General features: G+C 43.3%; 3 protein-coding genes across 4 annotated transcripts in view; 1 reads left to right on the forward strand and 2 right to left on the reverse strand.

The window, feature by feature from the left end:
* The window catches only part of copg2 (COPI coat complex subunit gamma 2), a 6,349-nt gene extending 4,485 nt beyond the window's left edge, over positions 1-1,864 (forward strand). The window contains exons 17-24 of the mRNA XM_080518029.1: positions 1-15; positions 108-176; positions 268-449; positions 688-817; positions 913-1,010; positions 1,117-1,255; positions 1,368-1,466; positions 1,543-1,864. The exon at positions 1-15 is cut by the window's left edge and continues 111 nt beyond it. Of these exons, the coding sequence (XP_080374155.1) occupies positions 1-15; positions 108-176; positions 268-449; positions 688-817; positions 913-1,010; positions 1,117-1,255; positions 1,368-1,466; positions 1,543-1,673 (863 nt within the window). The 3' untranslated portion in view covers positions 1,674-1,864. The remainder of the gene's footprint in view (positions 16-107; positions 177-267; positions 450-687; positions 818-912; positions 1,011-1,116; positions 1,256-1,367; positions 1,467-1,542) is intronic.
* Positions 1,865-2,065: 201 nt separating this feature from the next.
* mest (mesoderm specific transcript) lies at positions 2,066-5,268 on the reverse strand. Its single transcript, XM_080518398.1, has 12 exons — positions 5,145-5,268; positions 4,788-4,975; positions 4,289-4,368; positions 4,126-4,203; positions 3,888-4,024; positions 3,748-3,806; positions 3,611-3,651; positions 3,411-3,481; positions 3,223-3,324; positions 3,058-3,134; positions 2,724-2,787; positions 2,066-2,543 (listed from the first exon to the last, which is right to left on the reverse strand). The coding sequence occupies exons 2-12, from the start codon at positions 4,939-4,941 to the stop codon at positions 2,426-2,428; spliced, it is 981 nt and encodes a 326-aa protein (XP_080374524.1). The 5' UTR covers positions 4,942-4,975; positions 5,145-5,268; the 3' UTR covers positions 2,066-2,425.
* A 2,724-nt stretch (positions 5,269-7,992) lies between these two features.
* On the reverse strand, positions 7,993-44,764 carry atp2b1a (ATPase plasma membrane Ca2+ transporting 1a). Of its 2 annotated transcripts, XM_080518322.1 has the most exons (22): positions 44,684-44,764; positions 35,260-35,741; positions 26,941-27,138; positions 26,499-26,756; positions 26,288-26,413; positions 24,639-24,800; positions 23,455-23,493; positions 21,434-21,589; positions 21,075-21,289; positions 20,547-20,789; positions 20,208-20,449; positions 19,511-19,748; positions 18,431-18,610; positions 18,244-18,331; positions 18,038-18,144; positions 17,511-17,702; positions 16,718-16,931; positions 16,043-16,254; positions 15,812-15,919; positions 14,586-14,774; positions 13,851-13,940; positions 7,993-10,456 (listed from the first exon to the last, which is right to left on the reverse strand). In XM_080518322.1, exons 2-22 carry the CDS (start codon positions 35,450-35,452, stop codon positions 10,067-10,069), a joined length of 3,840 nt encoding a protein of 1,279 aa, XP_080374448.1. In that variant the 5' UTR covers positions 35,453-35,741; positions 44,684-44,764; the 3' UTR covers positions 7,993-10,066. The 2 variants fall into 2 exon arrangements, with proteins under 2 accessions (XP_080374448.1, XP_080374449.1); XM_080518323.1 differs by lacking the exon at positions 13,851-13,940.
* Between the last annotated feature and the right edge of the window lie 26,717 nt (positions 44,765-71,481).

Raw genomic sequence — 71,481 nt, forward strand, 5'->3', positions numbered from 1 at the left:
CAGAGCATAAGACCGGTACCGTCAACACACCTGCTTATTGAGGTTTATTTACAGTTTGTGGAAATATCGGGAAGCTGATTTTTTTTTTTTTTTTTTTTCCCTCTCAGAAATCGCTCCCATTGCAACCAGCAAGCTGCCGGACAAGTTGACTCCGTCACGCCAGGACATCTATCAGGGTGAGACGAAACTCTTTGAGAAAATGACGCAACGAGATACATCAACTTGATGGAACTACTAAAACAATTGTTTCTCTCTATTGTCTAACAGAACAACTGGCGTCCATTCCGGAGTTCCAGGGTCTCGGCCCGCTCTTCAAGTCTTCAGAGCCGGTTCAGCTGACGGAGGCCGAGACGGAATACGTGGTGCGCTGCATCAAACACACCTTCGCCCGACACATGGTGTTCCAGTTTGACTGCACAAACACTCTGAACGACCAGCTGCTGCAGAAGGTACTGACACGTGTGATGGGAATCGATAAATATGGTGGAAAACATAACAAAAAGCTTCATGTACCAAAGTCAGACTTCCAATACCAGTTTGCACCACCAGAGGGCGTGTTGCATTAACAAGGGAAGAAATCGTCCCTTTAATGATAGTTCAGTTCTTTCACTTTGACTTAAATCCTCATTATTGGATTCAAAAGTGTGAAACGGCAAAGCCGACCTGACGTGCAGCTCCGTGTCACAGGTGGTGGTTCAGATGGAGCCGTCGGAATCTTACGAGGTGATTCACTACGTCCCCGCCGCCAACCTCCCCTACAGTCAGCCCGGGTCCTGCTACACTCTGGTGCGACTGCCTGACGACGACCCCACCGCCGGTAGGAGCGCCGAGACCATCTCAGAGAATCGAACCGTCATCTTTTCTTCTTCTTTTTTTAAACCCGTGCTAAAGTGAATCTGTCCTGCTTTCCAGTGTCTTGCACGTTCAGCTGCACCATGAAATACCTGGTGAGAGACTGTGATCCAAACACGGGGGAGCCCGACGACGACGGTTATGACGACGAATACGTGGTACGTAAAAAACGCCGCGTCACACGTACGAGTTCCTCAGTCGTCAAACTGTCCCCCTCGTCTGAAAACCTTTTTTTTTTTTTTTTTGCGTGTCTCCCCGCTCCAGCTGGAGGATCTGGAGGTGACGGTGGCCGATCACATCCAGAAGGTGTTGAAACCAAACTTCGGAGCGGCGTGGGAAGAAGTGGGAGATGAAAACGAGAAGGAGGAGACGTTCGCTCTGGCGTCTGTACGAACTCTGGATGGTACGTAGAGTCAAGACCACGGACTTCTCTGTTATAACCCAATAGAAGAAAAGAAATATCAGTGGTTCAAATCTCCTAAAATTACAAAAACCAATGTGCCTCCCGTGTACAGAGGCGGTGGGTAATATCGTCAACTTCTTGGGAATGCAGCCGTGCGAGCGTTCCGACAAAGTCCCCGAAAACAAGAACTCGCACGTCCTGTTCCTCGCAGGTGAGTGGAACTTCATTACCCTCTCCAGGAACACGTCCGTAAATATATCTGACCACTCCCCCTCCCGTCTCCTCAGGCGTGTTCCGCGGCGGCCACGACATCCTGGTCCGCGCCCGCCTGGCGCTGGCTGACGGCGTCACCATGCAGGTGACGGTGCGCAGCAGCGAGGAGACGGTGGTGGACGTCATCCTGGCGTCTGTGGGCTAAAAAAAAACCAAAAAACGCTCCAACTTCAACTCTTCCACCGTGGGACCTTTTCTCCTCCGCCGCCACATGAAACGCTGTTATATTGACGGAGATAAACGTTAATATATATATAAACTAAGACCTGTTTCTGCTCTATCTCTGAATCTTCTGCTCGTCCTGTTTCAAATTTTCAATAAAGTCTTGTCAGTGTACCAGAAGACTCATTGTGACTTTTGTTATGCTAAACACAGTGTCCTGGTTCTGTGTTTGGACCTTTACTTTGTACTTGCTTCCGGTAGGGAATATTATTAACAAACACTCCATTTGGCAGATGGTACTTCCGCCTCCAGACCACTGAGGCAGCAGGGAGTTATTTAAAAATGTCATTAAATCTGCACACTGAAATTAAGACATTCTTTTTTTACAAAACTAATTTTATTTCAAGAAAAGCCGCCATTAGATTTAGTCAGTGACATCAAGAGAAATGTAGAAAATGATATCAAAAGTCATTCAGAACCGGAGGATGGGAATCGAAACCAAACCGCTTCAAGTAAAGTGATGTTAAATTTGAAGTTTCACACAACAGGAGAGTCAAATTAAAGACAAATTATATTGTTTCTAGCTCGCACTTGATATTTTCCTTGACATCTCAAGGATTGTTGCTGGTAGATTAATGGATTATAAAGGACAGCCGCAGCCTTGCCTCCTTACAGGCCTGAGACTCTCACTTTGGTACAAGGAGACATTTTCACTCTTGAGCGCTAAACGCCGCCTCAGAACGAGTGGATGAAGTTGAAATATGCGTTCAGGAAGCCGGTGGGATCCTCCAGCTGAGGATAGTGGCCGATGTGTTCGTCCAGGACGGTGATGGTGGATCTGTGCACCAGCTGCCTGCACCGGCAAAATACACATGGAAAAAATGTTAAAAAATTATTCCAACAATGTTTCCACAGTCAAATCACCAAAACGGGTGTCCTAAATGATGAATTAAACCCTCGAGTGGCTACGTTACAGGAGGATCTGCCATGAGGAGGAGAGTTCAGTTGAGGAATTAGAGGAAGGGCCACTCACTGGTAAAGACGGATGAAGTGGGGATGAGGGTTGACCGGGTCCAGAGGTCCGTAGATCATGTGCACTGAAACACAAAGAGAGAGACAAAGTCCCGGTCAGGGAAGGGAAGAAAAAAAAAAAACCCAAAACATGAATGATTTTAGAGTACAGCTGAATAGTTTTTACTAGCGAATTCATCCCAGTTCAACGACTAAACCATTGAAGAACAAAGTGGATGTATAATCCCAGGAGTGTAAGTCACAGATGGGTCACGTCGCCGGCTAAGCAGCTTAGAGTCAGCACTGGCTGAACCTGCCGGGTTTATACACGTCTGATGCAAACTTTAAAGACTTACGTGGGACGGAGGTGGAGGAGAGCGCCCCCACCCATCGCTCCCGGTGTTTGAACCTCTGGTTGATGTACTGCAGAATACTGTATCGGAGGGTCGAGAGAGCAAGTCAGATCTTAGTGGACACAGAAGCTGCACTTCATGCGTCGAGGTCAGGAAACCAACTCCAACCTGTCCAAAACAAGATTGCCGTCGTTGTAGCGCAATCCGGTCCACATGTCCCAGAACTCGGCGTCTGTGGGCTGCGTGTACGGACCGAACACTTCTCCGACCCTACAAAATAAAATAAACAAACCAAAACTGCTGAAATTCTCCGTTTTATGTCCAATCCTGGTGTAATGATCCAGCGTCTTCTTTACCCTTTTTGGAAGATCAGGTTGTTGGTGAGACGAGTCAGAAGTGGAGCCAGATAACTGGAGTCCTTCAGAAGCTTCCAAGGGGGAAACAAAGAGCAAATAAACCACACGGTGAAGTGTTATCAGCTTCTTAAGATGTTTTCGTATTGCCTTGTTTGTCCTGAGCTAAAAAGGAGGCTGAGGGGAAAACAACGGTGACTCACCGTCTGCAGCAGCCTTGGGTAGTGCGCTTCTGGGAATAATCCTGCGGGGAAAGAGAAGTACTTAGTTCAACAGGAAAGAAAACAGAAAGGCAAGTTATTCACGGAAAAAAGCCAAAAACAAATGAACTGCACAATACCTCCATTGGAAAGACAAAGACTGTTGAAGATCAGGTGACCTGTGAGATTGTGGTCACTCCTGAGAGAAATAAAAAAAAAAAAAAATAAGAAACTCATTCGCTTTGGGTTCTGCAGACTGTGGAAATCGTCCAGATTTCACCTGTAGAGCAGCTCCAAGGCCACAGTGTCGCCGTAATCATGGGACACCACGTTCACTCGCTGGTGGCTCAGGCCCAGGTGGGCCACCAGGGCCTCCACCACGTTAGCCTGCTCGAAGATGGAGTACTTGTGGGGCCGCTGGAGGGAAGCAAGAGTCCGTGAGTGATGGGGGGGAGTGTTTATTCACACATCAAGATTAAAAAAAAAAAAAAAGAGAGAGAGAAATAGTTTTCACTCACCGGCTTGTCACTGAAGCCAAAACCCAGGAAGTCCAGAGCGATGACCCGATGGAAGCGCTGCGTCAGAGGCTCCCAGACCTACAAGGGAACAAGAGCGACGGAACACTCCGTAACACCGCGACGACAGCAGAGTCGACGAGTAACGGAGAGGAAGGAATGGTACCTTGTTCCAGTCGTAGCTGGAGGTGGGGAAGCCGTGGAGCAGAATGACGACATCCGAGCTCCCGAGAGCGCCGTAAGAGTCTATTATCAAACACAAACAAACGACGATCAAACACATAAATAAGTAACGTGGGTGTAATGGACGGCTGTGATGCATTTTTATAGCAAGTTGAAGGATGAATTATTAAATTAATAGCATCAGCTGAAAGTATAGCAGGGATTCTCACCTGTGACTTTGTTTTTGATAAAGAAGAGCTACGCTGGGATGAAATACAGTAAATAAACTGAAAATACAGATAAAGTTATGTCACACAATCACATGTTTCCATAAAAAATCCAACAAATGTTCAAGGATTTATGGAAGAAACATGGTTGAACTTAAAAGAAGGACACTGTGGCTCCCTGATCATGACCTTTGACCCCTGATGGTGTGTGTGTTTTTTTTTTTTTTTTTTTTTGGGGGGGGGGGGGGGGGGGGGGGGGGGTCATGACGATCTGACCTCTGTAGAAGATCCTGCGGCCTCTGAAGAGGAAGTCCTCCCCGGCACTGTGCCACTTCTGCAGGGCCGCGGACAGCTGCGGCGGGGGGATGTGCAGGTAGACGGCCAGCAGCGGGATGCAGATCAGCCCCACGTGGATCCACCACTCTCTCATGATGGGCTTCAGGTGGCGGGGCTCATTCCTGCCTCTGGGGCAAGAAGGCAAAAAAAACCCAAAAACAAAAGGTCAGCACCGGAAGCGCCCCCGGAGAGCAAACCGTTTCATGACAGCACTGAAGCACACCACGCGGAAATCTCAACTTAGATTAAAAAGACAGGAACCCAAACAGCCTCCGTGTTGCACACCGTCATACTCACGGGCACGTCGCGGCCGGTCAGTCGCAGACCTTCGCCCCGTGCATCACACCCATAACTGCGGAACAACGGTGCAAACAAAACACGCAAAAACAGAGACGAGGTCTCACTCTGCTGCCGATTTTCCTCTCGCGTAATTGCAAAAGGCCAAGAACCGAGCACCGTGTTTGCTTTTTAACCAAGTCCGAGTGGGTCCTCTGTTTGATAGACGAGCTTTGGTGAGTTTCCGGAAGAGTGCGGGAGAGGAAACGGCCGCCACCTGCTGGACCGGAGGAGCAACTGCATAATTTCAAAATATTAAAATTAAAATTATTCAGATAGATAGATAGATAGATAGATAGATGGATAGATAATCTATCCATGCATCTATTTTTTTTTTAATTGCATGGACATGATTAATTCATCATAAACTTAACTTGCTCAAATAAAGAATGCCCACCGGTGTCTTTAAAAAGATGTCGCATTAATACATGTACTTCTACCCTTTGGTCTTGATAATGTTTTACGTTTTCAGACACTACCAGTACACAATGGCGTGCTGAACTACATTTAAGCCAGTGGCTGTAATACATTAACTTTGTGTGCAGGTAGTGGCTAAACTGCTGCAACAGCACCACTATGTGGTCACTTCAAATATTGCAATACATTCCTCTTGAAATATTTAGGGACAATAAAACACGTTTGAATTATTTTAGAATGTATTAATAGTCTATATGAAATGTAATTAGGCGTGATCTAAAATAGAGTAATGAATGTTGATTTCACTTCCTAAAATCCGTTTTTTTGGAAAGAAATTGACAAAATATAGATTGTTTTCATATAATAGTCATTATTGTAATGCAAATGATGAGATCAACACAAAATAATGTTTTTATCTTTGTCAAATGGAATAAGGTGAGACGAATTACAGCTCATTCAAAGAGATGGATTTTGTGTTGTCTCTTTAAAATATTTGACATTTGGAGTCTGCAGCTCTCTGTCTTATTGTACCCTTGCCAAACTTTCAAAATGCATTAAGTATTATGGCATCAAACATTTATATGCCTGGGAATTAATTTTTATAAAGGATTTAATTCCATTTAAGAATAAATGCATCTGCAGGTTTTGTAGACAGTCTCCAATGAATGAAACTCACATTACAGACAGTTTAATGCAAAATTGATCACAGGAGCTTTCTGGTAGGCAACTTCAAATGTGCATAATCTGAAATAGACTGTTAGAATTTGACCAGGTAACATGGTCCTGGTGAGCAAAACTACAGTCCTTTAGAATGAAGTTCAACACACAGATTGAGGAGAACAAGCGTTCACAGATTGTGCTGCATGGTGGTGGAAATGTTCTGGTTCTGGGTTACTTCTCTGCCTCAGGGACTTTAAATTCTGCATTTTATCAACGAGGGCTTGAAGACTGTGTGATGCCATCTGCTGCAGACATGAAGCTGAAGTCAGGGTGACGACAGTGTAGACCTGATCTTCTACACTGTTTTGTCCTCCGGGTCGGTGGTTCTGGAGCTGGACAGGCTACAACCCATCACATAGCGAAAGAGTCACACATGTTCATAAATTACACTTTTTTTTCAGGCTACATGATTTCACAAACTCTGCTGAACAGTATTTAGTGTTAACCAAATATAGCTTTCAAAATAAGTTGCTTTCACTGCAGCAACCACGAGAACATCCACCCCTGCACAGGGAGAACATGTAAACTCCAAATAGATATAATAAAAAAGTCTAATTATAGCTTGATTTGCAGTGTTTACACTTTACCAAGCCACGCTGCAGGCTAGAGAAGACTCTCGTTTAGATATAAGCAGTTTGCTTTCCACACCTCATGATAAACAGATTGATAGATTTTCTCAATAAAAGCAAAATGACCTCTAATTTGCCGGCTCTGCACATTAGATACAACCGATTGCAGTTGTTCCCAACATCTGGTCCATCTCATAGAGCCTTTGGCAGCTCTGAGGGGTTTCATAATGAAACTTGTACATGACAAGGAAAAAAACACAACAAATCCACAACCTGTTGAGAGGGAGACGAGTGACAAAATGAAGAACGTGGTCCTGCAGTTAGGCTAAATACATTTTTTATTTTGAAAAACCATACACATTACTCGACAAGTTTCAAATGTAAATCCAATCACGATATCCATTTAAAATGCTCAAGATAAACAGACATGAAGTATTTTTTTTCCATTTATTTCCAAATGTTAAAAGATAAAAAAATAATAATCCATATAACAGATGGAAGAAAAAAAAAAACATTCATTCCCGTTACAGGAAGAAGCTACAGAACAAACTCCTCAACATGGATTCCTCTTCTTTTTTTCTTTTTTCCCCCTATCCCCCCCTTGAGTTGTCATTTCTATGTCCGAGCTGCGAGATTTCTGTCATCTGTGAAATAAAATAAAATAAAAACGTATTTCCCTCAGAGAACGTTCCCAGCTTCCCTCCCTTCCTTCCCTTCCCTCAGGTGAAGCCGGCCAGGAGGCTGCAGGAAGAATCTGCAGGCCGCCGGCCACAGTCCTTCACCCCTCGGATCATCCCAAACATTGATTAGTTAAGCTTGTGTTAATATGCAAACTAAAAGAGGCCTGTTCTCTTTCACATCATTTGCACCCTGAGATGAATATTCCAGAACAAAACACATTTTAGTGGCCAAAACCCTCCCGCTGTAGAACGTGGTTGGTGTCAAATCATCCAAAATTGGTTTAGTTCGATGAAAGGTATCATCAGTATTGTCATAAAAATACAAAGGTACATTTTTTTTAAATTATTATTACGATTTGTATCAAAACTCTTCATTCCCCCTTTACAGGAACGCTATGAAATAAAGTACCCTGTGCAGATAGATACCAGTGTAAGCCTATAGTCTTTATTCTTGAAAAATGCACATGTCCAATTATTTAGCGTTTCCAGTACATCAGGTGTCAAAAATATTTTACAAACAAACCAAATGCAGCAACATTTTATTAACGGTGAGAGGAGTCTTATGAACAAGGTCGAAGGCAAAGAAAAAAATAACCAAAAAAAAAGAAGCTTTTTTTCCCCACCCCTCCCCACCTTAGATTTCTTTTAATAATTTAATGCCAACAAACCAGAACTTTGGAGGAGTAGAATTCAAACAGTTGCTATAGTATGAGCTTTAAAGTGAATGAAATATGAAAATAATCCACTTGCTTTTCCAACAAGACGATGTTTTGCTATCTAAATACACAAAGTCTAAAGTTAAAAGGTTCTTTTCTTTATTAATTCCTTTAAAATTAAATACTTTTTTCTATGCCTGAGTAAACAAATGTCTGTATTGTACATTGGCAGGCGGGGAGATAATGTTTTTGCTGAGAAAAAAACCCAACAAAACAACAAAAAAAGAAAAATGTTTCTCTCTTTTTTTTATTAACGACCAGGGTTCCATATTTACCAAGCATCAGGAAAATCAGACCTAAAATGTTGAGGTTTATTTGGTCCTGCGTTCAGCTGAAGGAGTCGTATTTTCCGAGGAAGTTTCCTGAAGGTGATGGGTGGTCGAAATTATATTATAGAAGCCAAGGCACATTCATGTTGTCTATATGAACGTTGTACAGAGAAATAAATAAGAAAGCTCACGATACAGCGCAAATTTTGACTGAGGCAAGTGAGTCGTTGGCAATTTTTTTTTTTTTTTTTTAATTCGACATTAAATCAGCGTCTCGTACTCGCTCCTGCGTCGAGTCTACGACAACTTTGGTTTGCACATCTAAACAAAAAAGGAAAACTTGCTGAAAGCTTTAGTTTCCTCGTGCGACTCGAGAGATGCTTGCTAAATACGGGCCCGGAACCTTTCAACATGTGGAAATTCTTGAACACAATAATGAAGAAAAAGAGAACCCAGAACTCTTGAAGGGCTTTTTTTGTGTGTGTGTGTGTGTGTGTGTGTGTGCGCACAAGAAAACTATCGAAGAAATGGAAGAAGTAAATATTTATAGCGATGTTAGTGGACAGAAGCCCGAATCGTCTTTCCCGTCCCGAAATCCTGTGAAAACCTCCCGAGTCCCGATGGACCTCTTCTCTATACAAGCCGTAGTGTTTGTCGGTTTGGCTAGAAGGTTCTATATTTATCTACAAATATATAACAAATAAAACTTGCAGGCAAAAATAGTTAAGTTTCAATAGAAACACCCCTTTTTTTTTTTCCTGAAAATACAGCAGTATCTGAAATAATCCTCTCATTCATTTTCTATTCCGTCCCAGTTTTCTGCATCATACATCAGGAAGCTCTTTTGCCTACAAACAGAAAAAAAGTATCTACAAACTTTGTAAACAGACCTGCTTTTTCCCCCCAAAAAACAAAAAAAAAAACAAAACATAAATAACTCAAAATATTAACAGCCGGTGGAGCAGAAATAAGTTTTGAATGAGCAAGGGCCAAAGAGATAAATATACAACACCATTCAGATAAAAGAGAAGCTAAAAGGTTCTTTCAAAATTCTTACAGACGATCTTCAAGCCAGGAGGAGCTCCTCCCCTTCGCAATTAAAATAATAGCAATAATATTAGAATAATAAAAACAGGTCACTTTCAATCAGTTTATAGTCACCCCTTGTTACCAAGAAAAACAAAGTGTTACCAAGGAGGAGGGGGGGCGGGGAGGGGGGAGGGGGGGTGAAGACAGAGTCTTTGTGTTGTAGCAGGGTATTAATAAGAACAAAAAAAAAAGAGAGAGAGAAGAAGAGCAAAGAATCCACACCACTCCGTACATTCCTCTGAATGTCTGCTGTTCTTGATCTCCTAGTCCGGCCCCCAGTCGAGCTCCCCGCCTCCTCCTACTCCTACTCCTCCTCCTCCTCCTACTCCTCCTCCTCGTCCGGGTCGAGCTCCGTGGTGGCGGCTAGAAAAAGAGGTGTTGACGTGTGGAGTTGAGGGGTGAGGGGGGGGTGGGTCGCTGGGATCAAAGGGAGGTCTCCAGGCTGTGTAGGGGGCTCCCCGGGGCCGAGGGGGTTCCTGACGTGGGGGGCTCTGGGAGGAGGTGGTTGCTGCTCTCCACAGCGTTATTGTTCTGGTTCAGGGACGGGGACGGGGAGACCGGCGTGGCGGGGGCGACGGTGGTGGCGGTGGGCGAGGGCGGCGTGGGCGTGGCGTTGCGCGGGCTGGCGGAGTTGCGCTTGGTGGGGGCGTCGTCCTCCGCGTCGGTGTCGTCTATGAGGGGGATGTGGGGCTCAGAGTCCTCTATCCGGAATTCGGGGTGGGTCATAAAGTTGTGGATCGATGATCGTGACTCGGGCTTCTCCAGCCCCTCATAGAGGGAGATGGAGCTGCGGAATGCATTCACCACCCGGATCTGGAGGAAGGGGGGGGAGGGGGAGGAGGGGTGGAGGAAGACGGGACAGACACAGCGTTTAGTCACGTGTGGCCACGACAAGCATCATTCGCTTCAGTTTGTCACGCGGATGACACGACAGATAAAATCCAAGGTTTATGAGGTGAAAAACAGGTGAGTTTTAGAGGCTTCAAAACCACTGATCTGTAAAGGGGGAGGGGGGGGGGGTCTTAAAGATACGTGCAGTTATTTCCAGTTTTACATACTAGTTATGCGATGTTTAGTCCTCACCCATTAACTCAAGTTCCATTTGAAATCAGCTACCAGGAAGTCTCCATATCCTACACCCCCTTTACACTTGGCATTAAAACGCATCTGACAATTAGAACCTTATTATATTCCTTTTTTATTTTTTACTGCAGCAGCAGGTTGAAAACAGTCGACACTTTCAGCCACGTTCATTCAGTCACACAGCAACTAAGCTGAGCTTGTGGAGTCAAAGGAGCTGCCATGCCATGTGCTCACCCAAAACAAAAACACTTTGAATAACGGACAAGCAGAGACGATGAACAACTCGTCCATCTTGGTCGTGGATCTGAAAACAGCCTCTCAGCTCAACTGTTAGAAAATATAATGTGATAAAACCCAAAATGTAACAACTCGGTCAATAACGTAACACGACCCAGAGCCCAAAACATACACACTTTTTAATATTACATTATGGGGCAGGCAAAATATTTCCCCCCTAAAATTGTAATAATTCTATTATGTCATGACTTATTGTTTGGACTTGAAAAACACTGAAAGAATGAGTTCTACCGAGATGTCTATATAAAATGTATTTATGTATGATTGCTGTTGCCCAAGTCTTCTGCTCTCTTTAATCTACAATCAGCTCTGATCCCTTCAACTCTTGCGTCTCATCACATCCAAACAGCCAGCAGTCAGTTTGAAACTTCAGATCACATCCTTTCACCTCCAGTCTTTCCATTTGCTTTCCTGTGTGATAACGTCGACACCCGAACGGTCATGTAGCGTCACGACTCCGTTCCAATCACTCTTCTAATGCCAGGTGTAAAGAGGGAGCATGCACACAAAAATAAATAAACAAATAAACTAGACCGGGTGCCATTTTATTGATCTATGACGAACAGGAAGTTGGAGCCTGTTAAACTGAAGTAAAGTAGTAAAACTGAGACAGTTTTAATAAAACTAGTATTTAAAGTACTGTAGTTATTTGAGTAATGTTCCAGGGGAGGGGGGGGGGGGGGCACACCAGTGTCAAACTCACTGCAATATATGTGTTGTTTATTTGAGAAAAAGGGGGGGGGGGGGGGGGGTCAGTACGGTGGTAGTATTTCACAAAACACTTGGTAAAAGCCTGAATCGGATTAATCAAAATGCAGTAAAACGGGAACCAAGAAACTAGAGGAATGATGTTCTCGATAAAAGAACACATCCGGTATACTAAAGAAATAGACAGAAGGCTGGACACGAGAGTTTACCGTTATCGGACATGCGGAGGAGAGAGAGAGAGAGAGAGAGAGAAAGAGAGAGAGGGAGAGGGAGAGAGAGAGAGAAAGAGAGAGAGAGACAGACAGAGAGAGAGAGAGACAGACAGAGAGCAACAGACAGAGAGAGAGAGAGAGAGACAGACAGAGAGTAACAGACAGAGAGAGAGAGAGAGACAGACAGAGAGTAACAGACAGAGAGAGAGAGAGAGAGACAGACAGACAGACAGACAGAGTCAGAAAGCAGGGGAGGAGGAGGAGGAGAACAGGAAGACCATAGAAAGAGAGGGGTGGTCAGTTGTAGGCTTATGTTCGTGGAGTAAAAACAAAGAAGCTGCAGCAGCCAAGCATGTCTACAAGCTGGTTCACATGTCAAAAACAGCACAAAGTGGGGGGGGGGGGGGTAAAAAACTCACAAACGAGACCAGAGACTTTGAACCCATGCAGAGCGCGGCACTACCTTGTGTTCAATGGTAGTAAACCTTTGAGTATAGCCCATGACACATTTCATATATGCGGGGAGTCAGTGGGATTCATCGGTTCGGTTCGGGTCATTTCTTTTGGCAACACACGTGGACACATTGTGGCGACAAAACACAGTATCAACACAGAGAGAAACAAAACTGGGGAATTAAAGAGTTAAAATACTTTTTGGAAGAGCACCTGAAAGAAAAGGTAACGTGAGGAAAGGGAGACGCCATCCCACCTATGGAGAGAGACTTATTACTGCAAGCACTGCAAAACTGTTCACAGAGGGAGAAAACCAACAGTGGACGTGCAGGTAACGTGTCAGGGAAAGTCCCACATGTTTACATTCAGGAGAGCACTGAGCTCTTCTGTCACATCTGTAAGACATTCAAAAACCCACTGGATGATCAGTCTGGCGAGATCTGGAGGAGGAACGAGGTTCGTGGCAGCAGGCACACAGTCCTTGTAAGGCACGGCTCGAGAGGAAAAGACCTTGAGGAAATACCACCACCAAATGATCCGTATCCGCTCCGCGACACGTTGGGGATGGACGGCCCGACTCTCCCCGCGGCACACGCCGCCTCGCATCAAACACACAAACAGCCACGACACCCCGTTGTGACAAAACGGTGCCCGTCCTAAAACTGCTGGAAAGCAAAAGTGCATCATCCACCAATGACTGACAAAACATCTACGACACTTGGATGGATTTTTTCTTTTCTTTCTTTTTTCTCCTCACTGAGGTCCAGGTCGGGGTTTGTCTCTACCGTTTTAGAGAGTGATCATGGCATATACTCAAAACATTTACCCGACTAGGACTAGGAGAGCTGCGACAAAGACCCATGATCTACAGAGGCACAGAGCAGCTGCACACAAACCTGGTGACTGTCAATCCAGAATGTAATGTCCGATCAAATAGTGAATACATCATCCACCCCCCCCCCCCCCCCCCCCCCACCCCCCCCCCCCCCACCCCCCACCCCCGATATAACAGTTAAAACTTTCCATTTACAGACCGAAGCAGAAGCGGAACAGAAAACATGATGACACAGAGAAAAAAAAAACACCTTGACGCTTGAAGCGACCTGGTTACAGGGTACATATATATAGAGATATATATAACAGCAGTGTTATCGAAGCAATATGGAAGATGTGGTTTTGGTATCTCTTTTTTTTTTGTGGGAGGGGAGGGAAAGAAAACAAGGAGGGGGGGGGGGACATTAGGAAGAAGCATGACAGAGTCAAAGTGTCAACGTTAGGTGAAGAAGAAGAGTGGAGGAGGAAGATGTTAGAAAGAGAAGAAGAAATAAAAAGTCTCATGCACTAGAGGAGAACAGCACTCACACCCCACAGTGGCAGAAGCGGAGTTGGCGGCAGTGGGCAGTAGTGGTAGTAGTAGAAAAGGCTACATGTGTAGGGCTAGAAACATTGGTTACATCGTGCTGTTGTTGGCTGGAGTTGGAGGCCTGCCGCCTGAGAGCCCCCTGAAAGGAAGTTCCACTCTGGAACGCACTCACTACATCCATCTGCAAAGAATCAGACAGCGTGACAGGGAGAAAGCCCAGAGGAAATAAAACACAACACAGCCAGAGGAGAGAGAAAAGAGAGAAGAAAAAAATAAAGAAAAGGCACCAGTATCCATAGAAGAAAAAAACAAAATGAACTCAATTGAAATTTGATTTAGGCATTGTAGTGAAAAAGGAGGGACGGTTGGGTTTAAAGGCACTGATCGGGGGGGGGGGGGGGGGGGGGGGGATTTGACTCCAAAATCTGACCCGACTTCCACTCTTTTCTCTTCCGTACTTCCAGCTATTGCCATGCTGGTGTTCAGTGAACATTCACGATCGCGCTTTCCATCCAATCCAAACTCACTTGCTTCTCATCAGTACCTTCAAACAGTCGGGTTTTAGCGGAAAAGATTCAGACCGAGTCAGAAATAGGCAGAAGAACCTGCTTTAGCTCAGAAGCAGAACAGAAAAATTAAGAGGAAAAAAAAAAAGGGGGGGCTTTCGTTTTTAGGGCACAAGCATTCTTTAAGAGTGCCAAGAAAACAAAACATAGATTTTAAGCTGGAGGAGCAATAGAGAGTTAAAAGAGTTTATGGCTTGTGATTCCCTTGGTGTCGGGTGCGCTGGCTCAAGTGGTACGCGGGAAACTCGGCGGGTCGTTACCTGAGTTTGGATTGCGATTGAGGCTCGGAACCAGAGGATCTGACCTCGACGAAGCTCCCGCTCGGCGTGGTCGATCTCGTCCATGTCCTCCAGCTCCTCCAGCTCCTCATCGGGGATCTCCTCCTTTTGGGTGCCGTGGCCCGCCGTTTTTAAGAATTTTAAGCGGCTGGTGGGTATTGAGGAGATTACCTGAAAGACATCAGGGCAGACCTAAAGCACGGCTGAGACATCAGGTTGCCTGAGACGTGTGAAGCGGCAGATGCTAGAAATTCAGTTTAATGACTTTGGAGTTTGCCCTGCAGCACCGACCCTCTCCAATAAGTCCATTTTAAACTTTAATACAATAACAAAATGAAAAATGGATTGCACGGAGAGAACAGACAGTCCTCGACAAACAATACAAATTTATCTCAGAGGAATTACGGAAAATAATCGCAGAGCAGAGAAAACTAGTGAGAATTACAAGTAAATATGTTTCTAACAATACACTTGGATGTTATTGTAGTGCAGCTCTTGCACTTTTGATTACAAGAGAAGAGCCACTGAGCCACGATGAAAATCCACCTATTCAGACGGCCAGTCGTCAACAGACACAGAGATGCGAGTGCGGATTGTGGGGCGGATCCGACCCTCGAGGGCAGAAGTCTGGTTTGGAATCAAGAATCTCCTACAATGTGAATATTTTGTGGACCCGGGTGCACTCAGTGCAGCCTCATTATTTGTGTTTTGTCAGGGAACGCTGGCAATGTCAGTCGTGTTGAACTGACAAGAGGGGATAATAACATATTATATGCACTGCTATGTGGGATGATTGTGGGCAGAGAGAACAAGCGAGAACAACATCAAACATTTATTATTAGCTTCAGTTGTGAGGGGATTTTATCCTATTTTTCCCTCTAACAAAAGCAATGAAGAGGCAAAAAAAATCTTGTACTCTCTATATTGGCTATATATATATATACACAATATCTTTAACCATAGCTACACCTAAGCAATGTACATTTTTGACATGTCTTCATCATAAAAGGACAAATCATCCGTGGTTAGTAGTAACTCTTACATTAAATCCAATTCTAATTTCTTCAGAGCTGGAGAACATCATGTACTGTTACATGTCTGCATGCATCAAACAATTAATAGAAACATTCCCAACACAGGGGGGCAGTGTCATACCATATTTTTCCCATCTTGCAAAGTGAATGTGAGGCACTGTAGTCTTTTCCTACCTGTCCCCAGAGAAGGGATCCAAAGCCTAAGAAAGTGCACCACAGCCACTGGTCAATAGTCAGAGCCACGCAGCTGAATGGCTTCCCTCCAAACTGCACGATGACGATCTAGGAGAGAGCAGAAGCGCTCAGAGAGGAAAACTTCAGGGTTAACTCGTGCAGACCGGAGTCGACGTTGGGAGAGTTAAGACGGTGAAATGAGTCACCGGGAGGAACTTCAGTCGCCTTTACCTGGATTATGAAGGTACCAAAGACAATGCTACAGAAAATAATGTTGTTGAAGATGCCCTCGAAAACGTTCCGTTCGCCGTGGATCTTGCGGGCATTAATTTCATTGAAAAGCTGCATCAGGACAAAGGTGTTGAAGACAATGGTGTAGTGTTCGGAGGGAGGAGCGTGGAGGGGTGCGTCTCTGCCACTGTCGATGTCAAAGATCTTCTCTCCTGCAGGTAAAGGGAGACGGAAACGAGAAATAAACAAATGTTCAAACGGGATGAACAAACAGAGCTGCGCTATATATCGATCTTATCATGACGTGTATGATTTAAATATTGCAAAAGACTGTCTGCACTGTGGCAAATGACGTTTCCATGCGCGGTGCATTCATGCTCTGCGTGTCAACAGATGGAGCCCGACTGCCCTCAGATGCCAACCCGCTAGGTAGGCGTGAGTGGCTAAGATCAACAGCTTATATAATAATAATTTAAAAAAATAAAAAAATCTTGGCCGAGTCACAGTTCATATTAATCAGGAGGCAGAAGAAATAGCACGGTTTTAACAAGTCTCAAAGCCCAGACAAGTGCATGATCTACATAAACGTTTGCATTTATCCTCAACAGGATTATCCCGTGCCCCCCCCTTTGAGCACACGAAACATCCGTCTTTAAACGCGGACGAGCCTCTCACCAGCAAAGAGCAGGGTGAAGATGATGATCAGCTGGAACACTCCCTGACCCAGGATGTTCTTCATCATGGTGCGGGAGATCAGAGGCTTGTTGCGCCCATATGGCTTCCGCAGCAGCAGCGACTCCGTGGGGGGCTCCGTGGCCAGAGCGAGTGAAGCGAAGGTGTCCATGATCAGGTTGACCCACAACATCTGTACTGCTTTCAGCGGAGAATCCTGGAGGCAGAGGGAGGTGCCAAAAAAAAATCACATTTTGACGTCAAATGTGGAACATTCAGAGCATTTAACCAAGATGTTGGAGTTGAGGCAAAGCAAGAAGGCATGTGGGGAAAAACAAATGGATTGGATGCCTTCTGCATGACTGAGTGCATGTTTATGAGCTGTGACAGTGAGGATTAGACATGTCTTTGGATGAGGTTTAGAATTGATAACCGGTGGGAAAAGCATCCTCAAGACAGAAATTAAAGCCGCTCGCTGTCTCCAAACGTGCAAATGCTCTCAAAGAATAACAACTTGCGATTGCAACAACGATTTTATGTAAATGAAGACAATCAGGGATGAGAAACATGCTGGAGACCGAGGACTTCTTGCTGGAATTTAATTTGGCTGCGAGGAACGCAGAACTTCACTCTTCCCCTGAAACTGTTCAGCTCTTTCAATCTGTTCCTGCCATCAAGTGTTGAGACAGTGCGACACTTTAGCAAGTTTTCTACTTTCTTGGAAGAGCCCCCCAATCACGTTTTTTTTAAATTTCTTTAATTACAATTAGAAGAAATAAAAGTTGACTGAGCTTACTTGTGTGATGCAGGCTCCTGTAAATGCTACAATGACAGCCACTACATTGACAGTTAACTGAAACTGGAGGAATTTGGAGATGCTGTCGTATACATTTCGTCCCCACATGACAGCTTTGACGATGCTGGAAAAGTTGTCGTCGGTCAGAATGATGTCAGACGCCTCCTTGGCGACGTCTGTCCCAGCAATTCCCTGGAAAGGAAAAAAAGAGGATGGTCAAGAATGTGTCTGAATCGGGCCTGAAGATATTTAACATTCTCAAGTTTCCAGTGGATCATTTCTTCCCATATTAACCGTTTCCCAGGTATCGGATACGGTTTTGATTCTTTCAAATGACATTAATGGCCGTTTCCTTTTTTTTTTTTATTTTTAAGAACGAAAACTCATTGCAGCTTCAAGTGTCGACTTTATTACTTTTCGCAGCAGACGCCCATCCTAATATCAAGTGAACACAATGAACTTGCGTCCCCATTGTAAGTCCTTGAGCAAGGTACTTGACCCCTTTAAGAGCAAAGATAAAAACTCACCATGGCGAAGCCAACGTCAGCTTTCTTCAAGGCAGGACCATCATTTGTACCGTCTCCTGTTACAGCTACTACTTGCCTCTGCTCTATCACCGTGCTGTCAATAATACCTAGGATAGCGAAATACAACATATTTAAATAAACATTCCTCCTGAAACAACTTCGCGGAAGTGTCGTCATAGTGAGGCGTACCAGAAAAACATAGCTACCTTTTACTAGAGTGTGTTTGTCTGTGGGAGAAGAACGAGCTAGTACTCGCAGTTTGGGCCAAATCTTGTCGATGCGTTCCTGTTCGATCTATAAATATGAGGGGGAAAAAAAAAAAAAAATGACATAATTTCAACAGCACATTTTTTTTTTTTGTCTCTGAAAGATCTTGTTCTTACAATGACTCACCTCTCCTTTTTCATTACGTATCCGGCGATTGAACTCCTTTCCCTCCAGGCAGAGGAAGTCATCTCCGGGCTGCAGGATGCCGCACTTGGTGGCGATGGCTCGAGCTGTGTTGATGTTGTCCCCAGTCACCATACGCACCGTGATGCCAGCACGCTGGCATTTCCTGATAGCATCTGGGACCTAAACAACAAAAGGAAATATAACTGGCGAAAGAAATTGTGTGATGGGTTTTTTTTTTTTTTGCAAATCCCCAGGGACTTCAAAAGCAGTGTTCATCAATTGTGTGTGTATCTAAACCCTGAAATAGACAAATTGCTCTTCTGTGAGGCGGTCGTGAAGGACGTCATACTCTTGCAGCTTTCACTGCTTTAATTGAGTCCCTTACAAACCTAACGCTGGGCGGGAAGCCAAAGCAGATGAGAGAGCGTCAGGTAATCCAGTGACACACAGCTTTTTCATACGGTGGAACAACTCTTTAGAAAAGTTCATTACGAGTCCACTACTGGGAAACAATGATGGCATGCATCATTTAGAAATGGCTGACAATGCATTACTCTGTCTCCTCTCTTTGCTTAGAAAGCCTGCGAGGCCATCATTCCAGTGCAAGAAGCTCCATTAAAGTGCTTGTCGGAAGGATCTGCCTGCACGCTCTCTTTAAAAATGCCTGTCAGATGACCTTCCACCCCCCGCCCCAGCTTTAAACATGACGTTGGCAGTGCTTTGTGCAAATATTTTCTGAGGCTCACAATCTAACTCCCACGCCAATACACTGAGGTCAGAAAAAGTCTTGATTTTCATCTCCCACAATCATTTCTCTCTATTACTGTGGAGAATGGCACGTGAGCCTTCAAGGATAAGGTGTTGATTTTTGCTATTCTTTATGTGAACAGCATGTCTCTTATGTTGTGTTTTTTACATACACAAATGTACATTTTTTTTAATTTACCATGCAATTTGTAAATGCAATCAAAAAAAGTGTGTCACACAATAGATTGTATCTGCAATCGTGAGACACGGTGACCAACCGTTTTCAATTACGATGCGACTTTGTGGTGATGCTTTTTGTTTCCGGTGTCTCACCTCCGGTCTCACAGGGTCTTCGATGCCCACCACACAAATGCAGGTGAGCCCAGTGAGAATATCGTTTTCATTGTCCCAGTCGGGCTCCCCGTCAGCGGTGGAAAAGTCCCTATAAGCAAGGCAGATGGTTCTCAGCCCCTCTGAGGCCATGGGCTCGATCACTTTCTTCACCATGTCGTCTCGGTCGCGTGGACGGAACACCTTCGCCTCACCATTTGCCGTCAGGATTTTATAGCACCTGGGAGGTAAGGAGAATGCATCATGAGCTAAGATGTGTCCGTAGGGAATTCATTAATAATGATGAAGTACAAACACGCTAATGTAAAAATGTCATTTACATTTGGTATAAAAAAAGAGAGGACCGTATTTGAATGGTGAACTGCAACAGTAAGAAGTCGTACTGAACCATCCAAGGGTTAAAAAGAAGCCTGCTTGGTTAAGAGGCTTACAGAACTGTTACCGGCTCATTTTCTCACTGCCTGTTTTTAAGTCGGAAACCTAAGGGGCTTGGGTGGGAAGCGGTTGAACTACTTAGCTGTTTAAGCCGTTAAACATGTCAATTTACTACACGGTCTGGCCAGCTTGAGCACATACAACAAACTCACTGGACACATTTTGCACGTGAACGGAAGCGCCGGCGTCGTCAATGAAGCACAAATAAGTCATCTGTAACATGTGGAAACTAAAGTTTTCTTACTTTTTTAGGAGAATTTCCGATGCTCCTTTGCTGAACATCCGGTAGCTGCCGTCGGCCATCTTCAACACAGTACTCATAGATTTGCGGACTGAGTTAAAGGTGTACACCTTGTAGAGTTTCTCTTCGGGGATTTCGTTGCGGATCGTCTGGTAGTCTCGTTTTAAGTCGTTAGAAAAGCCAAGCAAGGCACATTCGGTCTTGTTTCCAACCTGTCGTGGCAGGCCCCCTTCCTTCTCTGGGGGCTAACGGGAAAACATACGGTTAGTTAAAAGGCTCTGTTCCTACACAATGCAATACTCAAGGTGCGACACAATGCAAGTGGAGTTTTCAGACGCCTACCATGATCTTAGTAGTGTAGGCGCAGTTGACGGCAATTCCCAGAATGAGCATGTCTAAAGAGGAGGAGGGGATGTTCTCGGGTTCGGGGACCTTCCTGTAGTGTTTTTCAGCGATGTAGGCTTGTACCACTCTCATGCGGTTCATCGTCAGGGTGCCAGTCTTGTCAGAGCAGATGGCGGTAGCATTGCCCATGGTTTCACAAGCATCCAAGTGACGCACCAGGTTGTTATCTTTCATCATTTTCTGGAGGGAGAATGACAAAGACAGTTACCGATGAGTCGTGCTGAAATGCTACAGTGCAGATTGCAATACATTTATAACTTTAATGATGCAAATGAAGAGATCGGGTTCGTGGCTGGGCAAAGCTTCTGTTGGATACCGACTTCTGGAGATGGGATCAAAGCTCGGCTTAAGTGTATCGGTTAGCAAAGTCCTAACAACTCGGCTTGTTAGTTCTAATAGGCTAAAGAGTAAGCTGCAAGAGTGAGAGTCGGCCCCGGCAACAGCAACTTGGCTTGGAGACTTTACCTTAACGGAATAAGCCAGGGAGATTGTTACAGCGAGCGGCAGGCCTTCGGGGACAGCCACCACGAGAACGGTGACGCCAATGATAAAGAATTTCACAAAGAACTGGATGTAAATGGGTGTGCAGTCCTTGACCCAGGGCAGATTCTGGATCCAGAAAGTGTCGACGACAAACAGCACCACCAGGATAATGACAGTGATGGCTGACATAACCAGACCTGAGAAATAGAGAGATCGGAGGAATTGTAAGTCAATTTAATTTAAACAATCCAACTTTTACTGACAGTAAAAGCAGCAAGGAATGTTAAAAAAAAAAAAAAATGTAATTTTGTGCAAGAGTGAAGTGGTGTGGTCGGACTCGCCTGCTTTTCCAATCTGAACTGCGAGTTTGGTCAGTTTTCCCTGCAGAACAGACTTCTCTTTCTTTGGCAGGTTGGACTTCTTTTTCTCCTCTGCATCAGCTCCCTCATCACTGTTTAGCGGCTGCATCTCCATAGCAGCACCGTCCTGTGCTTTAGCTGTAGGAAACAAAACAAGACAAAATGCTCAACAAGCACAAAAAGGTATTAGCTGGAATGCTGCATTAATGTGGAATCATTTCAACACTTTCATTTAGGCATGCAGAATGATAGAAATATTCTTATTCATATCTTTTAAATGTGCTCCAGGACTGATGAGCACCTATTGTTTTTTTGCTGCATAGTTGGAAGTTAAAACAAATGATAATACTGTAAATAAACAAACCACAGTTTACAAGTTGTGAGTTGTCTGAACATTAGTATTTTTATTAATTTCATATGATTGTGATCACCGGAGTGCGTTTCAATGGGCACAATCCACCATCTGATCTGCCAGTTTGATTTGGAGCAGGTTTTGCGCTGGACTCACTCCCTCATGAAACCAGCTGGAGGGTTTGAGAGCCTTGATTCAAACCATCAAACGTCTGGTAAAAAGCTCGCTCCAGTAATAATTGTCAGTGTGAAAAAACACATCAACAACAGATCTGAGCTTGTTTTGTTCCAACTGACATCTTTGATCGGCTCATGAAGAGAGCAACAAGTCTTACTAATGACAAAAGTGATGTTTCATGTAAATATTTGAGTCCAGTCCCACAGACTATTTACCATACTGTTGCCACTGATTAAGATTTAAAAATTATAGTCGGCCTTGCTTCTTTCTTTTTAATCCACGGACCAAAGGAAATGTCAAAGTAATTAGGTTTGCAGTGATCCGTCTGTGCAGTAATTAGCTGAAAGTTTCAGAAATATAATTATCAACATCACACCCGACAATTAAAGAATGGGTTAAATGTTAGCCTCAGGTATCGACTCCTGCTTTGGTGGAAACCACAGCAGTTGCTACCAGTTAAATTCCTTTAAATGGCTTCCTCAGGATCTCTTGGGGCTGAGCTGAGGTCCGACACTGCTGCTGCTGCTGCAGGACTGACACTTTGCATTACCAGGAAATACTTTATAATCCTGTTTTCAAAGGAGCAGACACATCTGGTCTAATTTGGCTAATCTGACAATGCAAACATTACTTATAGTCCAGACAGTAGGCCGGTATTGTGTATAAATGTATGTAGCAGGAAGCAGGAACATTAGGCTACTGCAGCTGCTGCAGACTGTGGCTCACTCTGCACTTACATGGTCGATGTAATCTCAGTCTAAAGGATTACTGTTGATTCCTGGCAGGCAGAGGGAATCTGTGCACCAGGGAGCAGTGCCAGGGTTGTGGTCAAAGACCCGAGCACTACTGATCATAGCGTCCCAGCATGACTACGAGCCGGGCTCGCTGGCTGCGTTGCCACTAAACCGCTTCATTATCATTGCCTGCCGTCTGAGAGTTGCACCCAGTCGCAGCCCTGAAGTTTGCGTCTGTATAGTTCAGATCGGGACATCAATAGAAATCAAATTGTCGGGGCTGGAGGGAGCGTCAGAGACGGAGATGGGTGGGAAAGCAGATGTTCTGGCCCCAGAATTGTTGCATGGCTTTAATCCCCTCATCACTAATCGCTATAACTGGATTCAGTAGCACCTGCTGCTCAAAGCGCAACGTGCCAGAGAAGGACGACAAAAAGAGGAGACACAGAAGGGATGGGCCAGACAGTACAATGGATAGCCAAGAACAGCCCGTACTAAGTATATGCTGACACAGGGTCATGTAAAAAATATGCAACTCCTCATTACTTTGTGTGAAACCACTGTAGCCAATTATTAACAGATTGAGGCTTTAACCTATACCCTGCACGGGTAAATGGGGGAGGCAACCACTGATAAAGCCCAGGGCTCATGCCGAAAGCTAAGAGCTGAGCGGTAAGGCAATTACACAGTATATATGATTGTGTGCGTCGGCATATAGTATGTGAGCGCTGGTGACTCACCTTTCTTACGATTTTCCACAGATCCGTCTTGCTTCTTATCTATGGAAAAATACAACAGTCGAGAGAAATATTACTAGCCTCTAACTGTTTATAGGACACTCAATAAATAAGCAGGAGGAGACGGGATTCACTGCAGGGACATGTACAAGCATATTTCAAAGGTGATTAAAAAAAAATGTTCTTTGTGCCTATTTTAGAGGCAATGTGCAAATATTACTTTCGTAGGGCCCCGTTTTTTTTGTTGTTTTTTTTTTTTTTACTTCATCTTTTTCTTCCCGCCAGATTTTTGGTGGGTAACAAGTTCTGTTGGGGGCACACACACAAAAAGCACATCAAAACTTGCTGAAAATTCAGGAATAGTGTGCTATGATGATATGTTAATGATTCGGGAACAAATTCCAGAGGAAAATAAACCCCGCAAAAAACTGAAAAATGTCATCCGCTATGACTGGCAAACATGGAGGGTATACCTGCTGGCGGTAAGCAGCAGGCACACAAAAAATGTCATTATTTCTCAGGGAACTTGTAAAACTGACCAAAATTTAACACATTTCAGGATAGATAGCTCAGAAATTCTGAAGCTTTAGTGACATCTCATACACTGCTGCTCAGTACTGTATTGTAGAAGTTGGGAAAACACGCCTCAAATGTGTATATTAATCAGATTTTAAATCAAAAACATAAACACGGTGACTGTGGATTGACTGGGTTCTCAATCAGAGGTCCTTTTTAGGGGGAAGAGAAGTTGTGTTTTATGTCAATGTGTGGAAAGTTTACACATGAAGTCTCATGTTTTCTTAATGGTTTCATAAATCTTGCACAAATTGCTCCTATTTCAAAGTATTGGAGAATATTTTTTGTCTCATGTGATTGTCCTTGTCACGTCATTAAATTGCAAGAAACAGACAGAAATTAGCAAATTACAACATAGTTAATGTAACTGTCCAATCTTATTGTTTTGAATTGGTGAAATTGAAACAAGCAGAAAATAACTTTCATAAGCTCTTCGTTTTCATGAGTCTCATCAAAAGATGCTCAAATCTCCCAGTAAAATGATGCTAAAACAAAAATAAATACATTTTTAAAAAAAGGAGATGTCTATGCAAACATGTCCATCTGTGAGTGTGTTCATTGGTCACTGCTAACAAAAACAGATGAATCAACATGTAGTAAAGCACACTAACTTTTTTTCTGCTTCCTCTTCTCTTCTTTCTCCTTTTTCTTTTCCTCCTCGTCCTCCTCGTCATCTTCGCCGCCCCCGAGTAAAGTGAAGATAATTCCAGTTTGTGAGTTGACACCCACCGCAGTGACGACCATTTTCCCTGAGCCTTCCATTACATGGGTTCCTTAGGAAAGAAGAGGAAAACAAATGTCAGTAAAGGAAATGAAGAATGGGCGAAGACATTACCTCACAAAATGAAACACATTGTTCTGATGAGTTTCCAACCAAAGGTCTGATTAAACACCAACCGTAGTGTTATCCCTCAACAGATATACATTTCCAGCTTAATTTCTTACTTGGGACTTTTTCATTTTGGTTAAGACACAAATGGTGAGTAAGTTTCTGCGCTGAGAAAGTGGTTTAGTCAAGCTTTCAAGTGGTGAGTTCAGCTGCACACAAGACGGAGAAAATAAAAGCAGCTTTTCAAAGGCGGGAAATAAATACAGACGACTGATGCAGGACAAAGTAGAGAGAGAGAGAGAGAGAGAGAGAGAGAGAGAAAAAACACAAGCACTAATGCAAATATCCTGAAAACCTTTAATCAACAGCCTTTAATCAAAAGTCAATTGTCAGTACGGGGGAATAAATTGGATTCTGAGAGCCCGCAACAAGCCTGCATCTCTGGCTTCTCCTGAGACGCGAGAAGATTTTGTCGATTTTTCTTTCTTTCCTTTTTTTTTTTTTTTTTTTTACAGAAAAAGCAAATAACAGAAGAGATAACAAGCTTAAGTCGGAGTGACAGAGAGAGAAACCCAGGAGACAGAAGGAGAAAGCATTGAAAAGTTTGCCTGTGCTGGTTAAAATTAGAAGGCGCTTTCGCTTCATTTGCGAGTGAGCGAAGGGGAGACGGGACAGAGAAAAGGGTACGGACGCACAGGGCGGCTTCGTTATGGAGGCGTCCTGACAGAACGCCGGGTGAACTTCACTAACTGTTTCTGCTCTCACACACACACACACTTCATGTGGAGGACTGAGGGAAGTGGCACAGACAACACTGACAGCACAAACAAGGCGCTGAAAGGTCAACGTGCGAAGCAAAGAGACTCTCCACACGGGGAACTATTACAGGATTACATCTGGGCAGCGTCGGGCGGCTGAAAAGCGATTACACCGAACCGGTCAACTTCCCATGTTCATGCTGCCTAGAAATGTTTTTGTGCATTTCACTAATGATCAGTCCCGCCTGAGAAATGTCAGATTACAGAGGAGGTTTGCAATAATTCAATAAAAAAAAAATTCAAGAATGCATAAAATAGGAAAGAGAATATACATGACTGATGCATTAGAGATGAGCTCTACTTTCTCAGTTTTAATTAATTTAAACAGCATCTAAAAAGCCTGTTTATGTGTAAACAAAAAATGTGCCCATTGCCTGATTTCTGGAATGACCATGAAAACCATTTTCCTCCTCAATACTGATTTATTTGTGAAACCATACCCATCAAGCCAGTTTAATTTATTTATTTTACACCTGTGCATGTGTATAAAAACTTTTTTCAAAAATAATTGAAAAAGGGATCATTTTTATGGTAATTTAAACAGGCTCCCTGGCTTCTTGAATAATAAGTAGTACTGTGACGACGGCGGTAAAACCAAATGTTTTCATGTTACCTGATAACAGCATTGGATCTTTTTCTTGTGTTTTCTTGACGTGGTCCGACTCTCCTGTGAGCGAGCTCTCATCGATCTTAAGATCATTGCCTTGGATGAGAACTCCGTCAGCAGGCAAGAGGTCACCTAGAACGCAAACACACACGGGACTTCAATTGAACAAACTGCTATTTAACTTAATCCGCGTTTTCGAGAGGCGACAAACTCTTACCATATTTTATTTGTGCAATATCGCCGACGACAATCTCAGCCACGGGAATTTGAATGACTTGTCCTCCGCGGGCGACGGTAAATTTCTGTTCCTGCTCGATGCGACTCTGGAGGCCCCGGAACTGCTTCTCTTTACTCCAGTCGTTAAACGCCGTCACCAGCACCACACAGATGACGGACAGAAGGATGGCGGCGCCCTCGATCCAGCCCGCCTCGGACTCGTTCTCGTCCTCCACGCCGCCAGCAGCTCTTCCACAGTCTGCACGGGGGAGAACGGCTCGTTTTAAAACACAAACACGCTACAAAGCCAGAGGAATATTTTTGAAATTCAAAAATCTAAGAATTTATCAAGGTTTACTTATAAAAGGAAAAAAAAAAAAAATCTTAATATTTCAGCATTCATGATTAAATATGCGAGTCATGAAGTACAGAGTGTTTCTTACGTTCTCTTTCAGCATCTGGAGGTCTATAAAAAGAAAGGCCTAGTGAAACTATGGCTGCCACTTCTAGGATAATCAGCGTGACATCCTGTAGTGCTTCCCACACTAATTGTAAGAACGTTTTGGGCTTTTTGGGCGGTATTAAATTTTGCCCAAACACTGTTTTCCGCTTCTCAATGTCTGTAGGCTGTCCACTTAGACCTGGGGTGGGGGGGGAGAGAGAGAAAACAGGAGAGTTTCATTCACAAAATGCAGAAACTATCTTACAACCAAATATGACACAACAAATTTCTAAAGTTCACATCACAATGAGAAAGTCTTATGTGCTATATAATTACAGCACGGATGGATGAGTTAGTGCAAATGTTTACATGCCTCTAAAAACATCATTTAAAAAAAAAAAAAAAAAAGGGAATCAGCATTTCTGCCCAAATGCTGTGGAGACAATCCTGGGGGACAATGACACGCATTCTGCGGGCGACGTCAAACATTTTTCACCTCTTTCAGGCATGCCAGAGAATGTGAGTGCAGGGGTCAGGTCTAATCCCACAAAACCGCCTTTTTCAATACAACGACCAGCCGACTGAGGGCTGAATCAGCTTTAGACTCACAGGTGCTCATGCACGCTACTGTCTCGTTATAGAGTCATCCCTCTGACACATTACACGTCTGGTTGGCCGGCGACCCATTCAACCATGTGCACGGAGCATTTCTTTTTTTTTTTTTAACAGCAACCCATTCGAATGCCTCCACATTCGAGGCACCGTCACATATTCAAAAGAGCCTTGGCAACATCTGATGATGCATGACATCCCCCCCCCCCCCCCCAGGTTCTATTCATGATGACGGCGTGTGGGTGACTGTGCAGACTGGATGGAGGTCTGTCTGCGTGCACGCGTGTGTGTGTGGCAGCGAGGAGGCGGAGTAGAATCGGAGGGCACGGAGGAGTGACTGTGTGAAACTGCTACTGACAGGCAGATGGGGGTGGGTGGGTGGGGGGGGTTGGGGTCGGGGGGGTGCAATAGGCCTGAGACTAATTCGAGTTGCATTTTCTGACGGCTGAACGGAAAAGCTGCACTCGGAGTAACAGTACCTCAAAAGGGAAAATGAGCAGTGCCTGCTTGTGGAGAGAAAGACGCACAGACGCACACAAGGTAGGATGCAGAATCGTTTCCACGACATTTGTATAATGAGCACAGACGGCCAGGTGAAAAGAGTATTCCACGGAACAATGAGCGCTGCTTGAATAAGGCCAATTAAACGGATTTCGCCACATCGAGGCACCAGCAGAATCATGCACTGCGCTAAATTAATTACCCGAAAAGACTGACGCCATGAAATAAATACCATCGAAACTGTATCCCCAATAAAACGCATAGGAAAAGAAATGAACTTAACTCTGAAATAACAGCTTTTTCCAATAACCAAAAATCCATTTCCAAACCTACAGAATACAATATCCGGGCCAAATGAGGGCTGTAGAATCCGACAGGTTTTTAGAATCGTTGTATTTTTTTCCAATTATATTTGTGATTATCACAGTAAATAAAAGGAACTGGCGTTCTCGAATACGATAGACAGAGTTTGCATGTTCTCTCTGGTGCCTTTCCCACTGTCCAAAGATATGCTACAGAGGTTAAAGGGACACTAAATCGCCTGCAGATGTGAAAATGAGTGTGCGCTATCGTCTCTCTGTGTTTGCCGGTTCATGGTGACCTGTTCAGCTTTTACTCAAGGTCAGCTGGAATTAGCTCCAACCTGTGAGTTTTATAAAGCCAGGCAGAAAAGGAAGGGCAAAACAACTCGACTGGTTTGATGTTCTGAATCTCATTCTCATCCAACCTGAATTTAAACACCGTGTATCACCGGTTGCGCAGTTAATTGACATTACAACCAAACACCACTTCCTCTAAAAGGGTGGCAAGGAGAGCAGTGACTCACCCACAGAGCACATTAATAAAGGCTACCGGGTTGATCCAGCATAGCTGCCTGGTGCTGCTCCCTGGTTGTCTCTCACCATCTCCTTTAATTCTCTACGCCTCTAATGAAAACATGCTGACAGCTAATACCCCCACTTCATTTTACACCACAGTTTCTCTTTGTGCGAGAGCAACAAACACAAGTGACACGGGACAATCGACATCCCTCCATCGTGCACACAAAGAGGAAAATAGGCCGGCCTTGGCCTCATCATTTCAGCAAGCAGAGCGCGTTTCAAGTCAAGCAGGTAATCATTAACCGTTTAATTTGGAGGCTTGTCCCAAGCTAACCCATCTGACGACTGTCCTTTCGGTCACAAGTCGGGGTCAAGGTAAAATATCCCTTTAGGCCTCCTCGTGAACCATGATTTTCTTTTTGTTTTTCTTTAATGCATTCGGACGAATATGTGTGGATAGAGAAGTGCCAACATCCTGTCTGTCGACTTCACCTGGAATCTAGAACTGGTATTTTATCTTTATATTTTTATCTAACCAGGCGAGTCCCGTTGAGACGGCGGCAGCACTCAGTTAAAATTACATGTAACAAACATTAATATATATTTTTAAAAACACATACGTGATAAAATATACAGTAATAATTTTGCAAAGGAAACAACCAAGCAAGGAAGGAAAGTAGTTACACATTCCAGTAAAACCTGCCTCTAACCCGATCACATTTTCGAAATTGCTAATCGTGATCAGTTCTTGTCGCTGGATAGAAATAAAATTGTACCAGTGTATGAGTCAGGGCGGGACAGTGAACGCTGACATTTAAGATGCAATGGTGATTTTAGAGCTTTGCCGCTTGTGAACAGCCGTGGAACACAGCGTCCAGGGGAATCCACACGCAGCTCACCAGTCAAGCAACGGGAGGAACATTGTCTCTCCCAATTTCTTGCTGGCAAAAATCACAAAAATGGGACTCGTTTATAAAATAGAAACCAAGCGTGAGCTTAAGCCTTTTTTAACTAGGGTTTCAACATGAGGTCTCAAAGTTAAACCTTCATCAATTGAAGCACCTTGTGTTGTGTCACTGGTTCAATCCGACTGCCCTGCAGGGTTTTAATGATGGAAAGAGAATCTAATCTCCTCTTAGTGTTTGAAATCAGCATCATTTTGGTTTTTGCGACATTAAACACAAGTTCATAACCAAAGAGGCGTAGATGCTTAACAGATTGAGCAAGAGTAGCACCACTGCTGCAATGATAATATTATAATATCTAACACATGGAGTTCTCTTAAAAAGGAACGTTCTGCCTGCAGGGATCACCCTATATTGAGTAGTTGTTGCTTCCGGATGTGGAGGAGGTCTACAGTGCTGAAGACCTTTGAAAGATTGATGAAGAGAGCAGCACAACATTTCTTATTGTCCACTGCCTCAATTATGTCCATGGTAACCTTTAAGGATGCTGTGATGGTACTGCGTTGTTTTCTGAAACCAGACTGGTGCAGGGAGAGAATGTTATTAACATTCAGGAAATACTTCAACGGTAAGGATGTTATGATTCACAATTCAATGTGGTTTGCGATACCATGTCCAAGATACGATGTTTTTCCAAGTAGAACTTGTAAAATCAAAAAACAAATTGTGATTAAAATCTTTTCACTATTTCCGTTAAATCCCATTCCGTTTCATCTTTTGTCATAACAAGGAGAGAATAAATAAACTAGATATTAAAACAAATCTCATGAAATAAACTATGAAGAAAATATCTTCAATAAACATTTTTTTCACTCTGGAGTGTTTGCTGTCCTGCAGCATCATGTCGATTGTACCGTTTGTGAAGTGGAATCACTCTCTTGCAACAAATGCAGATTGTTTTGGTCTTGTCCATTACTTTCTCACCATTTTCACTTCCCGACCTCGGAAAGCCAAAACGCTGCCAGACCTCCGATTTCAAAGTGGAGGGAGGGCTTCCTGTATTTCAAAATCGCCTGAGGCCACAGACACAACTTTTGCCGTCATCTGCACGCTACGCTCGGCATCGTACGCATAGCACTGTCTCGCAATGCATCATTACATCCCCATTCGATCAATTACCATCCAGTCTTTCAAAGACCTTTGTAGTGTATGCAAGAAACGTGATATTGGGATTATTGGAGCCAAATTGTGCTAGATTATTTTGTAATAAAAAAAGAGTAAAGCAATCAATTTTATGGAAAGAAGAGACATCGATTTGCATCTTCAGGCGATTCAGGGTCAAAAGTTACCCTCAAAGATAAGTTTTTTAGAAAGTAGCAGTAAAACTCATGCATAGTCAAGAGAGATTAAGCAAACTGGTCCAACCTGGACTCAAACCCATGGTGTGTCTGTGTCAAGAGTGCTCATCATGTGTGCAGTTTTCCAACATCTTAGAAATAAATGCAATTAGAATTAACTCGAGTTGTTCGTTTCCCTTATACTTGCACAGCTATTTCTGAAAACAATGTACTGGGCTGCAAAGAAGGCGGACGGGGGGGGGCCACGTGTCGCCCGATTTACAGTCTGCCATGCTTTTCATTGCCATAATGATTTTTAGGATTAAAATTGCAAGCAGGTTGAGATATATAGTGTAAATCTCTGGATTACATTTGTGTATAGTCTTTGTTTTGCATGGATTAACACTATAAAATGAGACAGAGGTGCTCCTGTAACCGAGATTAATCAGCAAAGCTTCTAATACTTGAATACTGTGCTGATCTTCGTCAAATCTGTCAGCTCAGCATGACGTGACAATTAGCAAAGAGGTAGAACATGAGGACGTGGAAGTCCACTGAAATGATTTGAAATGCATGTGGAGTAAAAACTTGTGTTTATAAAGCAACATCGTTTAATATTTTACCCAGCTTTTTCTGGATTAATTCAGTTGTTTCCGACCTGCATGTGCACATAGACACATGTGCAGGTACGTATATACAGATACATAATCAAGTACTTTAGTGGTACTTTAATTGTGTGAGGCTTTCTAAATAGATACTGATTGCTTGTTTTTCCCTCTCATTTACAAGTGAAAAGAGTCGATTAATGGAGATGTGGTTCTGAAGACTGAGGTTGAAATTACTTTGTAACACATTTACAGACAACGACACACATTTTACAATATCGCACCATTATTGACTCCTGACTCAGGAATCCTGCGAGGTCGACGAAACCAGAGCACATTTTCTTCATTCAAAGTAGCAAAACAAACGTTGGCAACGAATTCCAGAAACACACAGCATCTCAAGGTGACGCATATTGGCGCGCTTGAATTCTTTCCAACAGTTACAACGACCAACAACCCACACGTGTGTCCATCTTAAAAACCCACAAACAAGGGAAAACATGAAACCAGTTGTGGTCACAAATCGCAGTTGTCTCAAGCCAGAGATTAGAATCAGAATCGGAAAGGTTTACTGTCATTGTCATAAAAAACAACTAAACTTTGCCGGTCGCAATCCGTCTTCTTGGAGCAGCAGATGCCTACAAGTAGATCAGCGTGTTTCCCTGCTACTCTGAACAGGCTCACCAGTGGAAGCAGGGTCCAGCCAGATGGCATATCCACTCACAGGCCTTCTAGCTTATCATTTTGTCATCATGTCAGCCCCCTGAATTACAAAGAGCCAAGTCTTGTTAAACAGTCTGTAGCTGAGCGTCGAATGAGGAGGTGTGGGGTCTGGAATGATGGAAACAACCCATGTGTCAGCTCTTATGAATCGCAGTACAATTGCAGATGCCTCTCGGCGAACAGCAGTGAAATGGAGAAATAGGGGGAGGGTGTCTTATTGTGCAAAAGAAATAAAAGAGAATAGAAACACAGCCGCAGTTAAAACCTGTGGATATAATGATGCGACGGCAGTTAAATATTAGTGACCTCTAAGCAACCATGAAGCTGATGACATTACTATTTCTAACTCTCAGACCAGACATGCAGCAGAGAACACTACAGAACTGTTCTTTCAAGATAATTAGCAAAGCCTATAAGGCTTAAATATATGTTTGTAAGCATGGGGTTTGTCTTTCTTTTAAGGCTATTCATATTTTCACGTCTGTTTACATAACTCAGGAAACGGAGGGAGAGGCAAAACTAAAACCAAACTAGCAATGTCAACCATTTAATGATGCGTAAAACAACAACACAGATGAAGTGAACTCATCCAGCAGCAACTGACAGCTCAATCGCTACCAGAAAAAACATCCTGGGATCTACCAGAAGTCAGACAGACACAAATTAAAACACCAACTTTATCATTCTTTCCTTCTCTAATTAACGTTCTTTCTATCTCAGTACAGTTCAGCACTGTGACGGGGGCTAATGGTTTACATTTGTCAAACAGATACAATGCCCAAATAAGCTTTCGGCATTGCTCATTGTCACAATTTACAAAGCAGTTAGCATAATTACATCTTTTTAAACTTGGAAGGATTGGCATGGTAATTACCCAAATCAATTTGAATTGCAGGGAGTTGGAAACCAACTGAATAGGAAACTCTTTGGTAATATTAAGTTTTACAACAAAAATAGCAATAATGTTGACAGGATGAACTGCATCCTCATCCTTAAGGGCCGGGCTTTTAAATCTTAAGATTGACTGAACTGTATTTCCAGGCAACACAACTTCTTTGAAAGAACAAAAAAAAAAGAGAGAGAAAATAGCACTTGGAAATGTGAAGGATTAGCAAAGGATTGGCTTAAGAGGTTTGAGAAATGACCAACCAACTAATTAGAAATCCCTTTTCAATTGTCAGGCCTCTGTAATCTTAAATGATGACTTAATTTCCCGAGCCAGTGAAGAATGAGCTGATTGAAACCCAAAGTGCCAAAAACTCCGCCGCTGCTCGGTGGGGAAAAAAAACAAACACCTGCTGTGAGAAGCAACAAATGCGGACCAAGTCTAGCTCATCAGCAGCATCCAGTTGCAAATAACTTCACAAGTGAAAAGAAACTAAAGTGAGGATTTTAGACAGACGGCTCAATAGAATCACGGTTTTCCCTTTGAAATCCAGAAACAATTCACTGTCAGTTCAAACTATCAGCCTTAAAATCATGTTCGAATGAGCAAAAGGTAATGAAAGAGACTTTTGATGAGCTTAATATGAATTCAGACATCATATTCGGTTGAGTTTGCGATTTGTGCACAAGCAGAGCAACCAACCAGACACCAAAATGTCTGTGTGCTTTATAGTAGAAAGTGCTGAAGAACAAGCGGTTCTTGACTCACCACATTCTTTTTTAGCATGTGTGCAGGCAAGGCAAACTCAGAGAAGAAAAAGCTCTTTAAAAAAAAAAAAAAAAAACCCTGTGTCATTCATGCCACAAGAATGACAGGACTCTGCATTCGCTAAACCTGACAGCCACATGCATGTTTCAACAACTCACACTCAACAGCTGAATTCCTATTCAGCACCAGCTCCCCGCACGAGAAACAATGGCCGTATTTGCTCTTGATAACACAGAAAGCAGCCGGATGTACCACCGGCCACACAGTCAATAAATCAAAAGGTCAAAAATTAAATAGTGCGGCCCCCCGAGTCTCGCTAGAATGAGTGATGCGTTGCGCGTCCTCGCGTACGGCATTCATGACATTCTTTTTGGGTTTGATGAATTTTCCTTGCTTTGTGACAGTCCGTTACAGAGGACTGCTGCTGTTACAGTGAATATGTGGTGCCGTTTTAATCTGGGATCAAAGTGAAAATCCCCTCCCACAAGAGTTCAGTCAAGGTCATACTAGCGATTAGGCAGACTGTCTATAGAGACCTGATGAGACAGAGGAAGAGTTGTAAAAACACACGCACACACAAAAAAAAAAATGTGTGAAGAAAATACATGTTCCATCACAAACACTTGGTGGGCTGTTCCGTCGCCCAAAAGGAACATTTTCTGAATTTCTTTTGCCCTCCTCTTATGTGAAGAATTCGGTGACCAACGTGCAACACGGAAGGGCTTTGTGAAACTCGAGCCGACTGTGGCAAACATGTTAAAGTAATTTTGCCCGCCACATGTGGGACATTGACCTGCCTGCACACTGGTGCTGTGCCCGAGCAAACAGCTGGTCTGTCTGAAACCTACACACAGAGACACAGAGGTGAAAAGGGAGCGAGGGAGGGTGTGAGGGACATATCCACAGGCCCTGAAATAGAGCAGGATTGGCCCAGGTCACAGTCGGCCTGCCCGGCCACCTGTCTGGCATATGAGTTTTTCCAAGGAAGTGATGTCAAGGTATCCACAATGTGGAAGACATGGCCAATGACACGCCTCCTAAACTATGTGTGCGCCACATTATCATTCCAGCGGCACTCATTGTTAACACTGCTATAAAAACATCCTGGCTGCATTCCAGTTTCACAGGTTATGTCAAAGCGTAATAAAAGCAGGTACTCTACCATCCACAGCTGATGTTTTTAACCGATTGCAGAGTCCTTGAATATCCCCATATGTTTCCCCAATTTTAGTTATCGCCTCGGCGCCTCTCAGTTCCATTAAGGAGCGCAGTTCTTTGAGTGTGCAGCCAAACTCCCCATCGTGGTTGGCCTCCACCATGGAGTTCTTCACCCCACTGTACGAGTTGTTCGCCATTGTCTTGCGGCTTCCCCAGTCTTTTGCAAAGCGTTGCTGCTTTGACTCGACAGCGGGGCTTGGAGGGGGGGTAGAAAAAACAAGTTTGTTCCGAAAAAGCTTAAATCCTCAAGACAGTGATAATTCCCATAAACAGCTGATGGGCCCTTTACAGGCAGTTGGAGTCATGTGCCAGGTAGGAGGGTTGGGGTATTACGAAACAAGCCATTCCCCTCGGAGAGCTGAGTTCCTAGTCTTTCATGGTGACTAAGGATCACCCACAGAGCCGGAGATCACCATGCATGAAGATCTGCAAGACAAGAACAAACATACATTATAGCCTCAATGGTGACACTGCCAAGTAGCATTTAACACAATGCATGGTTCAAGACATGCACTTACAGTATGTCACACTAAAGCAAAATTACAAATGTTTAGGAATAATTTCCTGGAAAAAAAGGGTGGGAAATCACATGCATTTATTTTTATATCATCACTTTGTGCAGATAGTCTGCATTATATAAAGCATGTTAAACAAAGTCGCTGTTTCAGTTTTCTCCAATTTAGATCATGAGACCATAGTACATCTACAGACACCAAAGTAAAAACGATTTGCATGAAAGGGAAAAAAATGAAAGACCTTGGACAAAACCAAGAAGAAAAAAGCAAAGTGCTTCATATGACTGCCACAGTGCTTGATTTGTTGCTCTCGTACATTGGGATCAAACTTGTCGGGTAATGTACACCGACTTCCACTCAAAGTACACGAGGAGAGTAGAGCATTATTAGCATTGCATTCCCATTTCCCCTGTGCTGATCTGCTGTTAATGCAAACCCAACACTTCCTGTAGCTGTTTCATGAGGACTTCCAGTGGTCTGTCCCGCTTCCTGTGCTGGATTGACTTTGACGTACGGCGTTGGCAGTGCATTTATTTTTGATGGGTAAAGGAAACGAGGGATGAAGTGACCTAAGAATGATAGAAATACCACAATGATGACATCCACAAATGGACTATTATGTTGGGTAAACAATGGATGGCTGTGGGACGTGTTAGACCATTTTCAAGCACCTGAATGACCACAGACCTCACAGTAAACTGAGAGCAAAAGTCTCCTTTCACCATTAAAACATTTAAATAAATAAATGATTCTTTCCTAATTGTGTCACTTCATTAGATAACCCAATGAGATGGATGTTAACTGCTTGATTGCTTAGATTTATTGCATCACAGATTGAAGTATAACACTGAAATATTTCTACGTCTGACTCCATATTTTTCAGCACTTTATTGCAGTGCGAGTGCTGCTCCCCCATTATCTTAAAAATATATTAAACTACTTTCTTTTTTACAACTTGGGCAGACTATTTGAACAGAGCTAAAGTTATTCTTGTTCTTCTTCTGCCACACTTTTGTAGGCGAGGAGCAGAGTTCTCAGCCAGTACTTTGAGTTATATGTATATAATAATCCTCATGGCAGTTACACATTTTGTCTTCATTACACCTTCTGCAATCGCAGCCGAAAAAGTTGTGTTTGGCCTCCGTGATTGACTGTCAGGACGATTCACTCGCTGTAGTTCACCTCTCCACCATTAGAGACAGAAAAATGTATCTTGAGTCATTCTGAGCAAATGTTACCTTGAAACACATTTAACAAAGTTTAAACTTGGGATTTGGAACTGAAGCGCCGGTGAGGGTTAAAGGCATTCACTCTCCTTAACACCATTTAAGCCGTCTCTGAAACACCGATTTCCACTGATAGCCTCGGTGCCAAGTAAAGAGGCACTTGTCTATTTGGTTGTCAGGGCTGGACTGAGCAAGTGGAGCAATCTTTCAAGAATGGCAACTGCAGCTCTACTCAGTGGAGCAATTCCTCATTTATCACCCCTCTTAATAATGCTGCAAAGGAGATTTGATTGAGGATCAATTGATCGACACTTTTTCCACATCTTTCTCCTAACAAGATTTTCCAAACACTGCAATGTGGGTAAAACGCAGCTCGTAGGAAATCACGTCAATTCATTTTTGTCACAAGGAATTTGTACTTCAAGGCCGGTGCATTCAGTCAGTGTAAAACATTTCCTCTTGATTGCAATAAACATTAAAAAAATATTGTACTTGTGCTTCTTTTGGGAAAAGTGCATAACAAAAATTAATTGAAGCCCAGTTAACATGATAAAGAACAGCTGTTTCTCCTACGAGGAAGCTGGTTAAAAAAAAAAAAACAGTAAGCAGTTTTTTTACGGTAGAATTCCATATCCACAGATAACCCCACAGATCAAAAAAGCAGAGCAGATTCCCCACAGTGTAGCTGGTGGGGGGAACATGGTGAGCAAAGACCAACTGACTGATTACCTCAGGAAAAGCCTTCTGTTTAATCTAATTAAGACTATCTGTGGCACGAGGGAGCGCCATGGTGCTCTACATGGGAGACTCCATTCTAATGAGTCTGCTGTCCATTCAGCTTTAATCTGCCTCGCACAATGAGGCCGAATCATCCATGCTGGCCAGGTTGATAGGAATTTGTCTTGGAGCAGCTCAGACAAGATGGTAACCTCACAATATAAACACACACTGCTACACAAAGTGCAAGTGTCAAACTATTTCGGGGATTACTCGGTTCTATGGATTTCAACCACAAGGGACTCAAACTGGAATTAGAGCAAAGACTCGTCTCCAAAGAGTTGATTTCGAGTCCAAAACAATTTTGTGAGGAACCAAACACAAACTGTACTATAGACCGTGAAGACTGTAAAGCTGCACTGCACAGGGAACCGAGCATCTCCAGTGATTGACGGGTAAAAAGGCCCACTGCTCGACGACATTCAGCCATGTTTGGCAGTGAAGTTATTTTTCACCGGGGTAGGTTTATTCACTGAAACGCCCTTTCTGCTTTTCTGGCTGCAAAACAAATCACATTTCTAGTGAGTCTACACCAATCTCATGTTTAAAAGTACTTACAACCTAAAAAAAATATATATATATATATACCTGATTTCCAACATACACCCAGAGAGAAAGAGAAAACACAGCATTTATCACTGGTAAGCTCAAAAACAAATGCTTCCATTCCATTAAGATTCTTGGAAACTATTCTGTCACATGTTGAGATGCTATTTGGAGCCATCTGCCATGGAAAACCGGGCACAATTTATTATTTATTACGCAGCATAATTGTAGAGCCAAGTGTATGGTTGAGGTGAGAGAGATCTTGGAAATCCTTTTTCTTTTTTTCTTTTTCTTTAAAGCTTAACTTAGATTTAGGCGTTTGAACACTTTGCCACATGTAGTGGTCATTTCTCAATTTCAGTAGCAACCTGCACAGTTGGAAGCTCATACATTTTTACCTCTCTATAGAGGCATACAACAAATGTCCAACCAACATACAGCAATAACAAGCTTTTAAATTAGGTTATATATCTTCAAGGTCCTTCACTCAACAAGAAGGTGCACCATTTCATTGTAACTGTTAAGAGACTGTATAAAAGCAAAGCAATTGGATGCCTGAAGTAAGATTTGTGTTTAACACAGGTTTAATGGTTTCCTTGCTTGTTATATTTAATGCCAATTTCGACATTAAGACATTAAGAGAAGGCTTGCAAGCTTTTCGGTAGTGACAATAATTAGATGTACCTGCTGTGTTGTTCGCAGGACTGCAGACTTGGGTTAGATTTTATACGAGACATCCTTCTAGTCACAACGGGGGTCTGACATGGATCCCCCAATAGCCAATGTCAAGATTACCCCAAATAGATCAATGAATAAAAACAAACAAAAGAAACTCCAGGAAATATAATGCTGATTCAGCTGCAATGAATTTTTATGTCAAATCAGCACAAAGTAGTTTTATTGTTTTTTCAGTTTTCCGGAGTCTTTGGAGAAATGCGTGTCATCTGCAACTTGCAGAAACAATCCACTTTCCTGATGTGTGGACGGCCGCGGTGGAAGTTCTCACAGGTGTGTTTCACTTGCTTAAAAAAGCCACATGGAGGAAGTGCACATGCAGCAGCCAGAGGAATGAACCTAATTCTCTGCTTCCTCCATTCCTTATCTTCATGTCTTACTCTAAATCCCGTCTCCTCCACTACACCCCCCCCCCCCCCAACAACACACACACACACACACACACACACACACACACACACACACACACACACACACACACACACACACACACACACACACACACACACACACACACACACACCCCCAACGAGCAACACCACCAAGATGAAGGAAGTGCCAACATTAGCTGCACCATGCCAGTTTTGGGTTGCGGAGCAGGTCACATGTCACAACAGTGGAAAATCATTGTGATTGGATCTCCAAGCCAACAGCTGGCGTGGTATGGTTGAATGACAGAGGCGGGGGTTAACCCTTTCCACGCCACCGCAAAGCCGGTCTCCAGCTCAAAGATGTGCCGTTTCACCCACGAGGACCACGGACTTGTGAGTGGCAAGTCCCTCCTCGAGCCAAGCTATTTCAGGCTGCTATCACACATTAGATGCGCACCGAAGTCCCCCACCCAGGAGGAAGTTGAAAACAAGTGGCTCGGACAACGGCGGCCGGCATCTCACAAATATACTCGTGCCTTTTGTTTCCACGCGAAGGAAACCCTCTGGCAGTTTGAACACCTCTACGTGCCAACAACTTGATGCAAGTCAAGGATAGCAATTCTAGGGATCCCTCTGCAACGGAGCCGCCTAATGCGAGAAGCGGTATTTTTAGCTTCCCCTAGACTGCCCCCTCCCCCAACAGCTAGCTACCGCTGAACTGGGTCAGGCCGTGTAAATGTGGACGGTACAGCGCAGAGACACCCAGCCATCCTTGTGCTGCATGGCGCGCGGCTGAGACGACTTCAGACTGGAACCTCGGCGTGGCTCTCAAACGCTGTCGGGCTGCCAGGATGTGAGAATGCAACAGTCAGAGGTGTCACAGTCACACTTTGCCTCTGCAGCTCCTCTTACTTCACGGACGGCTATCTAAAGGCATTTTTCAAACTGAAACCGAAAAAAAAAAAAAAAAAAACAGACATTCACTTACTATGTTTACTGCACATTTTGTCTAAGTGCATATTATACACTTCTTTTTCTGATACAGAACTGTCTTATCTGACTTCTGGTTTTGTAATTTGTTTGAACAAAGGTGCGTTTTTCAGATCCAAACATCAGAGGATGAGGTAACGTCAGAGAATCCACGCAAGTGAAGGACACACAAATACTCTAAAATTGGCAGCATTGTGGGATCCAGATACAACCAGAATGACCACAAGTGTATTTTTGTGTGCTTGTAGTTATATAAAAAGAGGGCCTGTAAAAATTATGATTCAGTTCTTGCATGCACAAGTGAAGATGACTAAGATGCTTCTATTCAATGTGTCCTTGTGAAACTTGAACTTCACTGGCAATCAACGAAAAAAAAAAAAAAAAAAGGAAAGGTACTGAACTAAAAGCTGCCCTCTCAATGGCAGGGAGCTGAGTGCATCAACTACTTTGTGTTTTAAAAACCTTGACGGACCATTAAAGGCATCAAATCAAGTGAACAGTGTTTCAGTATCTCCTCACATCATTACGCCTTTCAGTCCAGCCTCTGGATACGGTGACAGGTCAGATCATTTACCTCTTGGGTTGTTTACCAATTTAGGCGTTTCTAAGTGCTCCAACACGATCCTGTTGCTACGGTGGAAATCGGACCGACGTTATTTTTAAAAAAAACGAGCCAGTGTGAGTCTCCCAAAGCCGTGATGGTTATCTTTTAATTGTACTCAAGCAAAGCCACTAATATTCAACACTCTCATACACTTTTTTTTATGATGCAACTGCAGGTATAAAAGATGGTGGGAAAAAAATAGTCTTTCTTCTTCTTAAAAGACAAATTTCTTTAAAGAAAAAGAGACATTAGTTTCCCATGACCATAAAATGAAAACATTCCCAAAAGATGCATCACTCACGGAGCCACTTTGAAGATGAGAAGCTTTCTGTGTTCTTTGTTACGTGTGAATCTACGCAGCCTCTCAGCAGCCTGAGGCCCTCCAGCCCTGCCATTTGCTGCCACACTCAGCCCTAACTGTCCCAAACATTTCAAACGACGAGCGCAATGCTGCTCGCATGCAAACCTATGTTGGAAGATGCCATTTGTGTTTTCCTTCCGCCAAGTACTTTGTCGCGCCAGAATTCTATAAAGCAGTAACTAAAACAAACAAATGTAAGAATGTTAAAATGACCGATCCTCTGAAAGGGTTCGGACTGATTGTCCATGCTGTGATCAATGACACCAACCTGGGAGCGTCACCAGTTTTTAACATTTTGATTTAAACAAAAAGATATGCACCAATAATAGGAAAGCTTTTCTAAAAAAACAAAACAAAAATGTAATTAATTGGCATCATAGAAACAACAAATCTACTCGAAATGCCTGAGAACTTGACTCCTCAAGTCCAAGACTGAAAAAACATGTCATGACTGAGATATGACTTAAATTTTTATTTTATTTAATTTCCCATGTAAATTGTTCCATTACAGCCCTTTTGCACTGAAAACCAAATCGAAGGAAATTGCTTTAGGTCACACTTGTTAGTTTTTACTGCTCAGTTCAGCAACATTAGATAGACTGTGGTCTGAATGACTCAAACACCACATAACCTAAAACCTTGACCTTGACCTTGACAATCTTAACCTTTTAATCAACACAAAAAAAGAAAGATATTCAAAACTTTATTGCAAGTCAATAAGATCATGACTGTTTTGTGCTTAATGTGTCAAAATGGGACTAAATTTATCTTCTTGTGTTTGTTAACAAGCCACGATGCTCAATGACACCTTAGATCAATAAGACTAAAATAACACTATGATATTTTTACTGAGGATTTACTGACAGTAATTGATGCCATTAAAGAAATAATTTCCCTTAGTGATGCTATGCTGGCATTATTTTCTCCCAAGTGGACTTGTCATGCAGCTGTTAGGGGAACGGTGCAAGTTATGGAAATATTTGTTGGGCAAGAAGAGTCTAAAAGAAAGCATACAGTAACTTAACAGTATGTGCAGTGTGAAGTCATTGTGTCTATTCCACGTCCATGTGTGTTTAAGAGCAACCAATAATGCCAGATTAACAGAAATCCCACTCTCCAGTATGACTAACCTAACTTGCAACCACATAAAAAGGTGACGACTCAAGAGTTGTAATCTCAAAAGGCTTGTCGGTCTACAAGTGCAAGTAGGTAAAACCACAACCAGCCTGAGGCCACGTGCAGGAGATCTAGCGATCCTGCACACATTTCTTTTTTGTTTTCACACTTCACAAAACAAATCTAACAAATAATGACAATTTTCCATGTAAGAATGAAGAGTACTGTCCAGTCAACCATTATAGCAAGATTGTATAACAAGGGAGAAGAAAGGATATTTTGGTCATTCTTGAGTGACAGCAACAGTCTGAGTTCAAAGGGCCGAGACGGAGCAACAGATTGTGTTACTGTTGATTTCAGTGAATCATTAAACAAATTCTGTGGCTCTATGTGCTGAGATAGACATATTCGGATAAATTACTCACTCTTTAGCCTGGACAATATTATTTTTTCCCCCCTTAATCAAGCAAAATGTCCAAAAACTCTGGTGCATTGTGATTCCAAACAGATTGAATGACATCAAAATATCACAGCGTCTGGCAAATACGCTGCAGCACGAGCGAGGCATTGTGGCTTGTGGAAACGCTTATATTATGTAATAAGATAATGACTGAAGGTGACAAACACCTTCAACCATAAAATCCATTTAGTTCAAACTTAATTGTGTGCTCAAATGCATTCCAACGAATCGACGGTGCAATCCGCTGCGAGATGTGACGTTAAACCCAGGAAAACACTGCTGGCTCTGCAGCAAACCCTGTGCCATTTAATTGGATAAGGAGTGATCCCTTCAAGTGGGCACTAAAAAGGTGCTCAGCTGGCTGTATGAAACACTAACCTGGAAACTTGCAGGCAATATTCAAAGTAGTGCAAAGGCAACTCCTTATGCAGACATAGACGTGTAGCTTTTGCATTCAAATGATCTGCGGAGCTTTAGAAATACTGTTGTGTGGTCATGGTGATTCAAAGCAGCGTGCAGTTAGTTCTTACTGAATGTCAGTATTCCAATCCGTGAAAATGAAAAGCATTATTCCCCCTGGGTGCATTAGCTACCGTTAGAACAGGTAGAACACTGAGGAGTTCCACAAAAAAGAAAAATGTGGTGGAGGAGGTTAGTTTATGTCTCAGAAGGTTCACGTTACTGCCAAGTGATGTGTTCAGACTATAACGGTAAAAGCAGGGGCTTGTGACACGAATCGAATGGGGGAGCAGAATTAGCCACAACACCGGGAGACGATATTAACTTTGACAGCAACGTCACCAAGACAATTTAATATAGAAAATAAAATAAAAAACAGAGTCTACTCTGTCGTGACAGAAAAAACTCAAGAGAGCCATTTAATGACTCTTCAAGCTAACGAGGTTACAGTTCAATATGTCTCGCCTGTTAGTGACACTTGTCTTATCTCCGTGTTAAACGGTGCCCGATGGCATGCCATCGTGTGACCGTGGAATCTCTATAAATGACTGGAATGAATGACAACTTTCGAGTGGAGGGGGAGGGGGGGTATATATACATATACAAGTGCAAGGCGTTATTTAGAGGAGATGGCTGGTTGAATTGCTGTCCATGGAAAAAAAACGAAAAAAAAAAAAAAAACAATGTTCCGGGGGCTAGCGTGCACCGTTAGCCAACTAGCTCCCATGCGTTAGCTTCTGCTGATTGTAAAGGGAGGCGGAATCTCACACACACACAGAGAGAGATAGGGAGAAAAAAAACGCTAAATCTAACAGATTTGTCAAGTAGGAAAAACTTAGCCCGGAGCGTTGCATGCGCCTGAGCAAACTGGGAATGTGTACATAAAAAAAGCTGGCAGCATCCTGGCTGAGGAGCTACCTGGGCTGAGGAGGAGAGGGGAGGGGGGGGGGGGGGGGGGGGGTGTCGCGCGAGACGCCCCGATGTCAGAAGATATAACGTTAAGCTAACGACGTTAGCTCGGTATCCTGCTAACTACCCCACAGGCGACTGGCACATTTAAAAAAAAAAAAAAAAAAAAAAAATGAAGACTTCACCGGTAAAGGGTTTATATGCAACCTCCCAAAACACTCACGAGCGCACGCTCTCCCCATATCTAAGCGAGAGGGTTAGTCGCGTTATAAGCAGGGAACATAACCAAATGTACTTACTCCGTTCTCTGAAGAGCAACCCCGGGTCCCTTTCTCTCTGTAACTCCCCCTCAGTCTCACCAAAGACGAGACTCTCTCCCCTGATCGGAGGTAAAGTCCCGCCCACTTGCGCTGTCACAACCACAGCCAAAGCCTTCCAGCCTCACGCGTCAAGATGGTTCCCGTATCCCCTCCTCACACACCCACCCTCGCTCTCTTTCTCTCTCCCACCCACTCCTGTCTACACCCGTGGAGACCCGCGCCACTAAATGACACACGAGTGCAACAGTCACGTTATTAACTGTAATTCAAGAACATTCCGTTTATTAAGGGACACAGACGCTTGTAGTTCCCCTTCACGTCGGAACACTGCGGACCAAATACATCATGATTTATTAATGAATCGCGAAATGAATACGTTCTGACTGGCGCTACCGCCACTCATCTAACAAGTGAATCTAGCATGGAAGCTACTGGATATAACGCGAGCCAAAGGAAGTCTAAATATAACGTATTTCAACATGAGTCCGGCGAATGCGGAAAAGCGGCAAGGGGAACGCTCTTGCACCGCCCTTTTCGTTCCTGTCACAACACCGCCGGGAACATGTGATGCACGTCAAAAGGAGGATGGGTATGGACCGCTGGTGTGGATTCCCATTGGTTTAGCCAACATATCAGTCGCCTATGGAAACGGTTACGTCATGATCTCCTAGTACTCCCTCTCTGCCCCTGTGTCGCTTTATAATAACAGGATTATTCAACAGCACCCCCCCCCCCTCTCTCTCTCCCCCTCCATCATATGATGCTGCCTGCAGAACAGGACCGCACCGAAACCCCTCTGCACGGTCGCCGCTGTCCGGCTGCCTGAACTCCACCTCGGCTACAACAAGACTCTTCCCCCGGCGCCTAATCAAACCTGACGTCATTCTTTCCATGACGTCGCGCGGGTCTTTTTTTTTTTTTTTTCCTTTTCTTCCTTTTTTCCCCCTCCACCCGGATTCAATGCTTGTATTATTTGCGATTCTCCAGTCCTGTGGAGGAGTCACACACTCTGTAGTCAGCTGCTTCACTGCAGGGCACAACTGTCAGTGAAATACAAAGTTCAGCACTGCAGGGCAATGAGAGCACGAATCCATCTCTGCACAGGAGCTCCAACAGCTCTCCCACACACAGGAGGCATTGATAGGCTGCAGCAAAAGCCCATCTACTCTGTTGTAATAGACAGGTGTGGAGCAAATTATACATATTGAGTTGCACTTAATAAGATAATAATTTTTTTAAATGCATTATACAGACTCCTGAACGTCCCAAAACGAAGACACTTGAGATACTTCAATCATACTTTAAGTTTGTTCAATGAACGTTTCTTTGCCAGAGATGTAACCACACTAAATTAACACATTCATTAATTCACGCACATTCTGATCACCACAAACCATGCCGACACAAACAACTCAACTCACGCATCTGTGAACCTATTGTCATATTGCACTATTCTTTGTTATATTGCACTGTTTTTATATATATATATATATATATATATATATATATATATTTATTTATTTATTTATTTTTATTTATTGGACACCCACCCTTCAAATGATTCGTATGGGATTCAAAAAAATCTACTTAACAGGCTTTATTGAGTCCAAAACAATATTTCCTTCACAATCAACTGTACAAAATAAAAAATAATCTCTAGCAGGAATTAATTATAAAAAAACATAAAAAAATCTTCTGTGTAGAAAATCAAAATACAACAACAAAGTAACAGCTCTCTTTTCAAGCCTTACTGGAGAAATGAATGAAAAATATAAAACACTTTTCAGAATTAGCTTTCGTCTTCCATCAGTGGCGTCATAAAGATACTAATTATACTACATTTTCGAGTGGATTAGAAACAATGCTTGTCATGAAAATCCACCCATTTCAAACTTTGCACAATACAGTCAAGAAACCATCTTTTTTCAGATGCCTTTATCTCGAGCTTTGCGACCCACCGGCCGACCCCATGTTACAAACAAAAAGGTCAGTTGTGGTAGATGATAAACTCAAAATAGCCCAGGTTGGGGTCAACCACCTTTGTAATATACGTGCTGTCTTGACATAATGGGATTTATCATTAACACAAGCCCTGAGTACACAGGAGCGTCCACTTTTTCAAATTTAGTAAACAGAGGCAAAAGTTTAACAGGTTTAAGCTTGTGCGCCGCATTGAAGGTGGAACATGTCACTTCAGAATGTTTGAGTCAGACTGAGGTCATTCGGGAAGAACTGAGATTTGGAAAGAAAGAGGAAGACAAAATAACTAGAGAAAATGTTGACGTATGTATAAGTCGACTTTTGCAATCGTTTTCTTTTTTTCTTTTCCTGTGTTGATTTGACTTTGGAAAATAAGGACCAACAATAACAGATAGGATAGATGGATGGATTGATGGATGACAGGCCTCCTTTTGTTATTAAGACTTTCTGTTCTGTTAATTTTCAGCTTAAAATCTCTACATTTGTACATTATCATTTGGCTTTGGCTGAACTATCGCCAGCAAACACGCCATCACTCCGTAGGCTCTCAGACTCCAAAGTGCTAAAGCAGAGACGGCATCTATTTTTACATCTGCCCATTTTAGTTTTTTTTCCAGTTCACTGTCAGTGGTTTTGGTGGATTCATGAGTGGCAGCCTGTCGTGGTTTGCGTCCCTCTGACGTCCCTCTATCTCTCTCTGTCTTTGTCTCCCAGTCCATCGGTATGTCCACTCCCACTTTATCTCACTTGTTCAGCTCTGGTAGAGGCCAGGAGATATTTAAGAAAACTGACAGTAAGAGTGCAAATAAGAGATAAAGCACTCAGGATACCAATGATTAGCCGGCTTAAAACTGCACTGTTTCTGTTTTCTGTAAACACGATGATCCTGACATAGTCTGGAGGTAATGTAATTTTCCAAAATCACCAAAACTGAAGCTCCCATTTGGAGTCTTTGTGATGCCTGCAAACTATTTGTCTTTCATATTACAATTGCTTTAGTTTAAATAGGCACACATCATTGATGAAGAAGTACTGCGTGGCATTAAATAGTCACACAGGCATGACATACAAAAGCACTTAAGTGTTCACACAGATGATTTCAGTGCAAGCCGTTAGTAGAAGTCATAAAAGATTTAAGACGGGACAAAAATCCCTCATGCAAAAATCCTGTGACAACATTTTCCTTCCAGTCTGTGGCTGGAGGTTGTGCCGTCTATTCTAAATTTGTCAGAAAATGAAGAAGAATTCTGTCTTGTGTCATCGCAGCCTGTTTGTGCAGTTTAAACCACTTAATCTCGGTTTGAATCCATTTAAACACTCTGGGACCGCAGGAGTGAGCATGACGGCAAAAGCCCCACGTGGAATGTTTTTAAGCTGTATACACAACAATCTGGGAAGTGTTTGAGCTCTTGATTCGTTAATGGACACAGTGAATTATTTACCCCTGGAAATTCAAACGACAGAGACCACACGTGTCTGAAGAGGCAGCTGAGCAGTCGTGTCTGAGAAGAAAAAAAAAAACCTTGAAAAGACCCTGCCTCATAGTTCATGTGAAAATTACACCTCAGCAAAAAAAATACTGAAACACTCAGAAAAAAAAAACCATGTTGAGTTTTTTTCAAATTTTTGGGAGGCCAATCATTCTCCCCACAGCTGTTGTCGAATTCTCGCTGTTGACTCAGTTTCTCGGTGGAAAATTGCCATATGCTCTGGAGCATCTTGTGAACTACAGTAAATGTCAAGTGTCATTAGCATTTGTGCGTGCTAATGTGTTGTTCATGCTGTCTGAGTAAGCATTAATGATGAGGCACGCCAAAAACTCCCCCAAAAGGAGATGTTGCCTTCAGGGTAACTTTTGCTTTTTGAACAAACACACTCAAAACAGAACTACGCTGTTAACCAAGGTCGAAGGCGAATGCATGGTTTCACAGAGGAAGAAGTTCAGTGGAAAGTTGTGGCAAATGTTGTCAGGAGTGGAAAATAAAAGAAAGTACCTCTGCGTTTATTTGCTCATCCCAACATAGAACTTTAATTACTGGGGTCGAGATCTACACACCATGAGACAAGATAGTTTGACTAATAATTGCAGGTTCAGTTTAAAAGTGTCGAGCTCGTGGCACCGCATGAATGTGTCTGCTGCTCCAACTGAGAGGAACTAAGTTGCAGACTCGGCATCTTATCAGAGTTTCAGATAGCCCGCTGCTGCGAATTTGATGAAGACATTTACTGGAATAACAATGCACAATGGAAAAGCCAAAGGGAATGGGAAAAAAAAGAAGAATAAAAATACCACAGAAAGATTGTGAGTTGTTTCCTAAAACATTTTTCCTTTTCGAAATCAACATATGACTGCGCCTAAAGGGTGCACTTGCAGATCATGTGCCTCTCAGAATGCAAGTGGAAAATGTGAACATGAAGATGTCTCCTTCGCTGCCTTGCACAACAAGGCCCCTATCAGTCAGGACATGCTGTATGAATATTGCTTCCTTTGGTCAAATGATCCTTCCACACCACTTTAAACGGACGTTGGATTTTCCACTGGGTCAGCATATTGGCAAAGAGTTAGACGTGAAGGGGCGGCGGGGTGGGGAGGTGGGGGTGTTGGGGGGGGGGTGGCTTCCTCCTTTTGAAGAGGAAGAGGGAAACAGTGTTGCACACTTTTGAGAAAGACTGCTGATCGGGGGTTGATGATGTGTGAGTAGTTTCCAAACACAAATTAAAGTCCAGCCGTTAAGCAATGCTCTGCTCGTGTTTCTGAGTTCATACCTTGTGTGTGTTGATAAGAGATTTGTGTTCAAGGGCCTCATTATAACGGTAGACTGTTTAGAGTAATTACTCAAACTGGACAGTGGCTATAATAAGACAAGTGTTTACGTAGTATATCACAGGTGGGTCTTGCTCGTTATAATAACAATCTGTCCTCATCTAACACGTTATTAGTCTGCCAGGATCACCGTAATCACAAATTCTGCCCAAATCCTCTGTCTAAACATCAGGTTATGTCTGCTGAAGGAGAACCCATTTCTATAATTAACATTCAAACTCTGCTGACTGACAAAAAAAACAACAAAAAAACAACTAGTGACACAGACCGGTGAATTATAGCTGTGATAAAGGAGAACAGGTAAGAGAAGATCCGGGGTGGTGGTGGTGGTGGTGGTGGTGGTGGGGGGGGCTGGTGAAGTGGCCCCCACAGACAAAGACTCCTTGTCTGTAGGTAAGCCGAGCGAGAGGTAGCGGTAAGGAAGGGGTCGATCATGACCAAGCTGCTTGCCCTGCGTTTGTGCATGTTTGTGTTTCCAACTACCCCTGGAATTTACAGCAAGGCAGTGGCAAGAGCAGCAACGGAGAGGTGAACGGCCTACAGGATAAAGGCCAGAGTTGTTGGGAAAAAAGTAGCAAAGGGGAAATAGAGAGAGGGAGGAGAAGGAGAACAAGGAGGGGGAAGGGGGGGGGGTGCAGAAAAGGAAGAGAAAGATGGAGCAAAAAGCACAGAGACAAGGAGTTATTGTAAAAGGCAACGAGTCAGCAAATGAACGTGAACTGGAAATAGAGATGGTAAAACAAAAGCTGTGTGTGCAGGGCGGGAGACAGTGGTCTTACTCAGCTCTGAGCAAGCGGCACTGAGATTATCTGGCCAAGTTTCCACTCGCAAACAATAATTCACCTCAAGTGCCCATTGAGACCAGACTTTGTAAGGACAGCGTCCCACCCAATATGAGGTTGTGTGAGTGGGAGAGTCTGTGTATGGTTATAGTACGCCTTCGCCTTAGAAACCCGTGTGTGTATGTGTGTGTGTGTGAAGAGAAGCCATAGAAGGGTGTTGGTGGGGATGGGGGAGCGGCTGTGACCACTGCCCTCCAGGACATGTTTTCCATGGCCTGTTTTCCGTTGATATTTTCTGTATTTACATTTGGCCCCGGCGAGTGGTGCGGCTGGATGGTGTATTTCATTCAGGCCAGCGAACATTCTACATGTCATAAAATGTAGGGCATATAAATAGTCTTGATTCAATTACCGCCAAGGCGGAGAAACCACCTGAGATTCCACTTTTAGACTCGGGTGCAGCGCGCATGGAAATCGCTACCGTCAGAATCCAGACAGGAATATAGAAGTGGAAAACAAAACTTAAAAGGATGAAAACATTGCGGCGTGTAACGGTAGCCGTGTTTGCTTTCCATCTCAAAAGAGTGCCTGTTTACCAAGGGGACAAATTACAAAAGTGAAGAAGCTTGAATGTGTGAATGCAACCAGACTATGGTGAGGTTGAGTTGGCTTGCTGGCAGAGGTGACTTTGGGTAAATTAGTGGCAAGAGGCAGTAATTAAGAATCGTTTTCACTGTGCTTAGTTGTTCAGTTAGGCGTGGAGCCCATCAGCACCATAAATCTGCTTTTCTCTTCTCCCCGAGTCTGAGCAGTCCCACCAGGGACCAGGCAAAACAATTAATGGCAACTTAATTACAGTGCCACATCACATTTTTTTTTTTGCTTAACCCACAGAAAGCGCACAGATCGGAGAGGAGCTCGCTGGAAACGCTTGTTTCCTCAAGCCGATTCGTTAAGCTTTTCCAACGTCCAAAGCGGAATGGCACGGACTGGGCACAGTAGGGGCAAAGAGGAGGAGATCCAATGGGAACTTGGTGCCCTTTACACCCTATTTCTTCCATTTCACATGGGGGCTTTCCCCTGGGAAAAGCAGGGAGGCGCAAGGAGAAGGAGAGGCAGGGTTATAAACTGGGACTTGGTGCGAATAATCCTGCAGTATGTATATGCGCACACTCAAAATGCACACAAGTACACACCTTGCCCCGAGGTAGCTCATGGCCTCGACCGTCACAGGAAAGACAAGGACAAGCAGAGATATTTGAGGAAAGAGGATGGGAATGACTTCTAAGAGAAGCAGAATCTTTTGTCAGCACTGTTGCTTTTAATAGCTTACAATTTTAAATGCTCGGAAGATTTTAAATGACCTTTTTAAAATGTAGCATTTCTTGATCTTGCAATTAAAACACATTTTGGTTTATGTCAGGTTTCAGGTTAAGAAAAAAGAAGAAGAAAATCTTTGGTGACTACCAAAGGAATAACAAAGAAATTGACGGCGTTTTCAAACGGAAGTCAAGCTAAATGAATGAAAATGACAGCAGGACAGTAAAACAGGGAACAGCAGGAATCTGCGGATGGCAACAGGAGCAATCCACAAAGAACCTGTCATCCTTGCAGAGTAAAAGGACTTCATGAAATTCAACTGTCTTTTCCATTCATCAAAAGCCAAGCTGATATGACATGTTGCTCCAGAGAACATGTAAATGCGGGTAAAATCATAGCCATGCTTGGTTACCAAGCAGCGACCAACCCCATGATTACGTGCCATGTCCCCATCATCGTTACCACTGAGACACACCCCTCAGCCCGATTTAGAGGGAGTGTGACAGTGCGGCAGATCCAGCATGATCCCACCACAGCAGATGGATATGTCAGATATGCCTGCTTGGGCTTATGGAGATGCTTAGTGGTAAATGTAATGACCTGTGGAGGTTTGTGTGTGTATGTGTGTTTGCTTACCACCTCAATCCAGTGTTACACTTACCCTGGATCAGTCCAGGGGGAAAACCAAACGAGAGGCAGCTACGTCTTATCAGTCTTGATGGAAAGAGCAGATACAATGGTCTTTAGATGGTTTCATGGAGGAAAAAGTCACAGTGTACCTTGTAGGGTCAAACAAAGAAATCAAACATCTTACTGAAAAGGCTCAAGGTCATTATCAACCGTACCCATCTTGAAACTCACCATCTATGACTAATACGACGCAGTACGTGTGGTCTCAAGTTTAAAATGCATACAATGTGCAATTAGATTGATGAATGCACCGACAGGCTTAACACAGTTGTGGATCAATTTCTCCTCGTGACAACAAACACAATGCTGACCGGTAGCTCGAAAGCACTCAGGCCTTTATCTGTTTCCATTTGGACGACTGAGAATATTGAGCCAAGTGGTGATCTTTTAAACAACCTTAACAAGCATGCCTGTGAATACTTTCAGTTCACATAAATACCTCATATGTTTAGTTTATTTAATTTCACAGGGCTGAAAATCCCTTTTCTAGGCTGCCCTTCCCTTTTCTCTGAAATCACGCTCTCCAGGTGCCGTCTGATGGTAAATGGAAACTTTACTCTCTGATATTGTCATGTGAAAGGCACAACAGGAGTTTTCCAGAGCCCTGTCTGCAGAGGGAAAAAAAACATCCATCCCTGGTGTGATACATCAAAAAGCCGGGAGAAAGAAAGGTATGTTTTGTCAAAGCTCCTTTTGGCGATGCTTCCTGTTTTGACCTGTGGGAGAGTGGGGCTTTGTGTGTGTGTGTGTGTGTGTGTGTGTGTGTGTGTGTGTGTGTGTGTGTGTGTGTGTGTGTGTGTGTGTGTGTGTGTGTGTGTGTGTGTGTGTGTGTGTGTGTGTGTGTGTGTGTGTGTGTGTGTGTGTGTGTGTGTGTGTGTGTGTGTGTATTCAGATGGCGTTTGAGCATCAGAGCATGCTCACGGTCGTGACGAAATGACGTGTGATGAGCGTTGAAGTTGAACTCTCCATCACTGTGTCTCTCGGTGGTATTTGTTAAATGTCGGCAGGTGCAGTCTTTCCATTAGCCTTGTCTATGTAAAATTCCAGTCGGATCTGCAGCATCCGAGAAACCATAGAAACAGGCTGGCCTTTGTTTCTTGTACTCAGCAAAGTGTACTGTGAGCTGAACTGCATAATACTGCTGCAGCAGATGACTGGCCCACTCATGCACGTTTAGTGTGGAGTGGAAAAAATGAAATTGGGTGAAAAATTATATTAATATAAGTTGCGACATTTTGAAGGGTTGAAGATGATTTTCCACTAGTTTTATTCTTTTTATAAACTCCTTCATCCTCACCCAGACTCTCTTTGTACCAGGTGCAGTTGTGCTCCAATAATCAGACAAGATGTGACGTTTGGGCAGAAATGATCTGTTCTTTTTCCCAATGGCATCGTTTACAGAAATGCATTACCAGTTAATTACCTAAGAGAGTTTGTTTGAAATGTTTTATTAACTGGACCAAAATAATAATCTTCATGACCTTGTATTGAAGGTATGCCTCAGGTTTGGTTAGAAGTGTCATGTAATCTGTTGACGTGTCATGTTTCATGTGGTTACTCACTCATTAGCCAAGCTTAGCTTTGGCCGTATAAAAACACAAAAACTGGGATAAAACTATTACTCTACAAGCAAAGTTAATAGAATCAATAATACAAAATATAAACAACAACAACAACAAAAAGCAGGGTTGGAGCTAAACCTAGCACACTAGCAGAATTCTCACCTGACATCAAGTGTCATTATTAGAGGTTAAAATAATAATTTACTATGTAATCTGTTTAAGAAAAAATCCCCCAAAACATTGACAAGCATGCGTTATGTTACACTGAAAAAGATTCTTAATTTTTTTATAATTACATTTTTTTATATAATTTTTATTTATTTTTTTAATATTATTGTATTATTTTATTATATGAAACTTTTAAGAAAATGAAAACTAAATCAAAACACCACTACAAGTGCTATTACGCTCGAAAATCATCATGAAAATAACTGGATTTTTGAAGAAAACAGATGCAATATATCTCATGGTTTAAGAGCAATGCTTTGATGTTAGATTAGCTTATTACCTTTGCCTTTAGGTGTCTTTATTCAGCTAAATTTAACAAGTTGGAAGTTCAGTTCCTTCTAGTTCTTCTTTCTGACACCAGCGTTAGCCTCATTAGACAGACCATGCAACATGAAACCCAGTTGGACTACTGCTACTATAACCTAGTTAAAGGCTAGCCTACTTTCCGCTCCAATAGCCCACTTACAAAATCACCCAGAAGAGTCAGACTCTCCACAAGAACAGTCCAAATAAGTAATGGCAACTCTGAGCAAACGCCGAAGCTTCCCTTGCCCCAGAATATATGAGGAAGATTGGGCGAAGTTGTCACCGGGAGCCAGAATTGGGATGGGATGTAATGCATTAATATTTCAGGCATCGATCTGACAAGCCCATCCTCGCTGACTTACAGGATCCTGCTCGAAAAACACCTTGGCAGGACACATGACAGTAATGAGCACCGACTGCACTTGTAGCAGTAAAACCTGTGAATGGAAAAGTTATGGGATGTCACCGCATACTGAAATTACACTTCAGCCAAATGCACCCTTCCATAAAGTAAAAAAAAAAAAAAAAAGGACTGCTCTGCTAAGGTCAAGTTGAGATAACTGCCCGTGGGACAAGCTGGTACGTTTAATCTGGTACAAATATTTAATAATAAATATCGAATGGTGATTGAGAAAATATATGAGTGGAACTCTCAGCTTGTTGTGTTAAAGGATTAAATGTACCTCGCCGTTGTTGAGAGTCGAGTTGGCAAAACATTAGCCGGGACTGTTGATGTGCTCCGGGCTGGAACGTAACATGGGTTCTTTCCAGTTTACTTCCCAATGTCAAACAAGTACCTCTCGACTGTCAGATGCAGGGGAGCAATGACTGAATACATTGCCCAGAGCAGACGCGCCGAGGAACTCCACGCTATAAAAGGGAAGAGAAGGACAGCGAGGAGTTGTGGAGGAGATTGGTTCAGGCCTGCAAGTCATCATTAGTGTTATTATCTGGGACTCATTGTTGGATGTGCTGCAGGCCGGCACAGCGCCAAATTTAGTAAATGCTAATTCCTATCATTATGAATGGGCTGTTTGCTTAAGGTATAAACTGTGCTGCCCCGATGTCGAATGGAAACCATCAACTGACTGAACTCAAGGCAAGAGGGACTGAACGTGTGGCCATGTTTGGAGACATCATCATGATCATCTACATTATCCTTTCCTCTTCATCTCCTTTTTTTTTTTTTTAAACATCTCATCAATCTCCTGTTGAATCAATGCCCAGCAACATTCTTCACGTTCAAGTTGATGTAGGTCAACAGCCCGGCGAGATGTTAGAAAAGCTCAAGCAGGTCGGCGACCACGGTGGCGATGGTGTTAGTGGAGGAAGGGGAGAGCGCTGGGAGCATCGGTTCCCGAGCCATGTGGCATTGTACCTGCTCATCCATTATGAATGAGGGCCAGCAATAATGGATGAGGCTGGTGAGTAACCTGAGGACGCAGTGGGACATGGAGACTTGATTCGGACCTTAGCCTCCTTTTCCTACTCCTCCTCCTTCTCCTCCTCCTGTTGCAAGCCAACAGGCCTTTTCTCAGAAAACACAGAACGGCACAAACATGAGGGGTGAGGAAATCCATATCAACACTCCGAGGGATACATTTTTAAATGAACAATGTCATTAAGTACGGTTCATACCCTGTGATGGTCTGACAGGTGTATTTCTCCCAAGCTTATAGAAGCGGCATGATGTCTATGTGTTTAATAAAAGCTATAAAACGAAACACATGTATATCTAATAGGATCATTAATGTATTTATAGATATTTATTTTATTCAGATTAGGAAAAAAAAGCAATCCACCAACTGTACACAGGCAGTTTGTTTATCATAACGCAACCTAAGGAATGGTTTGCATATCATCAAAATATATCTTCTTAACAGAAAGTCTGTATTGTGGGAGGTGCAGGCTTTAAAGGAGATGAGCACCATTTTGAAAATGTGATATTGAGTATTTACAAGAGCTTTACCCACACTAGCAACCAAAAGGCAGATTATCATAAAAAGCCACATCAAAGAGTTGTTTCTAAATAGGATGAAAGGGTTACTTTAATCACGCCAAAGACTGAATTCTGGAAACAAGAGATTTTAAATCATTTTAATTTTGGGGGCTTTATTGAGCAGATATGGAATGAGATGTGAGTAACAAGCTGGCGATATTAAGATGTTCTCAGGCAAAATCTAGCTGTTGTTAGCATTAAATGAAGGCTGAGTATTGCATATGTATATATGTTGTCATCAGCTCCGGGTTATTTTCTGCTTTCTGAAAAGCTTGGTGAAGAGACGGATGAAAGGATGAGGATTGGTGGAAAACATGAGGGGGCTGTTGAAGGGCACAAAACCAACCAACGCCAACTGCCAACCCAATGCCTTTCTGGCACAATTGCAAACAGCAGATGCCTACGAATGACTAAAATTCACTGAATGACCCTATACTATAGCAGGGCATGCAGGTCAGGCCATTCTTTAGCTTGGAGTTGTTTATCGTTGTGACGCTGCACTTTCATACAGCCACAGTTCGTTATGGTTTGCAGATACGATCCAATCGTCAGAAAACAGGGACATGTTGGATCATGTATTTCTGTGCGCCTTAAGCCGTGTACTTCAGGCCATAAGTCACAGAAAGAGCAGACAATCAGGGAAGTTTGGTTTCCATTTCTCCAGATAGTTCTTCAAAGGACGGCACAAGTGCAACAACCTCAAGCAGGTGATCTGTGCCCTACACAGTCTTGTTCAGTTTTCACAAACACAGAATCCACTTTTTATATCTCACAGCAACTTCACTACCATCACTTTCATGTCTCATAAGTTCACCGGCATGAAGTTGCAAATGAATCGACCATCACTTCAAAGGAAGCGTTCGGGTTGACATGAATCAGTATTCCTACCTGCAGTCGAGTGGGAAGATCTGACTTGTGATCAAGTGGCTAACTATTTACTGTTCATGATTGGGTCTTTTCGACAGCTGGGCCCTACAAAAGGATCACTGTACCCTAAACAGCTGCCGCTGCCCGCAACCTCATAGTTTACTGCAGTCATCCGAAACTCAATACCGCGGGGCCCATCCCACCTTACAGTAGCAATCAATGACCAGCACTCTTGACAAGCGACGCTGCTGTGTGCTGAGTACAGGGTGACAGATGGGAAACAGGGATGGCTCTGTGTGTATGTGAGTGTTTGTGTGTGTGTGTGTGTGTGTGTGGGAGGAAGAGAGGGTGGGTGGGTGGGTGGGGGGGGACTACTGAGCTATTGAGGCTCATCCTCAGTCACACTGACAATGGCATGCTTAGTCACACACCTGATGGACTGTGAGAAAGAGATGTGTGTGTGTGTGTGTGTGTGTGTGTGTGTGTGTGTGTGTGTGTGTGTGTGTGTGTGTGTGTGTGTGTGTGTGTGTTCGGGGTGTTTCAGAGGATGACTGACTCATGCCTTTGCCGAGGGTGGGCTGCCAGAACAACAGATTGTGCTGCCCTCCGCACTCTTCCCCTCCCACCACTCCGCTCCTGTCAGTCTCGTCCCCCCTTCTTCTTCTTCCACAGAAACGATGCGTTTCATTTATTTGATTCAAGGTCCGTCACTTCGAAGTGGCTGCCGACTGATTTGTGCAAGAAGACAAAAGAGGATGTAGTGTCATTGGCGAGAAGACCACGGGCTTATGAACCTTTAGGTGTTAAACATACTTTGAGCAATTACATTGTAAAGCTTTTTCTTTTAGTATTTATCTGAGTGCATGGGCTCAGATATGCAGGGAAATCGACCATGCATTGGCAGCATACTGCCATGTGAGCATGTGATTGATGAGGCAGTCTAGGTGAAAATAGGTGTTGGTACAGAGTGAGTGTGAGTATCAGGAGAAAAGAAAAATGAAAAAAGAAAAACGTGTGTGAGATGAGCAGAACAAGCAGATACATTCATGGCTCGGGAGATAAAAAAGCAAACCTCGACAATGAGACAGTCATTCACAAAAGCGTGTGATAGTGAGCAGAGGAAGCTGCGGCGGAGGACTGTGACATCACAGACATGTAAACAACACTTCTGTAACTAAAAGATTCATAGCCTTTTTAATTCCGTGACATACAACAAAATATCCAGGAAGCTTAAGTGCGACGTCTGATCTGTGCCATGGTTGTTGGAGAGTATTATACAAATGTGTTAGGTATATGCCATATGATGCACTCAGAATAGCAAATCAGCTAATCACATGGCGACAACTTGATATAGGCAAGGTGACCTGCTGAGGTTCAAGCAAGCCATGGTACCAAGGGAAAAAAAAGTGATTTCAGTCACGTTGAACATGGTGATCTTAGTATTACTGAAGCTGCTGATCTAATAATATTGTCACACACAACCGTTTCTGGGGTTTTGAAAGAATTATCAGAAAAAGAAAAAGAAAATAATAAACACCTGAAAGTGATACGACAGTTTGCATAGGATCACCAAAACTGAAGAAAATATGGCAAAAACGTTGCCCGGTCTGACAAGTCTCAATCTTTTGCAGAAACAACAGGAAGGGTTGGAACCATCCTACCTTGGTGCTCTTTGTACCAATTAAAAATCAATTCATCAGCATTTGAATAGCACAGACTGAGTATTACTGTTGACAATTTTAAACTGGTGTCTTGTGAATGCATTGGTGGTGCTTCTCAAACAAAGTAGACCACACAGTGTTGCTCAACGAAGGGGAATTCAGTTGATGGACTTGATAGTGGGCGGCTCTTCAGCAAAAGCGCGATTTTAATCAGCCATTAAAGCACCTGATTTATTGGACTCGCAAACAGTTACGATGAATTCAGAATCTCCCGGCAGAAGTTAAGTTGTCAACAACATAAAGAAAATGATTATCAGCAAGTTCCATCTATTGTAAGGCTACTTTTCGCCATAGTTGGATCTCAAGCAGATGTCCTCCCGACTAATCAGTTTTATTGTAATTCCTTACATATGAGTTGTTGCTGTACCCAATAAACTGTGTGTGCTATGGGATGACTTTTAAAGAGCGCTCTGTGTTTTCTGCTCCCACACATGCATGAGTGCTTCACAGCCATATGTGGCTCTAAATACACATGGGGGCCTGAAAAAGTCAAGGAAAGCTTGACAAACAATATAAATATGAAATGTTACTTGCGACAACACAGACATTCAAAGCCCCTTTCCATGGTGGCGAGCCGTGCTACAACAGTTTCCATCTACTCTTACCCCCCCCAAAGAAAAATAAATAAGAAAACCTTGTTCGATTTCTGAGTTGCCACTGATAACATGAGGCCATGAAATCCCATTTCCATTTGACACCTTGGATTGCACATGCAATGTCACGTCAGGAAGTGATTTCTGTAAATCCATTTTACCAGAGTGGAATGACATATCATGTGAGGCTGCACCCCAATGGATACAGCATGTGAAGCAATTTATTAGTACTTTTCAGGTGAATCACAACTCGCATTGAAAGAGAATTGTTCCCCAAAATGTGTCAAATACAACTTTATTGAACAACATATTCACCTGGAAACTTTTTATGACACCTTTATGCTTTATCTGTTGATTGACAAATTTTGAAAAAATTGTACTTTCAGCAAACTGGTTTTTATTAGCTTCTGCTCTGGGTTCAACAATGCACTTCAAAACTGATCGCGATATTAAAATCATTAGACAGCAAATTTTTCTCTGAAAATATTGCAAGAACTAAGACAAAAATCTAAGAAATCTAAGAAAAGTAAGCAGGTATGTAATGAATACATTAAGACAAAATTGTAAAACCATAATTATACTGCTCATCGAGGCTGAAGATAAGTTTTAATGTCTGACAGAGGAAATTTTGCTCTTTAATTTATATTTTACTATAGCATGGAATTACAGAGCCTCTTCGGCTATCTACATTAACTAATTTGTTCCAGGAAAATAGTTGCATCAAAGGTGAGCCCCTCGTTTGGCCCTGAGAAATGAAACATCCTGGGAGGAGAGATATTTGACATCTTCATTCTGATTACACGGCGGGATGAAAAATTTACCCATCAATCCAGCCGAACGTGACACAAGCAAGGTCCCCCTGATTGGATGTTTAACTACTGACAGTGATTGATTGGATATCATAAGCGAGCACAGACACTGGCGGCAGCGTAACCCCGATTGGTTCTTCCTCGGATGAAACATGGGCAGACATGCATTTCACATGTCGGCCGGGAACGGTTAGGAATTGGCAAATTTGAATCGTATTCAAATCTATTCATTGGAAATGACGTCAGCTGCCACGCTGTAAATGAGTATAGTTATGCACCACCAGTCGAACGTGCACACACACACGCACGCACGCACGCACGCACGCACGCACGCACGCACGCACGCACGCACGCACGCACGCACGCACACACACACACACACACACACACACACACACACACACACACACACACACACACACACACACAGATACAGATGCACTGACGCTTACCCCTGCAGGTCATTTCATTTCAGTAGTAAGAGTCGGCTTAACATCCCTGAGCTTAACTGCTCCCTGCACAGCCACCTCAGCATAGCCAGCTGAAGCGCTCACCCTCCCCCATATACTGTAGCTACATGGATTTGACACAGTAGCAGTGGACTACAATATAAATATTTTAGATAAGCATTAAAGGGCATGGTGTATGCTTGCTGCCGCACTCTCCTAGACCCTGCAATGCGCGAGTAAATCAGAATGGAATAAAAACACCAAATTCTAAAGAGTAAAATGGGATTTTGAAGGGTTTATATGTGTGTGTGTGTGTGTGTGTGTGCGTGTGTGTGTGTGTGTGTGTGTGTGTGTGTGTGTGTGTGTGTGTGTGTGTGTGTGTGTGTGTGTGTGTGTGTGTGTGTGTGTGTGTGTGTGTAATCATGCAGAGATGAGTTACAGTGTGCAGAACAACAACTAATTCATTTTGTCTGTGCGAAGTATTTAATCGGGTTTGTGCAATCTTTCACTTTCACCACGAGGCTCAAAGTTTCGACAAGCGAGTGAAACAGACTGCCTGTGAATTCTGGCTCTAAAAAAGTCACACAATGTCTCTCTGAAGAAAGACCAAAAACCACAGCAGAGCTTCTGTGCTGAATGCGATTGTATCATCCTGCATGCCTTGGTGAAGCAGTCCAATGACTGATTTCGGTCACACACAAAAAAAGAAAAAAAATACACACCAGGAGAATGATATATTCTTTTGATTTTTTTATTATTATTATTATTGTTAGCAAATCCTCTGGTTAATTTTCAATATCTAATGTCCTGATGGGCTATGGCTGCATCTGGTAATCCACGGTGATGTGATTGGTGAATATCTCAATATAGTGACCTATTTTCTGGTAAGTTAACTGGCATGCCAGCATGGCTTAACTGATCATATAAACCCATAACTGAAAGGTCTCTTGTGCTGTAATTTGCACAGCTGTAAAGGATGCACAGGACCATTTCCAATCAACGAGGGTACGGAGTAAAGTTTGGGTCCGGTGTATACTCCTTTTAAGTGCATGCGGAGACCAGTGTGTGTGCACATGGCCTTATCTGTCTTTCAGCGCTTGTCTTCATGCGGCGTGTGGTAAAACACAAATTCTTATGGCTTCAAGGAGAGCGTGTCCTTTTATTGTATGGACTGTCGCCATGGTAACACAACAGGTAGCAGTGAGCCTGTAGAGAGGATGTGACCTCGGAGATAGAATCAAAGGTAGCACCACGAACCAACAATCCCCATACTTCCGCCTCATAAACCCAACGTGCATGCACGTGACCACGAGCGCACACGCTTAAGAGGTTAGAAGGAAAAAACAAACAAACAAAAAAACAGTCATTATAGGGCGTTCAGATGAAGACGTATATCTGAATACAGGTCTGCTGACAGACACAGGACACCCCTGGAAAGCAACAGCAGTGTGTGTTGTGTCCTATCTGGGCTGGGAAGTAACAGGATAGGGAAGGAGCTGTGTGTACCCTTGAACACAAAACACTTTATAAATAACTGAGAGACACATGCTCGTGGCTCATTAACATTATCATACCAACACACAAGTATGCACGCACACACACACACACACCGAAAGAATGTTCAAGATATTATTAACTGTCAACATGCGTAATAAAACAGGGCATTTACTGAAAGTGAAACTTGGTGGACGCAATACTTTGAAAGCACATTCGTTGTATTTGTGTGTTTGGAAACGTTGTCCTTGGCACCAACTCTCCAGTCTCCACTGACATTAAAACTCACATACTAATACAGGAGGGGGGGGGGGGCGCTTTTTTGTTTTTCAGATTGAGTGCGTGCCAACTTTACGTGTAATTTGTGGAATAAAAAGTCCAATCGCGCCTTGAAATTGGCTGATACTTGCCAATAAGTGACTTAGGCCAAAAAATGCAATGGGTATTTTTCTACTCGCATGAGTTATGACTCATGCGATGGACATGTAGAGCGTGTCGTTATGAAAGCATTGCAAAATTTTAAAAAGTGGCAGTGTGTTCTCATTCAAAGATGGTGCACTTCCTTAAAGCCCAACTGTGCATTCAAATCTAGACACACATTTTCCTGGGTGAAAATACATGTGCTTGTTCTGCCACGCAAACAAAGAGAGCAGAAAGACAAATGGAAAAAGGCTGGAATAAGTAAAATCTGTTAAAAAAAAATGTTTTACATTATATAGGCACACAATGAGTGTACCAATTTTCATGGTAATATTTTTCCTTTTAGACCAACAGGTCAGTGGGATTTATTCACTAAGCACCCTCCTATTTGGCTTAAACTAGTTTTTCGATAATTTGGCCGACTATGTATCTGCTGGTTTCCACATTTTCCGTAATGAGGTCAAGACAACAAGCATCGGGGAGGGAGACGGACAAAGAAGGACTGAGAAATGAGGAAGATATGGAATCAAGCAGAAATCAGTGAGTTTAACATCCCCATGGCGAAGCAAAGATTTATTTATCTTTTTTAATGTTTTAAGTGACTGCAGGATTGTGACATTGAATGATTGAAAACTGCAGTTTGCCAAAGCCTAATTCGGAATGAATGCTCCCGCGAGCAGGCAAATAAACACCAGCTTCAGTTTACACTGTGAATTGAGTGCATCGAATGGGAATTGGCCACAACCACAAGAAGCGCCAATGTGTGTGTCCCCCTCCCCCCCCCCCCCCCCCCCCCCCCCCCCGCGGTGAAATTTGATATGAGAATTGGCAAAAAGAGGTATGCAATTGCATGCGGGGTGAAGGGTGGTGGGCGAACGAGAGACCGGCGAGAGACGGTAACAGAAAATACATTTCAACATACAGTATGCACTGCTCACGTGAGAAGAAATAAAATGCTTACATGGTTTGAAAGAATCAATCCTTTTGGTTGTATTTTTTAACCAGAGTTATGAGAAAAGGCAGAACTCGTGATGTACAGTAGATCTGTTTTGACTAAGCTGTATCTTGCTGATACTATAAATACTGCTGGTGTAAGCAGTTAGCACTCTTGTCTCACAGTGAGAAGGTCTCACACTCCAGAAACATCCATCGGAGGCTCACTGGACTGTAGTGCCTGAGGTCGTGAGTGTTTGCGGTTGTTTGTCTCCGGCTGTTTGCCCCGTGGCAGACTGAAACCCGGCCACTGCTCGACTGGCTCCATTGCCATGCAACCCTCCATTGGGGAAGAGCAGTCTGCAAGATTGATGGTTAAATATCGCAGTTCTTCGAAGATTTGAATTGTTCTTCGAGGGTGAAGAATGGTTAAGCAATATTATCTGAAGGCACCGCAATAGTTCATGTTCAGAGTACTGGGATACTGCAGGTCTGGAGAGTTACCTAGGCAGGGAGGATGAGCTCTCAGCGTCTGGCCTTTTTGTTTTCTTGACTGGTCTCTCCCTCTGTACTTTCCCTTCAAGGTTTTATTGCTTCGGAACTGCAAGTTCCCAATATATGATTCCTGGCACCGACAACTTGAACTCAGTCGATTGTTGTTTGTGTTCCCTGTCTTGTTGTTTTCTCTCTTTGCTGTCCCCTAACCCCAGCTGGTTGAGGCAGATGGCCGCTACCTCCGAGTCTGGTTCGACTGAAGGTTTCCTACAGTTAAAGGGAAGTTCTTTTCCCTCCCTCGCGTCACTCATATTTGCACTGAAGAAATTGCTTGATTTCTCTTTCGTAAGGTGATGTATTTGGACATTCTTCATTTATTTTAATGCAGTAAAGACAATAAAATGAAATTATACACAGTGCATTTGCATTTAATGATGAGAAACTGCTACAAGACATGATAATAACGACAAGGAGCCGCATCGACTGGAGGAAGAGATGAGCCACCTGTTTCACATTTTCTGACTAGTTGTGTTTGTGTATGCTGACAAAAAAAAAAATGTCTGTGAGTTTGAGTGTACAGTAAGTCTGTAGGGGTCTGTCCTGAACTGAACTCAATGTGGCGATAACATCGTTACTGTGCAGAGCTGCAACCTCCACCGGCCAGCCTGCTGTTTCCAAGGCAATGGACTGGGCCACTCACATTCCACCCCACGTGTGTGTGTGTGTGTGTGTGTGTGTGTGTGTGTGTGTGTGTGTGTGTGTGTGTGTGTGTGTGTGTGTGTGTGTGTGTGTGTGTGTGTGTGTGTGTGTGTGTGTGTGTGTGTGTGTGTGTGTGTGTGTGTGTGTGTGGTGTTCTACCATGCCACACAAACATACAATATGAGCAAGGAGTGACTTTGTATGTGTGAGCATGTGTCCTGCAGTGGGTGGACCGTTTACGTTGTGCAAACTTTAACGATCAACAAGTAAATTTTTTCCTTCGAACATGTTTGTTTTGTTTTTTTTCACCCCCATAACACATATCTGTGCAATTGTGAGCGTCTAATGGAAGGTTGATAATAAATCTATATCAACACGAGCCAACAGATTCAGGGAACCTCGAGGCAACACACACACACATACACAGCGCTGATAGTATGTAATACCTTTCTGCGTCTTCTTCCCACTGTGCACGGCTGCGAACCGCTGATACAGGAATTCACAGGACATTTTACAAGCGGCTGTGCTGACACCGAGGATTTTCCACTCAAAAACCATTTTACCGAGGTCTCAAATTAGTGAGAAACCGGCAATAGGTACCTTGTGTGTGTGTGTGCGTGTGTGTGTGTGTGTGTGTGTGTGTGTGTGTGTGTGTGTGTGTGTGTGTGCGTGTGCGTGTGCGTGTGCGTGTGCGTGTGCGTGTGCGTGTAGCGCGTTGCCCCTGCGAGGTCTCCAGGTAATGAGAACCAGGCCACCTCTGCTTGGCTAATGACTGTCGAAATATAGTGTTCTTATTATACACTTGCCTCGGAATCTTTATGATGGCTTTAATTGGCTAGAAAAAAAGCAGGTGTGCGTGTGTGTGTGTGTGTGTGTGTGTGTGTGTGTGTGTGTGTGTGTGTGTGTGTGTGGGTGTGTGTGTGTGTGTGTGTGCGCGCACGCCATGTTTGCAGATGTTTGGGTAGATATTGATCTGTGATTAACTGAGTCCATTTTGATGGAAAACACCTGTGGACGTCTGCTGAAACCAATGATTTTGTGAAAAAGTAATGCTTAAAGTCAAATCTGGTCAAATCTGTGATGTGATTGGTAATATTTCATGTTTAGCAATAAATAATAAATTAATCCATTGATTTGTAATTAATCGACTGGAATCAATTGCATCTCAACATCCCAATTCAAAATGATTTCGGTATTTGATGCTGAAATCTCACTGAATTTAACAATATAAATACTTACTTTCCCCGCCCTTTAATTTGAAAAGTTTTACTTAATTGTACAATGAGAGTCACTGGCTTAGAGAATCACAGTCGCTGTAGTGTGGTTAGCACTCTCACCTCATCCTGAGACAGTCTTGATCTTCAGTTGGTTAAAACTGATTGACTGTAGATGAATAGATGGATATACAGTACGTAGATGAACTCTGAGAGAAGCAAGCTTGTTACCAGAAGTACAATACAGTCGTTCGAATCCCACTGCTTTCACCACTCAATGGGCCTTTATCTGTCTTCAACTGGTTGCATCAGGAAGGCCATGTGGCGTAAACATGAGTATCGCACATCTCTCTCAGGGTCGATAAAGAAATTAGCTTTACTAGCTTTTGTGTTTCTCATATCATCTAAGAGAAGATAACAAAAAAAAACTGATCGCACAAAATGTTCCGATAAGACTCTCTGATACATATTCCTTTTCAAATTACAAAGACGAGCAGGGGAAGAAGCAACAAGATAGAAAACGGAAAACAGTTTAGTTTCTCTTCCAGTGAGAAATAAAGTCAGTCCGCGGCTGCAACACGATGATACAGGTCGTGTTTCATTAAAGCGGCGTAAACGTGACGTAAACGACGAAGGCCAAGCGGTTTGTGTGTGCATAGGTTTGCGGCGGACAGGCAAGTTTAAAACAGCGGCTAATATAAGATTGAAGAAATGATCCTAAGATTAAACGTAATATGTGATGAAGATTTTAAAAAGGGAACAGAAGCACTATTCAGGTCACATTGAATTAAACTCGCCGCGTTCCCCCAAAGGGGGGGTGGTGCTGAAACGCATGTCATTCTTTAAAAACTCCACGTGTGTGTTCAGTGGCATCAACTTGACATGGTGGTATGGTGGCCGGAAAACAAAAAGTAAACATTAGAGCTGCGTTCAAGAAGCGCCGGGCAGAGCAGCTGCAGAGCGACGTGGCACATCTCCACCAGACTAACAGGTGCAGCCTGAGCAATGTGTCAGCTATATCGGCTCAAGGGAAAACCCAGACAGGTGCAGTTTCACCCTTTAGGGGCAAAAATGCAAAGTCCACCATGTAAATACAAGCATATTACGAATGGAAAGTGTTAAAGATTTGCTTTCCTTTAAATATTGAATTGAAGAAGCTGAATTTTCTTCAATAAGAGTTACTGCAGCTTGATAACAAGTGAGGCAAAGGACGGCAGCTATTTCAGCGTCCTGTGATGTCAAACATTCCTGGTTTGTCCTTGCAGAAGAAGCGCTTGTGTGCATGAATGTACACACACAAGCACACAAAAGTCTTTCAAAGCCGTCACAATAGACTCCTCCTGTTGAACCTTCATTATGTTCTGTTTATCGTACTCAGAATATCTATTCAGTCGTGTGGCTCTCAAGACAAAAGGCAGTGTTTTGTTTTGTTTATTCCAATTGAGAGCAATGTGCGCGTGTGCCCGAAGAGCTCGTGTCATCGCACTGGAAATGCATATTTACCTGCACGTCGTCAACTCCGCGCCGGTGTGCATCCTCCCTACAGATGCTGTAAATATGAGAAGGCGATGATTGGTGGGCAAACACGTAGGCAGCAGGTAGGAAAAAGACCCATACCCAAGGTTGAACAACAGCCGGGGATGGATGACTCCCCGAGCAAACAGATGTCCTTCCAGAACAACTGTGGTGCTAAATATACTGCTCAGTGAGGGGGAAAAAATGTGCGAAAGAAAGTGAGAAAAGAAGGCAGGAAGTGATAAAAAAATAAAAAAATAAAAAAATAAAAGTATACACTCGGGAGCCTGGGATGTCAGTGTGTTTAACATTGAAAGTATAAGTTTATTTTGTGCTCAACGGAGGGTGAGATTAGCTTTAAGGGTCATCTTTGATTTTATTTGATACATAAACTAACAGAAGATTTCTCGATAAAATACAATCAGACATACAGTTTGCCCCTGTTTTCTTGCTGCTATCTTGTGCTGACCGTGTTAATTTAGTAGTTTGAGTTCCTCGGTACTCTGGAGTCAAATCCAGAGTACCGAGGAACGTTGCTGTGTGATGCAAAACTTTACCCAATAGGTTGTAAATGTGAATGTGTGCTTGTCCTGCGACTGGATACCAGTATGAACTTTGTATGTGACTTTCTGTCTGGGGAACTTTTCTCAGATTTACTTTGCAAACTTCAAGCTTGGCAATTTTCTGCAGGGACCTCGTTTATATAAATAGATAAGAGGAAAAGAAGAAGAAGAAGACGGGAAAAAAAACTGCAGAGATTTTAGATTTTAAAATTCAATTTGGATGGCAGATCTGTGGAGATGCAGCCCGTGGCCATGTCCTGTGGGCCTCCCACACAGCCAGAAGCCAACGAGCTGTGTAGGAGTGAGACAGACTGATTGAAATTCGCCTCAAAGCATCACTCTACCCTGGCTGACATGCAGAGTGTAGACTTCGTCCGGGCTACTTTATTAGGTGAAAAGAACAGGCCGCTCTCGCTTTCACTGGGCTGTTATGTACTGTTATTCTACTGGCTGTTTGATGTTCCGTGACTCAAAATGTGGGATGTAGTTTAAGTTTGCTGATGCCAGTTTGGGGAAAAAGGCACAGGAACACTGGAGAATTTTGCATCTGGAAAAGATTTTCCTTATTGTTCTCTACATTAATTGAAATTCTTAGGGGACAGTGACTTTCGCAAAGATTTAAAGGCGGGGAACAGTGCTAGGAGTTTTGCAATGGAAGATATATGCAGTTGATGAGCTACAACGGTTCAGAGCAGAGTAGGAAAACTTAACCACAAACACTTGAAATACACCACCTCTTGGGACGTTTTTGTTTTTTTTCTCAACTCCTGAAACAGTTAGGAAGTGTGAAATAGGAATGACCCTGGGAACCTCATAAAGTGTGTTTATTATCATCCACAAGTGGTTTACCTGATTTCGCTGTGACTGGATGAAAAGAGCATTTTTGTAATACAGCGTTCAGCGAGCTCTATCTCACCAACTGGGAATAATCTAATTTCATCCACCCGTTTTATTTATTTTCTCTCAAGTACAGAACATAAACACCTTTTTTATTGGTTCGAGGGAGTTCATAGAGGGCTCGCAGTAAAAGTATGGTTTATATTAAGAGGTCTGTGTGCGAATGCGAGTGAGTGAGCGAGGGAGAGAGAGAGAGAGATGATGCAGACTGGGGTGGTACAGCTGATTGTATCACAGGGTCTACTTCCTCTCCACAGGCTTTTTGCTTCCTGTTGTGTTGCCATGGTCCCACATACAAAAGAGGACATGCTACTCTTCTCCAGGAAGCCATAAATAATTGATTGGCAAGTGGCTTAATCAGCCCCGAGGCTGCCTGGCAATTCCACAGCTAATTCCACAGCTGGCTATAAATAACTCATTACGCTAATTATGGTATGTAAGCACACAGCTAGCCTGCGAGCACAAACACAGTCGAGCGTGACGACTGTGGGTTCAAACATGGTGTCCGTATGGCAAGTTAAAAAAGAAAAGAAAAGAAAAAAAAACTCCCGTGAACAGCTCAAGGAGTGAGCAGAGCAGCTTTCACTGGTGTCTGGAAACTTTTTTTTGGGAAGCTGAACGTCTCGGACGAGGGAATCCTGGCAGATTATGTTGACTAAGGATAAACTGCTCGGTGGATGTGATTCCCCATGACACGGGCCAATCAGAGCTCTCCAGCAGTGACGGGCATCTCCTGCTGTGACTTTGACACTCCTTTCCTTTTGATGGAGTCCGTCAGCAGTGACAAGAGGATTCTGCTGATGGTGAGGTAGAGAGAGAAGCACTTAAGAGACCTGGGAGAGGTCGCTCTCTCTCTCTCTTTCTCTCTCTCTCTCTCCTCTGGGCAAAACAATAATGACCTTACTGTCTCTGTCTCTTGTCAACAGCACTCCAGTGTCCATCTATTCCAACCACTTCCAGACGTTCTCCTAATAACCGGAAGTGTTGATAATGCACAGGAAAGAGTCGCACACAACCGCGTTTTTGGAAAACGCTGCTAATTTAGGACGTTCGTAGCGTGCCGAAGGCTCAAGACCAGATGCAGCAGAAGATATAACGCTGGGATCAACAGAAACGTTCGGGCTGGTTAAGGTTTTGGTAGCAACCCGAAAACAAAAGCACGCAACCTTTTAGTACAGTTAGGTCCTGGGGGCAAAGTTGTTCTTCTGGAAGAGAAATGGAGTGTTTGAGAACTCTCCATTATAATCTGCTCCCACTAACGCAACAGAGAGTTGTCCCATAGAATAATGAATTCAACTCTCCACTATTCACTTTCTTTGCAAGCACAAACGGTGCTCCGAAAATGGGACAATTTCAAGATCTTGAGGCAGAATCTCTTGACTACGGAGAAGAAAGCAGGAACGCAGCGTGCTCCGCTATTCACCGACCTCACTGGGATGGTTGCTGCTTCGCACTGACCAGTGAAACGTGAGTGGATTTAGTGAGGATGTAGAGCAGCATTAAGCGAAAAGCTGCCTTACCGGTATGTCTATTTGCTCAGTGCAGTCGGGTCACTACACATTGGTATAAGAACACATGTTACCGTTATGTAAATCCTTACTAATTTGAAAGAGTAGATAAATTCCAACGATAGCAACTTGCCGATCTTTGTCGCAAAATGAAGTTTGATGTAACGCTGCATGAAATTTGTGCTGTTTGTCACACCGTAAATAAATCAACCACTCAAATAACATGCATATAAAAGTATGTTGCACAATCATGAAAGAGCATCCACATTTCAATAATCTTGATGAAATTCAAATCTGATCCAGCTGAGCAACAACCACCCGCACATCCATGACCCCCCCCCCCCCCCCCCCCCCCCCCCAAAAAAAAAGTGTATTATTAAGAGGCTGAAATGGCTTTGTGAACATAGACTGGTGAAATTAGCCTCTCAAGGACCATATAAATGCACTTCGGTATCTATCAGGTGTGAAGCAGAGATAACAGAGTGGCCCCTTTATTTCCTACTACAGCCTACGTATCTGGCCTTTCCCAGCAGTGAGTGCCCACTCTTGGGGAGGAGGTGGCAGCGGGGGAAAAAAAACCAGGCAGCTCGTAATGCCAGAGAGGCAGTGACATGAGGCCGGCACGACGCCAAGCACTAAGCACCCACTTAGGTCCTCTGAAGTGGATTGAAACAGTTTAAAGGAGTGGTCAGCAGTTATCACACACACAAACGTCTCATAAGGAATAAATAAGGCTGACACCGACTGCTTATCAGGCCCTGGCCTAATAGGTTCCACTAAAGTAGCCGCACACGGACGTTGGCTCCTGCACTGGCTTCATCCTACGCTTCAATCCCACACATAACACATATACTGCATCAGTCCGGCCAGGAGTTCATTTCTCAGTATTTCAGATGAGTCAAGAGGCCG

Source organism: Blennius ocellaris (assembly GCF_963422515.1).
Source record: "Blennius ocellaris genome assembly, chromosome: 22".
Taxonomy (NCBI): Eukaryota; Metazoa; Chordata; class Actinopteri; order Blenniiformes; family Blenniidae; genus Blennius; species Blennius ocellaris.

Coding starts and splice junctions, on each gene's coding strand:
- mest (XM_080518398.1), bottom strand. CDS start 4,941: ATGAGAGAGTGGTGGATCCACGTGGGGCTGATCTGCATCCCGCTGCTG. Junction 4,204..4,288: donor CCAGCTACGACTGGAACAAG/GTACCATTCCTT, acceptor GTTCCCTTGTAG/GTCTGGGAGCCTCTGACGCA. Junction 3,807..3,887: donor GCCTTGGAGCTGCTCTACAG/GTGAAATCTGGA, acceptor TATTTCTCTCAG/GAGTGACCACAATCTCACAG.
- atp2b1a (XM_080518322.1), bottom strand. CDS start 35,452: ATGGCGAACAACTCGTACAGTGGGGTGAAGAACTCCATGGTGGAGGCC. Junction 20,450..20,546: donor CCTACACTACTAAGATCATG/GTAGGCGTCTGA, acceptor TTTTCCCGTTAG/CCCCCAGAGAAGGAAGGGGG. Junction 18,332..18,430: donor TACGTAATGAAAAAGGAGAG/GTGAGTCATTGT, acceptor TCATATTTATAG/ATCGAACAGGAACGCATCGA.